This window comes from Diadema antillarum, unplaced genomic scaffold (assembly GCF_040938485.1).
Source record: "Diadema antillarum isolate AM-2024a unplaced genomic scaffold, OU_Dant_1.0 seq00000854_RagTag, whole genome shotgun sequence".
NCBI lineage: Eukaryota > Metazoa > Echinodermata > Echinoidea > Diadematoida > Diadematidae > Diadema > Diadema antillarum.
The window spans coordinates 1-72,089 of NW_027271725.1; the positions used below are offsets into that span (position 1 = coordinate 1).

Consider the following 72,089-nt stretch of genomic DNA (forward strand, 5'->3'; position numbering starts at 1 on the left):
TATCTTTGGAGAAGATGGGGAACTTGATGTTGGACACTGCAATTATCATACTTTAAAATTGTACAGGTATCCTCATAAAGTGTAATGCTCACTTGATGTATGTAATCCTCCACACTTGCTGGCATGTCAAAGTTTATGACCATCTGCACACCAGGGAGGTCAATCCCACGCCCTATGACACCAGTGCTCACCAGCACCTGGTAGGCCTTGTCCTTGAAATGCTGCAGCACCTCCATCCGCTCTCTTTGGGGTTTGTCCCCATGAATGGAAGCCACTGTAAGACCACAACTCTGATTTTGGGATTCGTAAGGATGGGATTCATAAGGATGAAGGTAAGTATCACAGAACGGGCATAACTTCAAAAGTACAGTTTCAGTATCAAAATACACGTCGAGGGTTATTCAAATTGGCTCCACATCTATGCCTACATGACCCTGACAACTGTTGTCTCAAGAAGACTCAGGAAATCATGTAATACCACATCTACAGCCCAAACAGAACTGTACCAACTTACATTATAGCTGGGCTTGACACTTATACTGTGTTTTTTGTTGTTGCTGTGGTTGTTGTTGTTGTTTGTTTGTTGTTGTTTTTTTGTGCTTTCCTGGTGGCCTGTATGGACCACTAAAATCTTGAATTTTTTAATCTAAAATTTAGGTGGTCTGAAAAAGAAATGAAGTGGCCTGCAATAAATGACAACGCCACAATCCATTTGGAGTCTTAAGGATGAAATCGGGCCACAAAAAGATAGCCATTTTTGAAATTAAGTGGCCTGACATCAAGGTTTAGTGTCTCTGGGCCACTGCTAATATTGTTGTGCACTGATTATAGTCAAAGGAGCAGAGGTACCATTTCATAATCCTAGTCATACATATCACCTCATTATTCTGGACATGTCATTAGAACAAAATTAGGTAAAACATAGACAAGAGTGATTTGGCATATCAAAAGAGTACAACAACAAAAAAAAAGGTTGGCTGAAAACTTTGTCCTTCACCTTTTCAACAGCCTGAGCAAGAAGATCAGCACCCATCTTGGAGTCCACGAAGATGATGAGAGGAGGACTGCAAAAAACAAGCAAACAAACAAAAACATACTAATGAAAGTTGTAGTAGTTTTTTTCTTTAGGTAATGAAAAATTTTCTATCAAATATCATCTTTACATTGAGCACACAACTAGCAACACCTCTGGAGCCAATACACAATTTGTCTGCATCTAGTGTGAGGAGGCTGTCAGTAAACATACATTGTACCTGCATCCTATCTTAATCTAAGGTGGTCTAGTTATGCCCCATATTAATCCAATCTAAAACTAATTAACCAAAATATGTGGTTTCAGTCCAGAGCTCTTACATTATCACTGTGCATGCATTTTGCATCAACGGCAAGTTTAAAAAAAAAAAAATACACGTCAGCCAGTACATATGTGGATTCATTGAATGGAAAATCCATTCAATGGTTTATACATTGTTACATTCACATGCTATCATCACTGGATAAAAAAGCTATAACAATTCACGAGGTCACAGTAATTGATCCATATGTATAAAAAAAATAAAGAGAATTCAACAAAATTTCATTTCTTTTTGTGTACATTTCCTATGGAAAACAGTGCTCTGTCATGAAAGTCATAAAAGCCTGATTATTTTTACAATTACTCACTTTCACTGATTGATTTTATGGTAGAAAAGTACTGTACAAGTGGTTTCTTTCGCGCACAGAAACTTTCGCGGTTTCCATCGGTGCCGACTTTTTCGCGTGTGTTTAAATTCGCTGTCGGTAATGATAGCGTTGAAATAAGCAATGAGTTTGAAACATTTTCGCATGATGTTAAATTCGTGGTTCAACCTCATAGCGCGAAAATAAAACCACCGCGAAAGAAACCACTTTTACAGTAGTCAGTGACAATTTCAAATAAAAAACAAAAAAAGGTTGAAAAACAAAGAAATACATAAGAAATTCTAAAAACAATAAAATACATAAGAATTGAAATGAGTTTTGGAAGTTTTTGTGATGTACAATTGTTGAATATGCTAAAACAGACTTTCAGACCAAAAAGTAGACTCTAAATGCTTCTAATTAGGCTAAAATATGATCTTGAGCTTAATTTGCATAATTAATTAATTAAAATTAGAATTTGATTGTTTCAAAAAATCTTATGATACAATCTCGTAGACTATGACATGGGTGTCACATATGCCAAATTTCGTCACGATCGCATCACCGATTGCCGAGATCTCGGGGGGGGGGGGGGGGGGGGGGGGGGGCGGAATCCGTCCTCCTCCGGTTTTAGCTTAGCCAAAAAAGCCCAGCCTGATTAGGGTTAATACCTGAAATGCTTAGGATCCTGGAGAACTGCAAAGAGCTTTTTCTTCTTGGATGGCTCTTCAACCCAGAGGATGATTTGTTTCACTGATGTACACGGTGTACTGGGCTGAATGAAAGAAGGAGCAGAATCTCTTTGATGCAGTGTGGTGGTCTTGCCATATCACAATAGACATGTTAAACACAGGGCTGTCACAGCATAATCCTAATAAAATGACACATGGGTCTACAACTGAGAGAGCATGAGTATTTTTCGTGTACAAGACTGAATTGTCAACACAGCATTTGTACACATTGGTATTTGAATGTTTCAAGCTTGCATTGTATCATATTTTGATGTAAATTGTTAAACTTGTATTGTGGCTGTTTCTCCATCAATGAGCAATGAATAAAGAAGTTAATGAACATAGCCTCTTCCAATGTGAATAAAACAAGGGTAAAATTAACTCTGAAAAACAATCATCTTTTTATTTTTTAAAATTATAATTATAGAATCAATGGAATGTGGTAACATAATATTCCCACAAGTCCTGTCCAAGCCCTACCACATATATCAGTTTAATTACTTTAAATTCTTTGAATGACATACAGCAAACATGTTTCTAATATGTAAATACTGGGAAATTAATGCTAAGTGAACTAAGTTCTAAGAACTAAGGGGGGGGGGGGGGGGCATCCCTGGATCTGCAATGACCAAACATAAAATCAATGTACTAACTCATAATCCTACTAAAATGACACCTGGGTCTACAGCTGAGAGAGCATTGGGTAAAGAGCACATACAAGACATTGAACTACTTATTATGTTTGGCCCTGCAAAAGGCATAAAACAATATGTGTGTAGATTCACCCCCATACAACATTTTATAGAAATCCATCAAGAAATACAGCCCTTACAGTCCATACAAAAATGTGATATGGTGGCGGATGGACCACTGTAGGAAGCATCACTAAAAACAACAGGAGTGAAGATTTAAATGTATTGCACCTCATTTGCACAAGAATATCTTAACAGTTGGGGCCTGTAGAGTGTGCATGACAACACTATAACCTATGACCCTATGAAAAGTGAAATATGAACTAGGCAGCACCATTACAAACCATAGGGGTTAAGAGTATACCATGATGGACCTGCACAAAAAAAAAGGTAGCTAGTAGAGTGTATATAATTTAGCAACCTAAATATGTCCTTTGACCTGATGAAAGATGGAATACTATGGTCAGCATAAAAAAGTAAATAAATAAATTATAGAGATTCAGGTTTGAATGTGATAAAACCTCTGAACAAAACATAAAGATAATCTATGAGAAATGTGGCTAGAAGAGCACTGACAAGCAGACCAAAATCAACTTTTTTTGTGTGTATACAGACAGAACAAGGCACCCTTTTTTCCCCCAATGATACACCTCCAGACTAAAGTTAATAAAATCCATCAAGAAATATGGCCAGAACTGCACAAACGAGATGCTACAGGAGCAGCGTGACACTGCTGAATCTAAAGTATCCTCCTGTACATGTACAAGGGATTCAAGTTACTGCCAAATCTAAAAGAGGAACTCACTGTGCCAACTGAGATGAAGACAGGATTGTTGAGCAGAGACAAAGCCATCTTCTCAATGGCAATGGGGATGGTTGCTGAGGTGAGAAATGTCTGGTGCTCATCGGGCAAGTGCATCATGATGTCATACACCTGTTGAAATGAAATTATGTGCTTGTTTTGTTCATTTGTGTTATTTGCACTTTTAATCTAAAGCAAGGAAGCAAATTTGCACACAGTAACAAACATCATTTAATGTGAACACCTTTTTTTTTTTTTTCAAATTGATGTTCTTTGCCAGCACTTAAAGGACAAGTCCACCTTCATATACATAAGGATTGAGAGAATGCAGCAATATTAGTAGAACACATCAGTGAAAGTTTGAGGAAAATTGGACAATCCGTTCAAAAGTTACGAATATTTTAAGTACCTGCACAGTCACTGCTGGAAGAGAAGACTACTACAGTGTATGATGTCACATGCGTACAACTATATGAGGAAAATAAAAAGAGAATTTCACAAAACTTTACTTTTTGAATAAAGTGCACATTTATTCGACTTGCTACTGACGTATGTTAAGGGTAATATTATTCCCCCTGCCTTCTGAAAGAGAGAAGTCGAGTGTTCTTTTGTTATGCGAGAAAAATGGAAATATGTTGAATTTTCTTTATTCTTTCTTCATATCGTTGTACTCATGTGACATCACAAGCTATAGTAGTCTTTTCATCAAGCTGTGACTGAGCAGAAACTTCAAAAATTCATAACTTTTTAACGGATTGTCCGATTTTGCTCAAACTCTCACTGATGTGTTCTATTAATATTGCTGCATTCACTCAACCCACATGTCTATGAAGGTGAACTTGTCCTTTAAGTACGGTGTACAATGTGTAGCTGGTAAAATTGAATGTGACAACAATGCAATTTTTCACTTCCAGTCCAAAAGTCAATTAAATGTGATACTTTGTACTCAATAAAGACTTTCCAGCTTACCTGTTGCTGAAAGCCAAGTTGCAGCATTGTGTCCACCTCATCAATCACGACTAGCTTGATGTTATCCAGGGACAGGGCTTGAATTTACAGAAATTGATATAAGATTTAAAATAAAAAGAAAATGAAAAAACAAAACAAAGCAACATATTACTATCATCTATCGCCTGAGAAACCACAGATATGGGTAAGAATCAAGTAACAGTCAAAATTAGTGAAGTATTCATGTCACATTTACAGCACTAAATTTCATGATATAGACCGATCAGGCCTATAAAACCTGCCATTACTGCAGTGTTCTAAGCTTGTAAGCACATTGTGCTGAATGCATGACATATATTGCCATGGGTGCAAGCCTGTTGCAATATACAATGTACATCATGCATTCACATAATGCATGTGTGCATGTGACACTGCAGTAATGGCAGATCGTGCTACCCGGTCGGATCGGTCTATGGGCTATTGATGGGAGGAATTTAACACAACTGGTCATGAAACACATTTGGCCTCTTTTTTCACAATACTACAAAATGTAACACTTTGAATAGTGTTTCAGAATTTGCTGCAACATACATGTATGGCCTTATAAATACCTTCTTGCTTCATGATCTCCAAAATCCTGCCTGGGGTGCCAACAATAAACTGAAGAAAACAAATTAAGAAAGAATAAGGAGGAGGTTAAAACAAACAAACAAAAATATCATACAAGTTAAACACCTACTGCAATTTACATTCAAGTACACCAAGACTTTCCATGCATTCAAAGACATTCAATTCAAAGTGCTAACATTAATCATACAGGTGAGTCTTTGAATTTAATGGCTATTAGAGAAAGCCATTCATGAAAGGACAAGTTCCATTTAATATACATAATATGTGTTATGGATTGACTGAATACAGCAATATCAGTAAAACACCTCAGTGAAAATTTGAGGAAAATTGGACAATTCCTCAAAAAAGTTATGAATGTTTAACTCTAAAAATGCCGGGGAGGGGTTGAATCAACCCCCTCAATATTTTTCGTGACTATTCCGCCATGCGAAATTTTTTGACCGCGGCATTCACTGACTTTTTACTTTCAAGTCTCGCGCAACTTTTGACACCATTTTTGCGAAAATCGCGCATACAGTTTTAACGCTGCACGTCCTTTTATACATGCCTGTCAGACCGAAAATGGCTCAAAAACGTGATTTTGTGTATAAAGTCTAAGCAAATGGGGTTTGGAGTTTTCTCACATTATTCATAAAAATATGATTATTTTCACTTTCATTGGCTGAAATCAATTAATTTTAGCATGATTACGCTTGAAATAGGTTCTGTCATAAATTTTGCGAAAAAAATGATAAAACAAAAGGTTGAAAAACAAGGAAATACATAAGAAATTCATAAAACAATAAAATACATCAGAAATTAATTTTGATAAGATTTTTTTTTTTCAAGTACATTGTGACTCCAGAGGAATGCTACAAAGAATGTAATCACCAAAAATTAGGATTCTAGGAGCTCTACTTTCTGATTTAGAGCAAAATGTACAATTTTATGCATATATTAGCATAATTAATCAATATAATGAAAATTACCATTTCTTTTTGTATAGTTTGGTAGATTACCCCACAGGTAATGCAAGTGCCAATTTTCAATTTTCATGGCGATTGCGCGATGGACGGCCAAGATCTCGGGGGGGGGGGCCTGGTTAGGGTTAAAGTTTCCAGTGCTGTTATCTCGGGATGAGAAGACTAAAACACTTTGTGACATCATTGCAGGACAATATATAGAAAATATATGCAGAATTCAATATATTCAACATTTCTAGCAAAATGAAAGAGCACTTGACTTACCGTACCTCTTTCAGAAAGCAGGGGGAACAGTATTACCCTTAACATGTGTCAGTCATAAGTTGAGAAAATGTGTACTTTTCATAAAAAATGACATTTTGTAGAATTATTTTCATATTTTCTTTGTATCTTATACATGCGTGGATGTCACATACTGTTGTAGTCTCCTCATCCAATGATGGTCGTACTGAAACTAAAAAAAAAAACCCATAACTCTTGAACGGATTGTCAGATTTTCCTCCAAATTCACTGACGTATTCTACCAATACTGCTGCATTCACTCAATCCACGCATATTTAGGTGAACTCGTCCTTTAACTAGACCGGGGGGGGGGGGCTCCGAGGGCCCCCCTCGACGTTTCGCACGATGTATCGCTATCGCGAAAAGCTATCGCCGCAACGTTTCATGACTTTTTTCTTTCGAGTCTCCCGCATCTTTTGACACCAAATTTGCGATGCCCGGGCGTGCGGTTCCGAAGTTGCGCATAAATATGTACGTGCATGTCAGACCAAAAATTGCTCCAAAACGTGAATTCTTGTACAAATTCCATGCAAACTGTGTTTACAGGCAAATTTCATAAAAGCATGATTATTTTAGGTTTTATTCATTAAAATCAATCAATAACATATTTTCTTGTTCAGAACAATGTCGTGGACAAATTTCATCGAAAAAACAACGAAAACATAAAGTCCGAAAACATAAAGTCCAAAACAAAGAAATGCATATAAGAAATTAAAAAAACAATAAAATACCTAAGAAATTTCTTCTGATTGCACAAATTTTTTCTCCTACATTTGCTAAGGACATTAAAAAGAATATTTACACAAAAAATGTGCCTGTTTTGAGCTTTATCTAGTGTTTTATACCAAATTGTCTTATTTCATGCATTATCATGCATAAATTAGCATATAATTTAGCATAAATGATAAATCTTTAAAAGATTAACTTCATGGTACATTAGATTACATCATAGGCAATGTGCATGCCAATTTTCGTCACGATCGCACTGTCAACGGCCGAGATCTGGGGGGGCCTGGGAGGCTTTTCTAGTTTTTTAATTTGATTGCATTATACAATGTACATCAAAGTGATTTCAAGCTATCTTTGGTCTATTAGTCTAAAGCCACATTTTTAAAATGTTTTGACTCTACACATCATTCCAAATGATCCATGCATATCATCTGCTCACTGTTGTGTCATTAGTGAGACAAATGTCTTTCTTTGTTCAAGTCTCGCGCAACTTTTGAGACCAAATTTGCAACATCCGCGCATACTTTTGCGAAGCCATGCCCATTTTTGTAACGGAATGTCGCCCCAAAATGTGCACAAGTTTGTGATTTTGTGTACATTTCCTCTGGAAAATGGTGCTCTGTCATGAAAGCCATAAAAACCTGATTATTTTTACAATTGATCACTTTCATTGATTAATTTTGTGCTAATTATGGTAGAAAAGTGGTCAGTGACAATTTCCAATGAAAAAACAAAGAAAAAACAAAAGTTGACAAACAACGAAATACATAAGAAATTCTGAAAACAATAAAATACATAAGAATTGAAATAAGTTTTGGAAGTTTTTGTGATGTACAATTGTTGAATATGCTAAAAAAGATTTACAGATTTGATTATTTTAAAAAGTCTTATGACACAATCTTGTAGATTTTGACGTGGGTCTCACGCATGCAAAATTTCATCGCGATCGCACCACCGATGGCCGAGACCTCGAGGGGGGGGGGGGCGGGCGGAATCCATCCCCCCCCCCCCCCCCCCCCCCCCCCCCCCCCCCCCCCCCCCCCCCCCCCCCGGTCTGAGCATAGCCAAAAAGCCCGGCCCCTTTAGGGTTAAGCCCGATGCCAAAAAGACATGGATTTTGTGTGGCTCTCTCTCAAGTAGGGCAGGAAGCCGTTTTTAAATTTGAAGTTGAACTTGGGTAAGCCACGGGCCAGCAGCATGACTCATTAGAAGTAGAAAGTGGACTTGTCAAAAATGGAAACCTCTCATCTGCAAAGTGGAATCCAAAAGACCAACTTTCGTGTTTGAGAAAGAAAGGCTACATTTGTATGTTCTCAATGACAAACTCAAGTCACCAAATACTTATTCCTCAACTCATAACGTAGTCTATTCATAAATATGTACAGTATACTTTGTATTAATTAATGCATTGTTATTACTTTCAACACAGCCCATTGAAGCAAATATTTGCTGAATGGGCTCCCTTGGTAAAAATCAGAATAAAATCATGAATATATAAATGCATAAATAACCCTTCCTGTTTCACTGAGAAAAGACTTTCAATCTTTGCTTCTGCATACATAAAATTGCTCTTCCATGCCTCATACATGTAGAATCAGAATAACCCATCTCCTCATAATCCTCTCCTTTCTTTACACACTGTGTAATATCACTGCTCAAAAATGAAGATGCAGATTTATTTTTCAAAAGGCACTTTAATTCTTTGTCCTTTGCACAATGCAATTATTCACTGTGCTTACCTAGTATCCTTTTCCTGATGGTGATTGGAGTCATAAGGACAGATGAAAAAAAAACAAAAACAGGCTAGGCTGTGCTATGATGCATTGAGGTTAGACAAGAGAATATTACCTGGACACCTTGGCGAAGGCGATGCAGCTGAGGGGGTAGAGAGAGTCCTCCAACTAGCAAGGCAGTCTTCATATTAGCTAATCCTGTCAGTGTATGATTAGATACAGATGAGACACATCAAATCTAACGAGGATCAGACGGTTGTCTTGTGGCTTGGAGCCACCAAAATGAAACTTTATTATGATTTAGTTGTATGACAATTATCTTCATCTGAAAAGTTGATTTTGTCAGTCAGTTCACTTCTGTCCATGTCGGGTTTGGAGCATTTGGCATGCTCCTTTATGCTGCATGTTTTGTTGTTTTGTTTTTTCCATTCTGAATAGGACATGGGATTCAAGATGTGGCTCTTGAGAAATTTCCCCAAAAAAGTAAGCAATGCAAAAGGCAGAACTACGTAGGTTGATTTACAAAAGCAAGTCTGACATCTATAGAAGTTTTCTGGTGCTATCTCAGCTTTATTTCTGAACATGTAACACAAAACTAATTTTGGGCTGGAGAAAGCTACACCTGAGAAAATCCACTTTAAGCAATAGGGCACACAGCTAGAGTAGAAAAGCCACACAGGTTTACACCTGGACCACTCTGAGTCAAGCTGTGATCTGTCTCCTTTAATTTATCTACCTAAACTTTGTTTGAGTATGTACAGCACTACCAATCACCAAATGATCACACAGCATATCTTCTAATGACAGTATTACAATTTGTGTAAATCTCATTCTTGCAGTGAATTTTTGTAAGAGTTGAACAACATAATGTTATTTTGAAATTGATTTCAAACAAGTAGGCCCTAGATGGTGAATCAGGATGTGATACATGAGGAAGTAAATATAAACCAGAATGATAGCACACCTTTCATTAGCTGCTTTGCCTGCTCCTCTATTTGCATGGCTAACTCCCTGGTAGGGGTAAGAATAAGGACATGTGGCCACTGCAACTCCTGGCTGGTAGCAAATAACACTTCGTTGTAGATGGTCATCACACTGGATACAAGAAATGAAGCAGCTATATAGGAAGGAATGCAGCATGAATCATATCTTTAGCTTTGCACATCATCATTCCAAGCATACATTACGATGTATGTACAAATCATCATATATAGAAGATGGTTTCTAAAAGCTACATGCCTGATTGAAGTGCAGTATAACTTATCAAGATTGTTCAAACAAACATGATTATGAAATATCAAAGTGTTACAATGAATAATGAAATAATGAGTATAGTTTACCTCTCCAACAAAGTCTTTGGAACACAAGAAACTACACAAAGCATCAATGTCTGTCAACTTCAGCTTCTGCACAAGTCATATTTTTATTCATTTCTCTTTTTTTTTTTATCATGCAGAAATAACCTCCAGGTCAATTTGCAGATGGCAAATTGTAATAAGCCAGTTCGTGTTCTCTCATACCTCTTTGGTTCTACTTTGCGCATGAGCAGAAAAAGGTCATTGGTACCAAAACGCACGATGGTTTTTAAATTCACGGAGATAAGGATCTGTCATAATGATTATTCATGCAATCCTTGTACATGATACTTGCCATTACATCCACCTGACTGCAAACCTGGTATTTGGCAATACGATATAAACATGTTTTAATGCATTCAATACAAAATACACACAAATTAACACAAATTCCATAAATTGTTACGCCGGGCAAACATACCAGTACGCATTATGTTGCTTTGAATATAATTGAAGTGCCTAACCAACTGAGAAAAAAGAAAGGTTATTTGTACCAACATGCACATAAGCTTAAATTACGAACTTGCTTATTCTATGGATTTATAGCTCATTCAGAAGCTCATTCTTATGAGCAGAATTCCCAGAAACTTTGTAAATGCAGCTGCCAATACTCTTTATACTGGCACACATATTTTGCAATGTTTGCCACCAAGGAAGAATGTCAACAATTTCACTCACTCTTTCCTGAACTGGTCTGGGCACAAACCATGACATCTCTGTGACTCAAAGCCACTGGGATAGCCTGCATCTGGATGGGAGTTGGAGTCAGGTAGCCAGACAGCTTCAGATTGGCTTGCACTACAAACAGAAATATCAGTTAACATCTACTGTCAAGCTGTGTGTGAATGCAGTGGCATATGCCATGCCAGCACAAGTACAATTCATATAGATTTAGTCCAAGATCTTGAGTACCACATTGTACTAGATCACATGTGTGACAAATAGATATTAGTCAAAGTGCAGTTTTATTTTACCAAGGGCAAAAGGCCTATATTATAGATTACAAAGTGCATGAGAGCTAATAATGCATTTGGAGTGTATATTGGCTAGTATGTGCACATGAAAGAGCATGTGCCATTTGCCATACTAAATAAAACTTATTTATGACATTGATTTGTCCTTGTCTTGGACCATATTAGATAATACACACACAAACACACACAAAAATATCCAAGCGCACAAACTATAACTTTGTAGTTGATTTACCATTTCACCGCAATCAAAATAAAAAATGTAAAATTATATATGAAATAAATAAAGTAGGATTTTACCATTTTACAAGATGTCTCATTCCGCTTTTTTTTTCTGTTTTGCTCAACATTTTTTTTTTTTGTGCAAATTTTCAAATTACTAAATGTCACTTTAGAGCTTTAGATTTAGGGTGTGTAATGCACTCTGAAGCAGTATCAACTGAATGATAACACATATGACTCTTACAATTTCAACTTTGTGGTACACAACTTTAAGGGACTGAAATCATAGATTTCTTCTTTTTCTTTTTTCTTAAAACATGCCCCACATGATGACTATTATTTTTCAATTTGATGGTACAATGTTACTGAACTTGACCTCCTTTAAATATGTGCCAAATTTGAGAGTGCTGGGCTGAAAAATATAGATATTAGGCAGGATGATACAAACTATTTCAGATGGACTCAAGCTATCAGGACATGTGGAAGAAAGCCATAAAGTGTGATTCAAATTCCCAGAAATCATCCTAGCTTTAGTGGATATACAGGTTCCATTTGATTTTGAGAGACTGAAAAGGAAATCATTGCAAATTGCTGCTGTCTAAATTGGCAATGAAACATTTCCATGTATTACAACTTACATTTTTCTGGCAAGCTGAGCTGGTAAAACTCCATGATTGGTCTTGCCACATCTACCCCTTCAACAAAAATCTGCACCTGCACAGAAGAAAATGATGGATTTAGCAATATTACATCGCAGAAAAGGAACAGAAGATGACATAAGATTCTAATGGTTGAAAAAAAAAAACTGACAATGGGAATAATCACCTTTAATAAAGATCATAAGACATTCAACTGATTGCAGATGTGTCAAAATATTGATTCTGATAGATTTTAAATTGCGTGTTATATATCGTCTGAGTTTGTTGTCCACTGACAGAAATCTCACAAAAGTTTGTAACATGCGGTCTACAAGATATAAATTTTTGCATGGCACAAAGAAACAAAAGTCCAGAGGGGCTTGATGCACAGCGAGCCTCCATCCCAACTTGTAACACCCCCTTAGAATGCATGTGCCAAATTTGACAACTATCACCGTCACAGACAACTTACATTCCCAGCCTCTTCAAGCATAACAATCCAATATGATTTGGTTCCACTGTATGCAAATCTGGAGAAGAGAATCATTACAATGAAGACAATATTGGTCCTTTGGTCCCTGTCCCTGGGCCCCATGGGCATCGCTCGTACCATGTAAGCAAGTATCCCCAACCCTTAAGAATGATTCTTGTAACTTAAGTTTAAGTCTAACAATAGGTTTCCAAGAAGACAATTAATCTGTACAAAAAGATAAATCAGACAATGCTTCAAGACAAAAGAATGGTGGTAATGGCTCGCTTCAGCGATTGCCTCCAATTACTTAACTACTAGATAGCCCTACACTGAAAGAAAGAGAAATGAAGCATCTATTCACAATTTGAGGGTGCTCACCTTTAAAATTACTCAAGAATGATTAATAGCACAGCATTAATTCAAGTCAGGGTTTTCAAAAAATGTGGTACTAGGTTTGACGCGATTAGGTGGTATCATAAGTTTGTATGCTGGCATGACAGTAAAGTAGCTCTCTCTACCATGACGAAATCATGTGTGCTCCTATGCTAACAAATATGATCAGACCATGTTTCATACAATGACACTGGAATTCCTTTACACATTTTGTTGAACTTTTATATGCAACCACAGAATTCATAGAAATCTGAACCCACCATCCTTTTCGATGGAAGTCTCATCACAAAAAGTTGCAAATAAGTTATGCTGGCATTTCTAGTCTACATCAAATGATGTGCAAATAGAATAAGAATTTGTGAGTGCCTGCCTCATTTCGGATATCTTGGACCTGCTCATGAGAAAGACTGGAAATGCTGCTGTGCTCACTGTAGATGTACAGACCCTGGAGGTTATCTGTTGGTTGCCTGGATGTTGTCTCCTCACTCTGAGATGTGTTACTGTCATCTTCTGCAGGTTCCAATTCAGCAGCCTAGTATGCAAGACATTTTAGTTACTAACACTCAGCAAATTGCTTGTCCTAATAGTCATCATACATATTGCCAGCTCACACATCAATGCTGAAGGCTGTGTTTTTCTGTATGTCTGTCTGACCTTCAATGAGATATGATATCAGATTCATCACTCAGATATCATAATCATATCACCTGCAAAGTAATGACGAAGGCAAGTGAGATGCACACAAAGTTTTTCTGGGGAAGAGGGTAACTTGACAGCTTGAATGTATTCATACATGGTCTGATCTCTCAAACATCCTCTTCGTAACATTCTGTACAAATGTCTGTTGATGGCCTGAAAAAACAACAACAAACAAACAAAGGTTAACTTGCTGTGGGAGCATCTTTTGGCATGTCTTAGTTCTCAATGAAATTCTACTTTCCTAAATCCGAGCTTACATTTTTGCCAACACACTGCTTGCAGATGATGTGCAAATTAACACAAATGGTACTTTATGTATCACTAAATTCATTACATTTTTATTCCGAAGTAACTACCTATGATATCAAGGGAAAGTGTTTAATCAGATACATAAATGAATTTTACTTTCACTATTTCTGTTCCACAATCAATGTCTATGACCGATGTATGATATGTAAAGATAATTACCTGAATGTTTGGAGTTGATTGTAGTCCCATCCTTGTCAGATTTCTTGCTTTGCACTCCAGGCTACACACATCAGCTTCAGTCTGATCACAGATGTACTCCCCATAGCGCCCACAAACAATACAAACAGGCTCCTCCATCTCTGGCCATCGCTGAAGCTTGCTAAATGAGATTACAGGAGGCCTGTCATCAGCCAACTCTTCATCCAGGTAACAAGTCTCTGACTGTTTATCCTCCATTTTTACATCCCCACGATCTATCAGTGATGAATCATCACTGCCTGTCCTTGCATGCTTGCTGTCCGCCTTGGTGGTCGATGACCCAGATGCATGGTGAACATCCTCAGAAATTCCATCTCTGCTACTCCCCTGCCCACTCTGATCATTCAAAATTTGATAATTTTCTCTCTCCTTCTTTTCAGATTTTGAAATATGTGTCAGTATCTGATTTTGCAGCTGCTGAAATTGCTGGAAACTTCTTGTTTGCAACTCAGCCAGACCAGTTCCTCCTGATCTACAGTCCTTGTTGATATTCACTTGTGTGTCCTGGACAGATTCACAAGGAGTGATGTTCCTCATAGCACACATAGAGCTTTGAGTACTGTATGCATCCGCAGCCTTAGATTGCTGATCAGCAGTAACTACTGCTCCAACAGGGTTATCTAAACTGCAGCTGTTGCCATCCTGAATCTGGACAGTCTGTGAAGCTTGTGGGTCGCAAGCACGTTTCATTTCATTTGTCCTCCCTACATTGTTACTTTCCATCTCAAACTGCTTGGATCTAAATGCAGGATGTCCACATGGCTGAGACCCAGCATTGCGACTCTTGGGCTGGGATTTTCCATGCAGTGACAGCAATCCACCACAATCATTTTGCTGTTGCTTTGATATGGGACCACTGTGAGCTTCTCTAGTAGGGAGACATTGATGGACTGAATCTACATTAAGTTTAAGACCTTGGGCTGACACAACCTTCTTTGAACTTGGCGTGATAGGTCTGTTTGTTGTCCTTCTATTTGCCACTGCCCTTGGAATGAAGTCCATGATGATGTTTCTTCCTGGATTATGGGGATGAAAACTAATATATTTAGTCACCATTCTGATCCTGACACTGTTCTTTGTAAAGGATAATATAATGGAAATGAAGGAAAGAAAAACATAACACCAGCCCTACAAAACATAGCACCGCTGATAAATGAAAACAAAAAAACTGTCATGTGATCTAGGGCTGCATACTAACCCCTTTCTTCTTGGACCAGAAGGTACCAGTTCTTTCCATTTTTAACTGGTAAATTCCAGAAAAGAAGTTACAGGTCCGACAGTGATTTTTACTGGTCAGGGACCATCGATATCGGACTAGTGCAAATGTGCAGTGTTGTGCAATCCAATGTGGTGACATCACACACACACACACACACACACACTGATCCCATGGTCCTGAAAAGACATTTTTCTATGAGTTTATCTCCATTCCCCCCATTCCTTCCTTCATTTTTTGAAATGGCCTGTGCATGACACATTGCGCATCAGCGATTTAAATAAGCATGAGGAATCGCAATGTTTTAAGCCTTTCGACAACGCCCTTCCGCTGTGTTGTAGCGAGGAAATGGAGTTTGAGTGAAACGCGCCCAGCAGAGAAAAGTGACCTGGTGCCAAACGATGTCGTGCAGTGAGAGTGCCTTGTCAAAAGGCTACACTGCTAACGGCTCGCACATACAGGTACCTGTGAACAGATTTCAAATCCGTTGAAAAAATAAAGTTGTTCTCAAAGATTCCTCTTGAACAAATCAACAACAAAAAAAAACACCATAAATTTGGACAGAAAATGACAATTTAACCCATAATAAGAGAATGAGTCTAGAGTATACTTGGGCAAGCATCTATGGGAAATGCCTGTTGTAGCAAAATCAAACCGTCCTTAACGGGTTAAGCTTTGGTTCAACTAAATGTTCTAAGACGCCTGTTGTCAACAATTGAACTCAGAGCTACCAAGTCTTACACATTGTGAGTGAGACTCAAGCATTTAGGGTCTGTCTCACGATCTCACGCATAACACCCATTTTTCTCACACATTGGGAGCATAGCTTAAATTTAAAGTATTAAAGTGAGAGTTGCAATTGAAGACATATTTCCCTGTCTTTCAAAATAAGTAAAAAATAGTCACTTAAGTATGCACCAGCTTGCAACATTAAGAGCTAAAAATAGAAAAGGCTCCATACCGTGGGAGGGCGGACACCCCCCTCCCGCACCCTCCCCTCGCTCAGTTGCTTCGCTCCCTCACTCGAAAACACATGCCCGCGCACCAAGATGCTGAGTCATGAAAATATCACTCATCAAAATTTTTTGAACTTGGCATCTGATCATGTGAACTAAAGTTAATTTACATGTAAATTTAAATTTACATCTGTACGTATTCAAATTGAAGCAAATTCAAGCAGTCTATTTAAGTGGGATTTTATGTGTGATACTCCTCTGTACAAGCATGAAAATCTTACAATCCACAGCCCGAACACTTTGCTTCGCGTTCGAGCTGGTTGCAGTTAGACCCAAGTGTATCAAATAAACTTAATTTAATCAGAGTTGTGCTGCAATTTGATCACTCACATAAAACATCACAAATTTTCCACACGAATAAACACTCAACAACAGCTCATTTGATTTAGATATACATTCTTTCCTGAAATTTTGTTTTGACCTACCTAACCCCGGCCCCTATGGATACATTATGGATGATACGTGTACTTAATAGTAATACTGAATGCATGCTGTCACGTCAGAAGCAGCAGCATGGGGGGTTGGGTGTCCGGACAGTGACTTAAGATTCTCGCGTACTGACTTGCTTATTTTACTTTGAATAAGCATTTACGCACAGCTCCTCACTGACAAACAAGGCACAACTGTTTACGTAGGCGCTTCAATGTCAAACCAGACGCACTTTACAGTACGCGTCCGGTCCCCACAACCTGTCCGGACACCCAATGACTGGGTATACAAATACAAGTAAATTCATTTGTAAATTTGATTTGTATTCACGACATACAGTAATTGACACTAAATGACAGTATTATTATTGACATTGCCTTTGTCTGGCCTGACAAAATGAGATCCCGAGTCAAGTTTGTGTAATTCAATGCCATTTCACCCTGCACATGATCTAGCAAACTTCAAGTTTTAACAGTTGTTTAAATGTTTGGGCGGCTTCCGAGTTCCGAGATCAACAACATGATCAGATGATGGCACTAAGATTTTGCAGTGCATGGGACTATGAGACCGGTATTGAGTATGCCAGTTACCGCTTAGTCCCATGCCTGCAAAATCTAGTAGGTGCTTACCTACCGACCAGGCCAGGATCTGCCACTGGCTGGCCACGCCGTTACCATGAGGAAACCTTCTCTCTGCTCATGATGCACGCCTAGCTAGGGTTAAGATGCTCGAGTACGATAGTATACAATCTAATACGTTTATTTTAGCATTGACGACCGGCGACAGTCAGTGCTGCTGACTCGGCTGTGAGCCTGTGTGTTCTTCCGTGCTTGCGCTTGCGCTAGACCTATAATCGTAAAGTGTTTTGGCCTTCGATCGAAAGTTAGAAAACGCCAGCTAGGGTCTAACGTTATATCGAGGCGGTGACGACGATACCCAGGATCGCAGGAGGATGGCAGGATAGATATGCAGTGGCGAATAAACTCCCAAAGAAATACTAATTCTACAGAAACCATCCCCAATCACGACCGTCTCCGAACGACGCCAAGAGGTAGATGCTTGTTAACGTCCCTCAACACCTTGCACGTGAGGCGAGCAAACTCCTCTGCCTGGTCCTACTCTCAAGCAAGATGAAACGTAATAGTCCCATGCCTTGAATATGCTGTGGTTAAGTTAACTAAGTATACATAGTAGAATGCCCTGTTTACACTATTTAGACCTATGTCGCTGTATTGTCATGTCAGGCGCGCCGGTTTTTGTTTATTCCTTATTCTTCTTTTATTTTTTTCTACAGGTACTGTACCTTGTTTAAGATTGTCTAAAATAATGAATCGACTAACAATATCACTGCCTTTGGCCTTATGGCATGGCTTTGACGCATGACATGTCATGACCATGATGACACTAGCCTACGCCTACGGGCTACGGCTACCGCTACGACGTGTCAATAAATCATAAAATGAATGTGTTTATGTAGATTCTATCTAGACCTATATCAGTCCGGGAAACCTGCTCATGAGGACCGCTCCCGCGTACGAGGACTGCCCCTCCTCATGAGGACCGCCCCCATGCCTCATGAGGCCCGGGGGGAACGCCTCATGAGGCCCCCCTATTCATTTCTATTCATCTCACATCTGACGTATAAATTGTCGCAACTTTTGCACGGTGATTTTTTGTTACACACACATGTCCACTATCCATGATGAAAAGAAGAAAAAAATCCTATCTGGTTTTTTTTTCAAAAATCGAGTTCTAATCAACCGATGCAGAGCGCCCATTAAAACACGTGCGTTTTAATGGGCGCTCGCGCTCTGCGTCGGTTGATTAAAACTCCGTCGTCATATCATCAGGAGATTCTGGGAGGTGATTTTTCTGCATTTTTGTGATATTTATTGAGAAATTCAGGTACAATTGTGGAATAATTCTATTATAAGAGCATCACAAACTTTCGTGCACTATATCTAGACCCCTCAACCATATATCTAGCCCGACCAGACGTTGACCGACAAGTATGTCTAATTCTGCGAAAAAACTTCTCATTTATAATAATGACATTTGCTGGGTCAGTTTTTTGCTTCTGTAGACAGACACCATTGATTATACGCTATTGCGATGGTTTCAATCATTCTGTTTGAACGCAACTTCGACCCAGTTCCCCCCGCATAAAAATGGTTATTATTATTTTTTCCAGCTTGGTTTTCAAACCAATTTGGAAAAAAAATATATACAGGATTAATCAGTAAATATTTTGATTCACCTCTTCCACTGTTTCCTCTTGTTTTCTGGTTGTTTCCTCCACTTCTTTGCAGCGCTCCCCAATTCATCGTTGCCTTCGTTTGAAAAATGACCACATGAACGTCTGCAGAGACTCCAACTCTCCCGTTTTCCTGCTTGAGATTTAATTTCTCCCGCCCTGGCTCTGTGTCTCCCGTTGGAAAGGATTCTTACTTATTGCTATTGTATGTTGAAAAGATAAGCCTTAGATAGCACCAGAGAGCATCTAGAACCCTAGGAACTTCGCGCTTCCCACACATCAACTTGGAGTCTCCCGTTTGCTAGGGGTTTCAGATGGGAGAATCTCCAGATCAGAAGGTGCTTTGGGTTGGAGTCTCTGCGTCTATGGCATGCCAAATGCTCATTCACAATATCACAAAGTTAAACTTAGAGCTCGAACAACTTACGCGTACTAGTCCTTTAGTCAATAAACATAAGTGTACCAATATAGTGCCTTGTTCCGTACAATCACTGTACACAGTACAGTGCACTCCCGTTATAACGAAATGCTCGCGACCGCCAGTTTTCTTTCGTTATAACAAAATTTTGTTATAATCGAACAAATACAATATATAACGAAAACAAGGAACCACGCATATATATATATATATATATATATATATATATATATATATATCATATTACGTTTGCTCAATACTCATCATACACTGGAAAGCTATGTGAAATGTGATGGGATAACATCTGTATTACAATAATATACGCAAGTTCCCCTCAGAAACTGTGCGTGACACAAGGAGCGAACACACAGTGCCACTGGTGTGAAGCGTTCACCCACGGCCATGCAGAGACGCTATAGATGCTAGTTCCGCTACGTATTTTTGAAAGCAATTCGCGTTTCGTTATAACGGAGCACATTTCTTTTGTTTTTCTTTGTCTGTGGCGCTCGGAAAAGACTTCGTTGTAACAGAATTTTCGCTATAACCGTGTTTGTTATAATCGAATTTTGTACCATAGACTTTAATGGTGATAATTTTTGGACCAGAAGATTTACTTCGTTGGAACGAAATTTCGTTATAACCGTGTTCGTTGTAACGGGAGTGCACTGTACACAGAACGATTGAAACCGTCGCAATAGCGTATGTATCAATGGTGTCTGTCTACAGAAGTGAAAAACTGACCCAGCAAATGTCATTATTATAAATGAGAAGTTTTTTGCGGAATTAGACATACTTGTCGGTCAAGACCAGACGATGATGTGCGAAGCACAGCGTCTGTATTTATACAGCGACTGGGCTGTGTATAGTTAGTATATATCATATCATAGTATTCATACACGTATAGGGGTCTACACATGATGCGCTCTAACTAGTAACTTGGGATGGTACAGTATTGGTGGAGATGAGAATTTGGCTTTTAACTTTCCTGCGAGATACCAAGAAAAACCAAGAAAATGACAAAACATACCATTCTAAGAGGAATTCAAAGTTTATTTGATGAAAATCAGTTTTGGAATGGCTGAAACATAAAAATTAAAATTGCTCTGTTTTGGATATTTCGGCCATTTCAAAACCAATTTTCTTCAAGTAAATGTTGAATTCTTCAGGGAATTACATGCCCTTTCATATTTCAGAAAAGGTTTATTATCTCACAAAAAATATTAGAAACTTGATGTTAGGCCTCAAGCAAAAAGTTATAAATAAAGTAAAGGATGTTAATATAGATTAGGGCCTATTACACATACATGACTGCTTAAATTAAACTTGATTGAACTGCTTCAGTGCTTGATCTCCTTCCAACTTGAATCCAGGGATCCAATCTTTGTTAACTCCACTTAATAAGTAAATTTTATTTGTTTTATTTAAATACAGTTTAAAAAAAAGGGGGGAGGGTGATGGGGTAGGGAACACTATCAGCCATCACACTTGGGGCTTTTGTTCAGTGATAGTACCGGCCCGGCCAGTAGGCCTACAGCATTTTATAAAACATCACGGGGCCGGCACCACTTACTTTTTAAATTATACCACTACCAGTAGGCCTACATAAGGGATAGTAATGCATAGGGTCTAAATTAACCACTTCGTGCTCCCTCCCCCGCCCCCCCCCCCCCCCCACTTTTTTTTTTTTCTTTTAACCCGGAAGTGGCATGAGAAAAATGTGGTCAAGTTTTTTTTTTTTTTTCTTCTTCGTTTTTCTCTGCTTGTAAGGCAATGACCCTGGAACTGGCCATTTGTTTTGTTTTAGTGTTTTCTTTTGTTTTGTTTTTGCTTGCCAAACCCGGAAATGGCAGCAGAAAATTGCGCTGAAGGCTTTTTTTTTTTTTTTGCTTGTCACTTTTAAAGAAGAAATCTGCCGCAAAAATAAATAAACTTCAAAAGTAAGAGAAAAATACATGTATTCTTTACAGAACAATACAAAAATGATTGAAATCGGTTATAAGAAATAGGAGGATATGACATTTTGAAATTGACGAAAAAAAATGTGAAATTTCTACACACTAGGGGGCTTTTACGTTTTCAGGCTTGAAATTCGACAATCTGGTTCACACTTTGGTGGAATACAGTTGGAAAATTTCAATATTCAAATATTCAGGGGAAATTGTCAATGGCTATATATAACATGGGCCTGTGAACTGTGGTTACGTATGTCCCTTTTTTGTTCCGTGTGTGCGCCTTCAATGTGTACAAAGTCTATGGAGATAAATGGGGTGGGAAGGGGTATCCCCCGGCCCTTCCTCCATGAGTAAGCTTTTGCATATTTAGAAATGAAATTGAAAGATCTAGAGCACACATTTTGTGTTAAAATGTCAACAACAAAAAAATTTAGTCAAAAAGTAAGAAAATTAGATAGTCTAAAGTGAACGACGAAGTTGTGAATCTGCCACCTCTTGTTTCATGTGTGTGCCTTCACTGTGTGAAAGTGTATGGAGGTTGGCAGTGGAGGGTGTGGAAAGGGGTATCCCCTCCTTTTTTTTGGGGGGGGTATGGTAAGGGACATGTTTTCAATGTGTACAAAGTCTATGGAGATAAATGGGGTGGGAAGGGGTATCCCCCGGCCCTTCCTCCATGAGTAAGCTTTTGCATATTTAGAAATGAAATTGAAAGATCTAGAGCACACATTTTGTGTTAAAATGTCAACAACAAAAAAATTTAGTCAAAAAGTAAGAAAATTAGATAGTCTAAAGTGAACGACGAAGTTGTGAATCTGCCACCTCTTGTTTCATGTGTGTGCCTTCACTGTGTGAAAGTGTATGGAGGTTGGCAGTGGAGGGTGTGGAAAGGGGTATCCCCTCCTTTTTTTTTTTTTTTTGGGGGGGGGGGGGTATGGTAAGGGACATGTTTGCCCCCCCCCCCTCCCCCATCTTGTCTCCTCCAGTCAGTGTCAGTATGACACCCACAATACCCACAATTTTATGTTGGTGATGAATCCATACTAAATCAAATGATAACCAATACAAACTGTACATTGGCCCCTTTTGTGTGGGCACTCATAACCCTTGAAAGAATGTACATATGTACCAAATGGTACTCTGATTTTGCTTATTAGACAAGGCCACTTGAATTCAATTCCTGTTAAGACAAGAATGAGTCCTGACCTTGGGTGTTGATGAAGTACATTTATACTTGCTTGAACATAAGATATTTATCTCATGCTGGAAAATGCAGAATCTCTCTCTCTATCTCTACACTCCCATATGTTTACCCTAGATAACTCATTCAAATTCATTCTCATTAATCACATTCAGGGTAGATCTAAGTTACAAGATAAGCTGCCTTCATGGAAGAGGTCAAAGCCAAGGTCACAACAAGGTCAGCCTCCATGATGGATGAGGACCAAGAATCCAGCAGTGTGGGAGATCTCCTAATTGAGGCCCTTCATAATAAGGTTTATATCAACTGTCAAATGGCCATGATATTTAGGGCCTACCTATTTCTTCTTGACACATTGAGAAAACTCAGTGATATTGGCTAAAAACAAACCAACAAATAAACATTTGAAATCCACCTTAAACCATCTACTATTGAAAATCAACTTTGCAAGAAGTGACTTTCTATACAAAGACTTGCATTCCCTTTCCTCTTCAAACTATAATTAGAAGAGATATTGACTTGTTATTTATGATTACTATTAGATGTTCTTTTATCATAATATGAAGTATAATACTTTCTTGATATCATTTCTACATCTTTAATGTTTATTGAACTGTTTGTTTCTTTGTTCTTTTTTTTTCTCTCTCTCTCTCACAAGCAGTTTGCAGATTTCTGTACAAACAGGTTTCAATAGACAACACTCATGATAAGCCACTTTTTTTGAAACCACTTCTAGTAGGTAATTTGAAGTCTTTAGTTGACCACACATGATACATTCTTTCTCTCTCCTTAGCACTGTTCACTTTGTTAACCTTCTGCTTATTGTTCAATTGTTCCATCTACATCACAAGGCCCACCAGATTTTGAACCTAAACTACAAGGGCTTGTTGGAATTTCCACACAGACTGACAAGAGATGATGATTACACACACATCTTGGTCATTAATGCCAAGAGAAATCTCATAACCAGTCTTGTGAGTATCATGCAAATGCCCTCTTGGTGATTTCTGTCTAATGATATGTTTTTTAATCAAGTGAATTTAGATTGTAAGTGTAGGAAGTCAGTTTGATATTAATCATGATAAGAAATAATTTCAGCAATGGATGCCAAAGAGAAATAAGGGATACTCTTAAAAGAAGGTGTTTTGTGAAAAATTTGATATTTCTGGTTGTTATCAGTTCATCATTGTCTATTGCTCATCGCCTCACCAGATGTATTGTCAACTAGTGTAATATCATTTCTCAGTACAATGTACTTGCCATTCACATTCACTGAAATTTGTTGATATTGCTGCCGCCTTTATGAACCTCCTTCTAGTTTGTCATTCCACATATTTTTTGTCTATTTGTGAATCTGTAATTAAACCATTATTCATTACTTCCCAATTTTGTGTCAGCCACCGAATATCCACAGGCTCTCTGGACTTCACACATTGTAAGTTTTGGGCTTTCTGCCTTGTGAGTTTATTTAAGATTTTAAAATTGTGCAGTAACTGCCATAACAAAAGCATACTTAACCCGTTGAGGACGAGTCCCAAGTATACTCGGGCAGGGGTCTATGCGAAATGCGTGTTGTAGCAAAATCAGTCCGTCCTCAACGGGTTACTCAATTACATTTTTTTGGTAATTGTGGAGTCTTTGAAATCACTTAGATAAGTGTGTAAAGAATGTGTGGGAATTATTAAGGGACAATATGTAAAATGTGATGGTTGGAAATCATGGCAAGTATAATTGATGACATGGGAAATGAGATCGCTCATGAAATGTTGGAATGTAGCCATGAAAGAAATGGTGTGAAGCATGAGAATGAAGAATTTATGAAATTACAATTTGTTGGATTCAAAACATTCCAATTTCTCCACTCTGCAGGTACTTGCCGTCAAACAAGCTGTCAACTCTCCCAGATGGTGAGATATAGTTTAATCTAAATGTGAGTTGGTGCATGTCCATTTAGCTTTTCAGATGTGCTAAACTGGCGTTCACTCTCTGTGTTCATTGAATAAATGTTGTGGAAAGATGAGTGATGCCCAGTGTCAATGGGGAAAGTTCAGTGTACTTTTTTTTTTCAGTCACTTGATGACACAGCTCTCATTTTGTTCTGAAGTTTTAGGTCGTGTAATTGTTTAGCTGATGTATTAAGTTCAAACCATCTTTTCTCTCAAATAAAAAAGGTTAATGTCAAAGTATTTTGATGTGAATAAGAACAAAAGAAATTGGTTGTGTGTGATCGTAATTTGTTGGCATTTAGTTAAGTATTACCATGCAGTACCATATTTGGCTCCCACAAATCATCAAAGCATTTTCATAAATTTAAAGAAAATAAGATTTTGTTAGCTAACAATATTGAGTTCATTCTGCGTTAGTCAGTGAATGTTGTGTTGATATCTTGTCAAGATATTTTGTATTGCTGGAGAAACTATGAAACTCAAGAAATTTAATTTAGCTGTAGCATGTGAGACATATGAGGGATTCTTTCATGCTTTAATCAGGGCTCCACACTAACTTTTATTTTGGTGGCCCAAAGACAAACATTTCACCTTTTTTGGTGGCCCGATCAGGCCACCACGTTCTTCATTTCTGAAATTTTGGTGGCCCGACGCGCATTTTTGGTGGCCCTGGGCCACCGGGCCACCATTAGTGTCGAGCCCTGCTTTAATACCTGTATATGTTCCAACCCTTGGCTACATCTTGTGCTTTCTGTCATGAATTATATTGATTTGCTTAATGGTCTTGTCAATTTATAGCCATCATGTAGCATGCATTTTGTAAATATTTTGCCTGTATGTATCTGCCTATTTATTCCTTTAAATGGCTGTCTGTCTATTCCTATATCTATCTACCTTTCTGTCTGTCAGTCTTTTTGATCTGCATAGAATGTACATGTATCTATCTGACATCACAGAGCTGTGTGAGTTAAAGTACCTTGGCTCGCTGGATATCAGTCAGAATGCCTTCAGTCAGATTCCTCCTGTTGTATGTCGCTGTATAAGCCTCAAGAGACTTTTCCTGTCTTCCAATGGACTCTCATCAGTCCCTCCAGGTAACCCTTGGCAACAATCTCACATTTCTACTTTACTACTAGTCTTTGTTTATTATTGTTGCCAAGCAACAAAGAGTTTCTGTGGGTTAATATTTCTTCAAGTGCTTATATCTACAACTACTGTCTGTAGCAACTGTAAGCATGGTCATGTATGTATTTTTGGTTTGATTTAGGGCTGTTACTTGAAATTCAAAACATTTTTAGGTACACAGTCACATCATCAGTCTTGAATATGATCTGAGGACAGGTACACACATATCAGTCACTACCCTGTAGCCGTGAGAGAACATTTTTCTGTTTGACAAAAGAAAAGTAGTGTTGATTATTAGAGTATCAACCAGCAGTTTTTACCTATACACTGCAGGACCATATCACGGCAGGTGTGGATATGGGTGACGTGAAGAGGCCCTTTGTGCACAGTTTGAATAGTACTCATAAGTATTTGTAGTAAGAAATTTTAAGCATTGACAGTATTCTTCACCAGACTTAGATTATTGTAGCATGCTGTGAGCCAGTTTTTAGAGATTGATGCTCAATGTCAACACAACTGCTCAAACCCCATTCTTTAGAAACTGTTCAACCTACGCCAATGATAGTCTAATTCTGATGATATACACTGTAAATATAAATGTTAAAAAGTATGTATTGAAGAAGAGTGTTAAATGTGCCATCTCTCTCCTCTGCTGATAGAAATTGGTCAACTGAAGGAGCTGGTGCTACTGAATCTGATGAACAACAGCCTGGTGACATTGCCTTCAGAGATTGGCCAGTGCCAGAGTTTGGAGACCCTGCAGCTAGACCGTAATCGGCTTCAGAGTCTACCACAACAGATCCTAGCCCTGGAGCAGCTTGAAGAGCTGTCTGCTGTGGGAAATAATTTTAGCTGGCTTCCAGCAGGTGAGAAAGATCATATTTCCCTTAAAGTAGCTCAATCAATCCCCAAACCACATTAGATGTTACTTGATATATTCACTTTTATTTTTATTCTTCAGTGTTACTATGTTATAAGACAGAGTAAGTAATTGTCTGTCCTCTGGATGAGCTCATCATTGTTCATTTGTAATTTTTTGTTTTTGTTGCAGTACTGTCAAGAACATTTTAATTCTATAATCATATAGCCAATCCCTATATGGACGAGATATTTCTTCACAGTTAAAAGTTTCTCTTTCTCTCTCAAATTGGCAAATTTTGTACATTTCTGTATTATTTGGGGAGATTTTTTGAATTCAAGTACACTGTAGTTCTTTTATCCTCCTTTATGGGAGGATAAGCAGCAACATTCGGCCAAGTTCCACAAATGCCTTGATACTTACTAATGTTCTTTTTTTACAATCCATGCACCACCAATGCCAGTATCACAAGAGATATATTTCCCCGCTTCAGTGTCCATAACAAAGAAGTTTTTACTAAAGGTAGTAAGGTACAACGTTCTACTAGAGTACTGGTACTGTTACAGTACGTCGACAACAGCTGTTTCCAAGATGGCAGACACAGCAACTGAGTTTCGCAGAAATAAAAGTCAACCAATTGAAAAAATATCTAACTAACTGCAGTATTCCAGGCATTGGGAAAAAGAAGGATGGACTACCACAAACGATTTGTGTAGCTCCTAGCTAGTTAGCGCACAAATGGTTGTTGTACAACAATCTCCCAGGAAGCAACACTCTACAATCAACTGCCGTGTTTGAATAATAATAATAATAATAATAATAATAATAATAATAATAATAATAATAGTGGCCTCTTATAAAGCGCTGAAGATCATCAATAATGATGCTCATGGTGCTCTTACATATGAAATAGCAAATGAAATACAAACAAAAACAAGATGCTTACTATACATAACGAAATCAACCTCAGAACATAAGAAAAACCCTTCATATACAAATTATACAGTGTACAAAACAACTCAAATTATAACAATCACGTTCATTCACGATTGGGATGAGGGTACATGGATTGCGAAATGCAAGAATTAAGGTTTCTAGATTGGCTACAGAAAAAAAAAGTGAGGCATAATTTTAGTCAGTGTCATGTATTACAACAATTTCAATTAAGTGATAGTCTCATTTTTCCAGGTTTTGTGTTTGTGTGTGTATATGTATGTGCATGTAAAAATTGGTTTTCCCTCTGTTAGATACTGCATGACTGCCAGCATTAATCAGGAAGATGCCTGTGTGTTACATGCACCTAAATGAGCAAAAAATAATTTTTGAATATGGTATGTACAGTGTGTATAATTACTTTATTCTCTTATCCATATATGAAGAAATACTGTATAGGCCTAAACTGTTATTTTTGCAAATTTCTTGACTCACTGTTGGACTGCAAATTTAACAACACGCGAATTTGTCACTCATGCGCTGGTGTAATAGTGCACTAATGACAGCTTTGTGTCAATTTGTGAAAAACAACATCTTGTGAAAATGTCCATGACCCTCCTCATTCATGAAAATATCTATATGCAAAAATAATAGCTTATGAAGTTGAAGTTTTCGGCAGAATTAGGGAGACATTTGCAGCTCTGGTACTGTCATTTCTGTAGTAATTGATTCTAGTAGAATTCCTCAGGCCTCTTGTGATATTCTATGCTGTTGTGCAAGCATTTAGATCCTGTCATAGGAGATTTCCTTCAGATTTCCTAAACCTTCTCATTTTGAAGCTGTTGGAAACTGTTTGAAATTACTTTCTTTGTCATTTCTTCTCAGGGATTGGCTGGTTGCCACGCTTGTCAAAGCTTTATGTTGACCACAATCCCCATCTTTGTGCAGTGCCCTTCAATCTGTACAGCAAACGAGTTGGTGTCAGCAAGTAAGAATGATAATGATTACGTTGTAGTCTAGTTTATGATACAAACTGCATCGTAATTAACACATTACTCCTATTACATTTTTTTTTCACTTGTAGTGACCAAATACTTTATGTATTTCTGTCTGGTTTGTTTATGTGCATTACAGGCTTTGAAACTAACATCAAACATTGTGTAATGGACAATTAGATGAACTGTTATGCAATGTTTTCAGACTGTCATTTGATAAATGTACATTTTCATTCATTTCCTCTGCTTGAAAGCTTTGTATTTGACATACAGACATATAGACTGGCATGCCATAATGTCTGTTTTGTGTTTGTTTGTTTTTTTAATGTCACAGCAGCTTTCATTTTGATTGCCTTTTGTGTCTGTGTAGTTAGTTATTTATTTGTTTCTCTTTTCTGTGTAGCTGTGGATCATCCAAACCCTTGCTGGACCGACAAATTGTGCAGGGAGAGTTATGTGGAGTTCTCCCTCCTGAAATTCAGACCTATTTTGATGCAGTGCATAAGACAGAACATCCCTCAAAGCTCCTGGAAATTTCACTCCGCATTGTTTACGAATATAAAGGTGAATTTTCCTGTCTCAATGTCAAACATAATATTACTGATGTGAATGCATGTGAACTCATGTGAATTTTGTATGTCCCCGTAAGGTAGTGTTTGATATCTTTTTATCAGGGAACTGTTGTGTTGTTATTACTGTATTTTCTTAAGTTATCATTAATGGCTGTATTGTCAAATCTCTGTGTTTGGATGACAGATAGCTCAAATTATTTCTGCTCTATAAGCTTATTGTGATTGTTGAATTTTAAAGGAGCATGTTCCTGAATGGTATTACTCTCTAAAAGAGTTGTAGACAGTAGACATTGTTATTACCATTCGGAGTGTAGAAACTGCTGATGTATCATGTTTATATGTATGTTTAGTGCTTGAGTCTTAAAAATTAATCATGAGAAAAATCCAGCTTTCGATTATACTCATCTGTGATAACAGAATTGTTGGTAGATTAATGCAAGAAATTAGCTTAGAACCGTTTTCTTCTCCCCCCCCCCCCCCCAATGCTATAATACAGATATCCTAGACATAAACTCCCTGCCAAGAAGACTTGCCAGCCTTATAGAGTTTCCTACCTCGCACTGCAATGGACCAGTATGTTGTGATCAACCTATCTTCACCCAGGCCTACGTGCACCTGTTTCAAATACCATGGGTGCAAGACTATGCTTTGGGAGGTAACAGCAATGTGTCGCTGATGGCGCTGTGCTGCTCAAGAAAGTGCCTTCAGACTTTGAAGAGGCATCCAATCCCAACGTGATCTTTCTCACCCTGGGTCAAGACCCTGTGTTTGGAGGTTGAAAGTGCATCAGCAGGTTGGTTTTGCTTCTTGCTGGCAGAGGGCACTGTTTAATGGATCAACGTGGATCTTCAATATTTCCAATATGATCAGTGCTAGAAAAACAGTGCCTGCAGTGTGATAATCAGCCCCTTGACCAGACTACTTTGGATGCATATCTACCATTAACTTTACAGATATATATATATATTTTTTTTTTATCTTATAGGAGTTCTGAGAATACGAACTTTCAGTCAGATGAAAAGAGACTTCCATCCTCATTATAATAGTACAGTTACAGAAAATGAAAGCACCTCCAGACTCTGCAAGATCCATCACATTGTCAGTCACAATGAATAAATGAAATATCCATACTACAAATCAACGAGGTAGGAAAATCAAAAACAAAATGGGAGGCATAATTATGTTGCTATCTAAATAATTTCCAAAATGGAGTATGAAATGATAAGATGCAAATGTAAAGTTTATCGGTATACAGATGTAAAAAGCTGCGTCATCTATATGATTGTATTCCCCAGTTTGTGTACCAGAGGACAACTTCAACAGTTTTACACTGCTGCCACCACTCCTATGTCATATACCGGCCCCATTTCTCAACTGATCTTATTCAAATTCAGTATGGATGCATATCATATAAAAATTTAGCTGCCTATAACTTTAGGTGATAGCAACCTTGCTTGTTCTGTCTTTATATACAAGAAAGTTGATTTTTGAGGGTCTGCTTGTGTGCACTCTAGTAGTCACATTTCACCAATGCACTTGCAGTGCAGTACCCGCAGGTTGCCATTTTCTTTTCATCCAATGAACCCTGTAATAGGATGCATGGCATGTAGATTAGGAGAACTGTAGGTCATTGGTCAGTTTATGTGTTTACTACTTGAAACAAATTGTACGTGAAGATGCACGGTTTTACATACACCCTGTAAGTCATATACATGTAAGTCCAAACTAACCTAAAAATTAATGGATTTTTGCATAATTCATATACAGCGCTGCAATTTATTCTTTTAGGGGGAAAAAATGGAAAAGATCATGAAATACATTTACAAGGCTGTTGACTTTCTTAACAGAGGCTAATGTTTCAATATTAAGTCTATCAGTCTAGACCCATACCGCCATATCACAAAGCACTTGAATATTGAATGCACACAAACATTCTGTGACCATGAGTGTACAGTAAGCCAAACCACCACATAAACACACTCATATTGTCACTTCATCACCTCCAAATATTGGGGGGAAAAAGAATATCTTCATAAATCCTTCATTTTATTCAATGGAGGACTTAGAGCTTATGATTATGAGCCGGTGTTTGCCGAGGATGAACTCCGGGATAGGACTGCTTGAGCCTCACATGACAATATCAATGACCTGGATAGCGATGATGGTGTTATGCTCGCTGCAGTAGGTTGTGCCAGGGAGGTGGGAAGAGTGCCCTGCCTGTCAAATACTGTATGCATATGACCAACAACAATGCTGGTGTCTGTGCAGCATCTTCCAGCTATTGGACTCGAGAGTACAATGCCGCTGCTGCAGGGAAGTTGCAAACTGAGGGCACGTAACAAATACATGCAAGTAATTCTGCACTACCATGTCAGGGAGACTTTCCTAGAGTTTGACCTGTCAAGGCCGTATACTGAGGACATCACTGAATGCCCACTACAGCAGAAGGGGCATTCAAAGAAATCTCCTGGAAGAGCTGGACAGTGTGTGAGTCACAATTTCTAAATTCATTATAGTGTTGGTGAATAAATAACTGATGTATCTCACCTAAATGATGGATAAATCTGTATCAAACTGTGAAAGGATCCAGTACTCGAAAAAATGATATGTGCTGAGATGTTTTGATCCTGTCAGACAATACAAGCAGCAATTAGACACCCTAATGTAAAGCATATTCTTTGGTCCACTACTAGTAGAAAGTAAAGTATCTGAAAAAGCTAGAATAAAACAGTATGAAATGGTTCTGTGTAAACTGACATGGATTCTACATCATGTAATTCAGAAAGTAATGATATTCAAAATACATGTATAACATGTCACTATTAAGTATTCTAGCTAATATCATACAATAGATCTACAAAATTAGATTGTATAGTAAGGTTTTACAACATGTATTGATTGTATGAAGTAAGATTTAATGAAACAGTACCCTGATTTTCACATAACTTCCCCTATCCCAAAAACAAACAAACAAACAAACAAACAAACAAACAAACAAACAAACAAACAGCAACAACCTCAGCCACATGAGTACTAATTCAGAACACATTCATTTGGCTTGTGGTGTTCACAGGGGCAGGACAGTTAATTGTGTACCATGCTGCATTGGTCAGCAGATTGCAGGGGCAAGATGTCCTCCCTGTTCGAAATGCAGGCTATGTGAATCATGTGGGATTGCTAGTTTTTGTTATGTTTCTGTATGTTTTTATTTGTTTCATTTTGTTAGCTTATAGATTCCTGATTCACTTTGCCACTCAATCTCCTCAGACAAAGAGAGTTCCTCTGTTAGTGATGCCCTGCCCAGTGTACATGTACATGTAAGTTTGCACTACCCCCAGATGGGGGATGTTATTTTGTCAGAGTTTATCAAGTGTATGGTCACTGTAATTGAGCTTTGGATATTCTGTGTTTTACATTTTTACTTGTTTTACTTTTGTGTATTGTGTTTCCAAACTTGCCTGCAAGATTTTATTTCTTTTTGACATGACCTACAGTGTATTATCCAAATGACTTTGGCCTTACAGGAGGAAATTACATCAAGCCTTGCCTGAAGCAGGTTTTCTCTTACCCAGATAGTTTCTATAGATCATGGTTGAAAATATTTTGCTTACTATCTGCACTTAGTAAACATCTACACGCATTATGAAGAATTGATCTAGTGCAGTGATTTCATATAAAAACAAAAACAAAGACAGGAATCATCTCCTTTCCATAGTACTATGGTATTAAAAAAAAAATCATGATCATATACATATATATATTTTTTTATGTTGACTATTAAAAGTAACATGAATATTTACTGTACACTGTAATATGGCTTTTTTACCCTCATTGTTTGCCATTCAGATTTATTTAGCAAATCGCTTACTTAACATTGTCATTTCTTCAGATGTCATAGTCACAGTGTACTCTAAAACCAGAAATTTTTGTGTGCTTGAGACTTTTGCAATTTTTTTTTTTTTTTTTTTTTTTTTTGTGAGAGGCCAAGGTTCACAAAAGTACAATGCAAAATAGGATTGCATGCAAAAGTTTTTGTCTACACAATGCCAATGGCAATTTTTGAAAATTTTAATTGTGCCACAAAAAAGGCCATCTTCTCAAATTCACAATAGTTTCATGCCGTCGATATTTGTGGTTTTACAGTATACTGCTGGATGCAAGTCAGACCACCATTTGAAATTATAGGCCACCTTTCCATTTTCATTTCATATGTAGACAAGGGATCTTTCATTTCTCATGTGGAGTATCTTGTTCCATCTAAGCAACTGAACAGGATGACAGCTCACATATGCCCTTTCTCCCAATGTGTCCTCAGGCATCTACAGACAACCTGTGCTTCACTTGACTCCCATGAAGGATGTAGGAGATGGCTCCTTCTTCACAACTTCTGTGTCCTCTGCAAAACCTGATGACCGCTGCAATCCAAGCAATCTCAGTGAGCATGACACATTGTACCAGCTTCTCTGTGACCAATACAGAAATCTATAACCCTGTCCATGAGGATATGTTGCTTACCAATCCTTAACAATTCTGATGTTAATTATTCCTCCATCTGGCATATTCTGGTAATGATTTGTGATTACTTTTGAGAGTTTATTGGATTGTTCTGGACACATTGAGTGGTTTTCTAATACTACTTTTTTTTGAGAGAGAGAGAGAGGAAAATTAATAAAACTTGTATGTTATACCTGTTGATGCTAGGGCCCTCAATTTTAGAATGCATGAAAATTTAACTCATGTAAACATAGGTGAACTTCATGTTTCAAAATGCTATCATGTTTGAGTAGATATTTATAAAAGCTCTTGGGGAAAAAAAATACCTTCAATTGAATTCTTGACCAAAATCTTTGTTCATCTAATTCATGATTTTGGAGATTTGTCAGGATTTCAGATTCTCCTCCATACGTTATTACAATTGTTAGATTGTTCAGTTGATTGTACTTTTACAAAAATGTATGAAAAACAAACTCTGAGCTTACCATAAAAGCAGGTCAATTCAGTCATTTTTTGTTCAATTGAATCCATTTCTTGTGAGCAAGACAAACTTTGTCTATTTTGTACTTCTCAAGTGATTGCTGACATTTCAAATTATGAATTCTACACTGTAGCTTATCATTACATAGGTTAGAAGTTTTTGATGAATTTGACATCTATTGTTGTGAAAAAGGAAAGTGTTTGCATACATCAGAATATTTACTGCATTGTTGCTTTGCGAAGAAGTTGATTATGTTCCTGAATGTAGATGTGCGTGTTATCACTTTATTTAATTGTGAGATAATTTTGGCACATATGCATTATTTGCATATGAATGTCCTTGTTGGGTGTTATTATGGTAGAGTAGTCTCTGTATACCTGGGAGCATGTTTCATTTATGTCATAGCTACCACATAGTGGGCGGATCGATGGGGGGGGGGCTTTATTTTTTGTTACAACAAGGGAAATAAAAAGAAAATAATACAGGGAAACCCAAAAGAAATATTTTTTTTTTCACCCCCTCCCCTTTACAGAATTCCTAGATCCGCCCCTGCCACACTAATTATGCACCTATCTGTACCGTATGTAGCTACAGGGTTATAGTTGCAGCTCATATAAATTTGCACAACCAGCCTTTGCAGAAATCCTTATACTCTTGTGATGCTTTCAAGGAAAACGACATAGAGTGCAAACCTAACAAAATTACAGCGTTTCAGTATTATTCCCTATTAACCAACTGCAAAGGATAACCAGTAGTCCATGACAAGGACCTGCTCGTATGAGTACAGGCTTGTCATTCATGCATGTACAATGTATTACAAACAAGTCACATTAACATGACATTGTAAGTCACAAAAAATGCAATTGTTACTGTATGGAACATGTGTAGTTCCTGTATGTAGCTCCCGTTGGAATAAACAACAGGAAAAAAAAAAGCAAATTGATGAACTGATTTTTTTTCTTCTCCCATTTTACTGGTGTTTGATCATAAGTTTTATGAAATAGCACATGATAGTCATTTGGCTTGTCACCAAGAATTTTCCCTTTGTATTCTCCCACACTCATATTGTTCTCTTTAATCCATGTGCGAATATGTTAGTGTGTACAGCATGATCTTATAGCCTACACAATTGGCATGAAGACCCCACACCATGTAAACCAAGCCCATGGCAAGCATCACGTGCACACCCTACTAAACATGTGTCACGTGCAGCTAGACTTCTGTGCTTGGCATGCAGCTGCATGTTGTAAATTCTGCTGTCCCTCTATATTTTTTTTTTTACAACAACTACATGTATGGTATAACTTCATTTTTCCACAAACAGCCTGAAGAAAGATTAGAGTCTGAGTGGAAGTAGCTTACCCTTTGTTTTTCTCAAGAGCTGGCTAGACACACACAGTGCTTTGTGTGTCACTTTGTGTGTAGTTTGGGTAGTGTGTGTGAATGTGCTGAGGGGGAATATGGTTTAAAAAAGAATATTTCACATCCTGTGGATCAATATAAAATCAACTAGATATATCGCTACGGCTACTGATATGCCTCCGCCATAATGCATGGTTCTCCTAATAGGTCTATAGTACAATGTCTTGACAATGTGTGATGACAGTTTCACACAATTGGCAAAATATTAAAATGACAGGTTTGACACAAATAAGCTGAATGTTCACTTTCCTAGAACTAGGTTCAATTGGATGAATGATTAAAATGTCAGAGTGCAGGTATTTGGGGAACTGATGATTTTTACTTGACTTTTGACCCTTTTATAAGTTTATGCATTGAGTAATTTTCAAGGTATTGAGAAAAAGTATAATTTCAGTATTGAATGCGAAAATAGCATTATCTAAACCTGGCCTTTAACCTTTGACCTCACAGTTCCAAAGAGAATCACTGTTAGGTTGAACATGCATAAATATGTAAGTTTCATGATGATACCTTGAGTTACTTTCGAGATATGGAGGAAAAAGTGCAATTTAGCACTTTCACTTGACCTTTACCTTTTGACCTTTGACCTTTTGGCAAGAAACTTCCCCAAAAATATATATTGGGTAATACATGCCATACATCAAGTTAAAAAAAAAAAAAAAACTTCAGGCATATTGCATTTTAAGGAAAGTAGTGATATTTTGAGGAGCTGATCTTGACCTTTGACCCCCCTGACCTTTGACCCATGACCCCCAACTTCCCTAGATAATCACTGCCCATCGGTACAAGCATATATACTAAGTTCCATGAAGATACCTTGAACCATTTGCGAGATATGGAGAAAAACATGAAATTTCATTTTTTTTCCACAAAATAACCTGTGACCTTTGACCTTTGACCCTGTGACCCTAAAATCCACACGAAGTATTATCCCTCAAGGATATACCCTCATACCAAGTTTGATGTAAAACCACCACACGGTTCTTGAGATATCGACAAAAACAAAACGGGACGGACGGACGTACGGACGGACGTACGGACGGACGTACGGACGGACGTACGGACGTACGGACGTACGGACGGACGGACGGACGGACGGACGGACGACCCGAAAACATAATGCCTCCGGCCACTTCGTTGCGGAGGCATAAAAATAAGATCTTGAAACGATTTACTAACTGGGTGTGGAGGATCAAACAAATCACTGATATATATCATTCCTTCCTCCAATCATTCTTCATACAACAACAAAAAACCCTTTTTGATTCGGATCTTATATATCTATTTATATACAAACAAATACTTTGAATAGAACCTAAAACACCAAAATTGATTCTGAGTTCCTTTTTGGCAGCATTTGCTCCAAAATTATACCAGGTTCTGATAGAGTCTGCAATCAGAGAGGAAGGTAATTCATTCAATACACTTTTAGAGTCATGTGCCTTTGAAATGAAATCTCTTTTCTGACAGTACTTTTCCAGTAATAAAATTTCTGTACATTTCCACAAACAATCAAAATTATCTAAAGCAATATTGTGTGTGTATATCATGATAAGGAACACACAAGGTTATACCATGCGTAAGCTGCCCTTGAAATGATCCTTACACAAATATTTTCTTTTGACCCTCTCATTGTTATTATTCCATATAAATCTGTAAAACAGAGAATTAGGTATTTAGAAAATATTTATGTCATCTTTACACACAAGACTGAAAAAAAGATAAAGAAGCTGAGGCAGTGGGAGAAGTTGGGGTATAATGGAACACTTAATTTCAAACTTGCAATATGATATCATCAACCAGAGGCAGACCCAGAGGGTGACACACCGGGCGCGCACTCCCTTTATTTTTTGTTAAAACAAGAGAAATAAAAAGAAATTAAGGAAATGAAACCCGGAAGTAGCACTAGAAATATTTTTTGCCCCCCCCCCCTTTACAGAATTCCTTGATCCACCCCTGTCAATGAGGAAAATACAGTAAAATATAACAGTTTGAAATAGATGTCATGTATTATGTCAACGACAAAACAACAAAACCACTGTAAAATTCCAAAGAAACTCAAAATGAACTTTACAAAAGAAAAATCCAACTTGCCCCATCCCTGGGGCATAATGGCACTCCCCCTTGGGGTAAAATGGATCTGTAGGTCCGTATTGCCTCATAGCTCTAATGTTCTATATTTAGTAATATACCTGAGCATGCAGTGGGCAGAGCTGTGTAATGAAAGTGGCATAGTAGCTTCAAACATTTCAAACATTTATAGGACTAAACTGGAAAGTAATTGTAACAAAGACTTTAAAATAATGTGCACTACTCTCTAGATTTCTAAGTCTTGAATTTGGGACTTTTTTTCTGATACAACCACTATTACATGGAAACCAACTACTAGGCCCATACTTTGAATTCTGCTAGCTTATAAGTACAATGGGATGTACAAAACTTAGTACATGTACTGAGATTTGCTGTATTGACCAATGTACTTAGATTGAAACTTGCAACACTGGTAAATGAGCCCCTTCACAAGGGATGAATACAAGTATTTTTTATTAACATGACATATTCTATAAGACAAAACAAAATGTTGGTTTTCATTCCCTTTATGCATTGTTATCTCTGTGCTAATATATCGCCAAAAGATGTTATACACATATAAAAGACAACTGGAGAACTTTCAACTGAACTTTTGAACATTAATCACTCTTTGAGTCTAAACTGTGCTTTTAAGGATGCCAAGCACAACGGGTCGATATTTGGGTTTTTTTTCTCTCTTTTTCTGAAAATATAAAGACTATTGAGCAAAATACAGTTTTTCAAAATGAAGAACGTAGATGTTTACTTTCACAATTTTTCTTAACAAATAAAACACTGGAAATGCAACTCATCTCTACCACTGAAAACCACTGAAATAAAACTTTTTGAAAATGTCATCACGTAAGTGATGATAAAAAGTCATGTTAAGCTGCCAATGTATATCAACTTTAACATTGACTAACTATAATCCTGACACTGATGTCTTGTGTCATATCTAGACCTGATCTCAGTGAATAGCCTTTTAAGAACAGAGATCACATACAAATACTTTATCAGAATCATCCTCTTTTTCCTGTGCAAGCTTCATGAGCCTATTCAGAACAGATTGAGTACTTGATCATGCCATCATTGCCTGCACTCTACAGTTCACTGCAGTAGATACACTCGGCTTCATTATCTTTACTTGATGAAGTGTCATTCTCTAGTACTGGTTTATCTGTCTTGCACTTCTTTTTTGCACTGGTTTGAGGCTGGACATCAGGAAATCGCTTATTGCATGTGGGCACTTTTGCTGAATACTTTCCCTTCTTTGCCCAAGTTGTCTTTGAGAGGATAAGTTCAGACTTGTAAGGGCTTTCTGCACCAAGAATGAACTTAAAAGTGGGTTTATTTTCACTTTAGTCCACAGCCCATGATTTGAGTTGATGTCATCTAAAACCTGTACATTACAGTGCTCTTTAGATATCATAAAGATACCGTGAACTCTGCCTTGGCAAAATTTGTTGTCCAAATTTTCTTTACAATATACTTTGAAACCTTGTGGAATAAGTTTATCGTCCTCATCATCCATTTTGTTTCACATATGCAGGCTAAATCAACATCTTTAATTATTTCTGATGAATTACCTAGTTCGAGCTTAGAATGCAATCCACACATTAAGACCAAGAAGTTTTGAATTAGCTTGGGATGAATTATTAGAGTTAGTTATCAATAGGGATTTTGGCTCCACTTCTTTTCTAATGCATTCCTGTTCCTGGCAACTGGTACTGTTCTGCACCTTCTCCACTGTCATGCAGACTTTGCCTCGTTCTTGCGTGAAGTCGATCAGATTCTCTGACTTCATCTGCTCCTCATCCCATCGAAGGCAAAATAAATCATCTTGGGTGTCTATGATGAGTCCCTGCCCTTCTTCATTGTTATGACGTGTATCTTCCCATTGATGGACCACGTCTTGACGGTGTTTGGGTCTTTCTTAATGCTCGTCATCATTCGGGTGCGCAGGAGTGTGAGATCCTCCTCAATGCAGATATTTGTGTTGTCTTGTTGGTTATCTGGATCCCGTAGCTTCCTCTTATTCACCATGAGAGCCACCTCCTTTTCCCGCCTGACAAATGTGGCGATGATCGGTATCAGCGCGGTACCCCTCTTCTTGGATCCTTGGACGCAATGTGAGATGCTTTAATATCGTCCCTCTTGATGTCGATGAAGATTTTATTGGAAAGAGTAACCACCAACTTTGATGACTGATTCATCATGCAAGCATCCATGAGAGTATTTTGAATGGCCCAAATACTGCCTTATCCAGGGGCTGGGATCTGTGGGAGCAATGTGGCAGAATTGTTAGAAGAACAATGCCAAGTTCTCATGCCTTTTTGATGGCTTTCAGGGAAATGTGTGACTTGTGGTTGTCAAGAGTCATCAGCATCTTCTCTGGCGAGTATCTGACATGGTTGGCAAAGTGAGTGAGGTATTCTGGGAATATGTCTTCATTCATCCATCTGGATTGTGTTGCTTTGTCTGTTTAACCAGCAGATGCTCCCTTTATGAAATAGTCCTTGTAGTGAACTTGGTTGGGAAATCACCATTGCAGGCACAGTAACTCTAGCAGCACTGATATCATAAACAGCAGTGACAAACTCACCCCTTTCCACTGACTTGACAAATCCAAGTTGCTTTTGTCCTCCTTCCAGCTACCCATCCTGGCTCTTAAACAGTGGAGCAACCCATCTCATCAATACTGATGTTCCTTTCCACAAACAGTTATCGTAGGAGGATGTCCTCAAGGTTTTGGAAGAATTTGTTTACCATAGGCCTATCAAAAGCTGGTGGCCTTGCTAATAAGGTAGGGTCAGGGTTTTGAATGGACAGTCACTATTGTTGTTTGAACCCTGCCCACCACTTTCTTCCAGCTTTGTGGTCCCTTTTCCAGTTCTCTGGCATTGGTAATTTGTTCGCTGCTGCAAACTCATAAGCAAGCACAGACACCTTTACACTTTACCAGGGGCCGACTATGGAACTGATCTGATATATTGGTAATATGCATGGCCAGGTCTCATTCCATTTCCTCACTGAAGACGGCGTGGCCGTTAAATATCACTCTGTACCCAGTGACACAGATAGGTTCTTTGTCATGCTTATTCATGAAATGCTCAAGTGTTAAACATTCAAAGTCAACATTTTTGGCAGATCTAACACTGGCTCCATCCTTGACTGCAGCTACAGACATTTATAGTAGTAGTTCCCCCATTTGCTTTTTCTCTGTAGTTTCTTGGCATACTTGTTGTGCATGGATGTTTTTTTCACAGTCCAGAGATCTCAACAGATTATTCTTAGAGAAATCTTCATTGAGTACTGAAGGTATTTTTTTCTGGTGTCTTCATGTTGTTTGCTCTTTTCTACTGCTTCATAGAGAGTGGTACTTGAGTTTTGTTTCCAGATATTTTGCAAAAAATTGTGCAAGAGCATCAGCGTTGTCTTTGTGAGGTATTACTTTGTTTTGACATACATTTTACTGCTGTGTTATTTGTTTTGTTTGCTGCTGGATAGTCAGCTTTCTTCTTTTGAGGAAGTGAGTTTGAGAAGATCATTATTAAGTTTTCAATGAAGTTCGTGTAAAATGTTTCAGTATCCTCATGTTGGATGTTGGTGACCAACAAAGTTTTAGATAGTTCTGGAAAAAATATCCCAATTTCCACTTTTGAGATGTAAGGAACTTGATTGGTTTTCTTGATTGATTTTGCAACAGTAAGATAAGTTTTCAGTGATCAGTGAGCAACAGTTGGAATTTTCTCTCTTGGTGCAATCTTGGAAGGCATGTGACCCTCCACAGCATACACACGTTTCTTTTGAGCAACAGTTTGTTGCTACAGTTTACATGTCTCAGTGATTTACACTTGTTGCAACGAAAATTGGGAGGGATAACTGAAAAGTGTTCATAACCAAAAAGTGTGGCGGCTTGGAGCTTTCATGACTTAAATGAGTATTTTGTGGGGATCATATCTGTTTTTTCTCTCTTCAGTATTTGCTCCACTTTGGAGACTTTCTGTTTATTCAATGTGTCTGGTATGTCTGTTTCTGAAAGATCGGCTGGTATGCCATAGATATCGCCTTTGCTTGTGATATCCTTTTCAAGCACTTTAGCCATCCATCTGGTTATATTTCAGTTGTCATCCATTTTTAGATAAAAATGGAAAGCTTTTGAGTTTTTCAAGTTCGTAGCTATGAATACTAGGAGCAATCCTTCATCCAGAGATCAGTGGGATCCAGTGCCATGTGAACATCCCCATATGCATCCCTGTGTCAAATACCATTATCTGGTATCCCTGAATAGTGGCGCCATCCCTCTATGATCCAGGCAATGAACTTCTGCTGGCTTCTGGCCATGGCTGCTACTAGGACCTTGTCCCTGGAGACGACTGCTATCGGACTCTACATACTCCATTGCTATGGCTTCATCACAGGCCATTTTCCAAGTTAGAGTATAACCTTAGCTCAAAAGCTTTGACTCTACATGGGTATTTCTAAGGCCTGCCACAAATGTGTCTCTCAAATTTACCTCTCAGGCTTGGCCATATCCACAATGATGAGCCAATTTCTTTAGCTCTAATATGTACTCAGTTATGCTCTCATTTCGGGCTTGTCGTCATTGACGAAAAGTCAATCTGAGGGCAATTTCATTCTTGCTTGACCCATAGTATGCCTCCAATGTTTGAACTAGCTCTGAATACTTTTTCATTCTTGGGTCATCCTGACAGAAATGATTGTAGACAGGTTCAAAAGTTTCTGGTCCAATCATTGCTAGGAAGACATTCACAGCTTTGTCCCCATCTGCAATCCTGTTTGCTTTAGACCAAAATCATCCCTCTTCTCATGATCATCAAAGATGCGCTGCTAGAAGATGCCCTCATGTACCATTAATTTGTCCTAAGCTCCCGTCTTTCAGGATAGCTGCTGATGGACAACGGCCTTCTGCCACTAGCCTTGCAACATGAGCAATGCAGTTGTCTTGGGCTTGAGCTGTAGCTATTTTCGTGGACAATGATGCATGCATGTCCATGCACTTCCCTTCAGCGCTTTTGTTTCATTATCATCCTGCATTGGGCATTCTGGCTGTCAAGACACATCACCAGTTTTGCCACCCACCTCTGTTCTGTAGCCCCCTGGTCAGCCCTCTGAAGATATACTAGAGGGTTGTGGTCTGTGAAGACCTTGACTTCTGAGCCGAGCTGGTAGTCCTGAAACTTTTTAGTGGCAGCCCATTTCAGGGCTAACAACTCCAGTTTGAAAGCACTTTAGTTTTCGTCATTCCTTTCATCCTTTTGGAGACCCCGGCTTGCATAGGCCACTACCCTCTCTTGGCCCCACCTGTTCCTGGGAAAGTACAGCACCCATCCCCAGATTGCCTGCATCGGTGTATAGTCGGAAGGGTTTCTTGAAGTGGGGATAGGACAGGATGGGGGCTGACATCAAGCACTGTCATAGCGTGTCAAAGGCTGTCTGATATTCATCAGTCCAGACAAATGATGGTAGTGTGAGATGTGACTCTTGGCGCTTCCTCTTTGGCTTGCATACTAGTGCAAACAGTGGCTTTGCAATCTTGGTGAAATCATGGACAAACCACCAGTAATATCCTGTGAAGCCCCAAAACTGTCTAGTCTGCTTCACCGAGGTGGATCTTGGCCAGCTTTCGAGTGCCTTGCACATGTCAGTGTCAGTAGGGATGCCCTTGGCCCAGATGCGTAGGATTTCTAATTCTGTTTACTGATTGCTCGGCTTTTGCCTTGGCAAAGCAAATGATATCGTCACTGTTGTTCCTAGCACCAGACACATCTTGGATAATACTGTGAGCTACCCCCTGGAAGATCTCACTCGAAGAGGAAATTCCAAAATTGAGCCTCTTGTAGTGATAAAAGCCCTTGTGCGTCATGATGTAACACAATTCTGCTTCAAGTTTGAGCTTGTGGTATCCAGGCAGGAGGTCGATTTTGCTGAATACGCAAGCACCATTTAAGTCATTTATGATTTCTTCAACTATACAAGTAGGTATGTTGTGTCTTTTGCATCTAATGGCCTTGTTAGGGGCCCTCATGTTGACACACAGCCAGATGGAGCCATCCTTTTTTTTGGGTGTCACAATTGGTGAGACCCATGGCGTGGATTCACCAATGACCTTCTCAATAATGTCTTATGTGAGGAGTCTCTCAAGTTCATCCTCGACTTTGGCACAGAGGTGGAACGGCATGTGGCAATTTTTATCACAATGGGGGTATGTTCTCATCAATATGCAGCTTAACCTGTCTGCACTGAGCTTTCTGATTCCATGTGACAACGCCGGGTACTCAATTCTGGCTGATATTCCATAATGTGCAATCCAGTGGTTCCTCAACACCTGCGCCACAGTTAAGGCTGGTCATGACATGGCACAGCTTGCACATGTTGAACACACCTGTAAGCACGAGCACATCTTCGAATCCTTCTGAGTTCACACTGAACCCATTTTTCTTTAGCTGCTCTGACAAATTTTTGTTTCAGCGAACCATCTCGCAAGCGCTCCAATGCTTTCCTGTCATCTTCTTCAGCTGCTGCCTTCACCATCCTGTCATAAATCCGCATGAGTACACAGCTGTAATCTGCTAGCATCTTACCATCCATCTGATCTCTGTTGTGGAAGGTTTGATTGAGAGAAGGGACAGACTCCACCAGCGCGAAGAGAGACTTCAATACTTCGATTATCTTCTCACTGTCTTTCTGCATGTCATCTTTCCTGCACAGGATCTCTTCTTTAGCCACTCCAGCTTTATTACCTCACAGTGTCCGGGCCTTGGCCTCCCCAATGAGATGATAGTGTCTATCATAAGTGGAAAACTCATCCAACCCAAGGAGGTGGGTCTCTCATACCTCCTTGTCCAACCACTCTTGAAGCGATAACTCCCCTCGTGAAGGGCCTCGAAACTTGCTGATCTTCACTGGGGGTGGAGTGCGTTGCACATTCAACCCTAGCATGTAAAGCATCGGTGAGTGCTGGAATCATTTGGGTTATGGATTCTGCCATCGCTGTAACAGAAGGCTAACATGTGGGAGGAAAACAAGTATACACACAAAATCTCATTACACAATGACAATTACTTCACAACGTAAGTAAATCTACACCACTCTGACATCCAGCCTTGATATCTATATACATGGTAGAACCACATCCGGTCCTGATCGGTCTCCGTTTAAGATGCTACGCAGTCAGCATTCCATCAGCACCGCCAACCAGCCTGGTTCCGGCTGGTGCCCGATGATCACGTCCTCGTTCTGATCAGTCGAACACCTCATCCAGACCCGATGCTGTCTCGCCGTCAGTCGTGCACCCAGATCCAATCAGTTTGAGGTCCACGTCTTTGCTATGACAATGGGGCTTCAATAACTGCTCCTGTCAACCATTCTGTCTGTGACGCCACTTGTTGGGGGATGGGAGCTGGGATGAGCTCGTAGGTATGGGTTGGTTTTGATACCTGGGGAGTACTCATAAATGAATGAGCTGAACAGTTCATATGCAGTGATATGTGGGTTTATTACCAAAGTAACAAAACAGAAACAAAAACAGACCAGCAAATTTCCTCCAGTGACCTGTGATTGCCTCTTTCCATCTCTGCAGAGCAAGATGCAATGCCCCAGACCACCAGAAGTGGTTGGCTCAGCACTTTCTGTAATTGATCACTCACAAAAGTATTGCTCCCCTCATTTCCATATGAATTGTATTCCTAGTTATTATTTTCCTCGTACTCTGGGAACCTAAACAGGAAACTGCAAAGCGAGGAAGATGTAAGGCCACTTTAATCAGTGTCCTGAGGAAGGACGCAGGCATTGATAGCATTAATGACCTAAGGACAGACATGTTAGATGGAGAGGTTTGGAGGCGCAACTTTGTTTATGGAACCCGAGTTGGCATCGGCTGAAGCTAATACATGCCCTCGAAATAGTAGTAGTAGTATTTTCATATTCTGTGTAACCTCAACTGTAATATGCAAGGCACATACTTATTTCTTCCTCTCTCATAGTATCTCAACTATAACATTAATCAACCAACAGAACTATTATAACATGGGCAAGTACACATGCCCCAAAGTGAAGTGAAACTAGCTGGGGGTTTAATTAGTAGCATGGGATGGCAGCCCCAGAACTCTGTGCTACCACTAGCCAGTTCATATCTCTCTCCCCCAAACAATGAATTGCTTGTTTCCCTGTACTATGGGACTGTGTATTAACCCTATAGGCACACAAAGCCTGTGCAATGTCATACAATTGCTCAACACAAAATTCTGTCCCCTGACATGTACGTAGTAATTTTTCTTACAATCAATACACCGTTGGCCTCTCCAATGTAATAATTATAGTATGATTGTAACATTTCCAGACTTGAGGCGCTGTTCAGCATTTTTAATGGGTTGATATAGAGCTCAAGATACTCCAGTGTGATGGTCCTGCAGTAATCAGTATTGAGCATTCCTGCAATTAATAGCAAACATCAGGACAGACTCCATCAAAACCTATTGGACCTTGGGAACCAGCACATACAGTACCAGTATAACAAAGTCTCCATCAAAACTTATTGTTACCTTGGAATCAACAGGGCTAACAGAAACTGGAAATTAATGCACAGTCCTTTGAAAGTAATTTGCATATTTGTGCAGAATTTTATTATGTATCTAGTACATGTATCAAGTTCTTCCAAAGACGGTGAATGCACATGTTGTGTTAATTTCCATATAAGTTGCAGCAACACATGGGTTACAACTCATCGGATGTCAAAATTCTTACTTTAAAAGCCATTACCCAAAAATCATCTGAGACTCATCTTTTATCAAAATCAGTTGACATATGTTTTCCCTGTTCAGACACAAATTGCTTCTTCCTGACTGGCCCCAAGCATTTTCTGCACTGGGAAGCTCCTATACCACTTGCTTCTAATGTGTCAAATTCTGTAATGTCTTTTATTTTCTGAGTTCATACTGTCTTTTAAGTTACTGTCGCCATCCCCCCCCCCCCCCCACTATCCATTTCTGAGGGGACTGCAATATACAGGCTAGGTTTTTTGGGCAGTCCCCTCCATTTCCCACAGCCTACTTAATTACCATTATTTAATACAACATTAATCGACCCTATATGACTTTGTTTAAAGGGACTGTACAGTACTGGTTGAGGTGAGGATTCAGCTTGTAACATTTTGCGAGATATTTAGAAACCACTCTATGAAATGTTAAAGAGCATACAATTTTAAGGGGATTCAAGAGTTTATTTGATGAAAATCGGTTTTGAAATGACTGAGATATCTAGAAACAAGGTAAAACAAAGAGATCCTAATAAAAGCCATGGCCTGTCAATTTTATTAGGATTGCTTTTTTGGATATCTCAGCAATTTCAAGGCTAATTTTCATCAAATAAACGTTGAATCCTTCTTGAAATTACATGCTCTTTCATACAGTGCACTCCCGTTATAACAAACACTATTAGAACAAAATTCCGGTTATAATGAAGTAAAAATTCGGACCGTAACGTTATCCACTTTATGTATTTTTATTGTTGATTTGTTCAGTTATAACGCAATTTTGGTATAATGAAAGAAAACTGCCGGTCTCAAGGACTTCTTTATAATGGCAGTCCACTGTATTTGATGATAGGTTTCTCATTATCTCACCAAAAAATGCTATAAACCTGAATCCTCACCTCAACCAGTACTGTACAGTCCCTTTAAAAGATGTTCCCTTGTCATAAACTAGTAACAATTCACATGCTCATGTAAATATTTGAAATACTTTGCTTACAGGTGTTTATGATTGTATATTTTTGTTTGAAATGGAAAATACATGTGTAAATGAAATGAAAGAAATAAAGATTGACATTTCTAATATGACAGGTTTGTAATCGATTTCAATGTGTCCGATGTATGTGATGTTGTGTGTTGTGAAATCTCAATATGTTGTTGGACCATCAAAACCAACAGACCTATTGGTTTAAATAGGAAAAGTAGTAGGCCCTGCATCGGCTTCTGACTAGATTTAACTTTTAACGCAGGGGCAGATCCAGGAATTCCGTAAAGGGGGGGCACAACTAATATTTCTGGTGCCACTTCTGGGTTTCATTTCATTTTTTTTCTTTTTATTTCTTTTGTTTTTAATGATAAATAAAGGGGGGGGCGTGTGCCTCTTGTGCCCCCCTCTGGATCCGCCACTGTAATACATGACTGAATGTGAAAATACATGTACTTCTTAGAATAAGTTGAAACTACTGTGTAAAATGTGAGAATAATGTGCAGTGCAATTTGGAACCCAATTCAAAGTAAAATCCCGGCATAGATTCTTAAAATGTAATTTTTTTTTCTATTCTTCCACTATTTTTCAAATGATACCCGACACTCATGAATATCAATCATTAGTATAAAAATCAGTAGAAACCAATAGAAATGACTTGAACTCAACTGTCTGTGGAGGCTGTTGGTTCCGTGGGTTCCATCCAATAGGAAATAGGATAGCTGCATGGCACCCTTGAGCTACTAAATGGGCTTTGCTGGATTTTACATGGGTTTTGTACCTTAATTGTGGTGCTCATTCAAACAGCTGTGCAGACCCCATAAGGAATGTGTGTATGCAATTGGACACCAGCAAAATCACCAGAAACTTTAATCACGATGGAATTTGTATTAGTCCTGTTGGATGTATTTGTTGTGCTGTGTCTGATTTATTGGTATTAATTGGGTCTGATATCTGTTAGTTACTGTTAGACTTTCTGTGATCTGATAGCTGCAATTTGTTCTAATAGAATTCTCTTGGTGTTTGTTGGATTTTTTGTTTGTTAGTCCCAACCTCAACAGAAACATAAACGATTAGACACAAGCAGAAATGCTCCATTGGTTTTCTGTTTGGTGTCAATGGGATTTTCAACCTTGTAAAGACTGAACAAGGGATTTGTAGATGCTCTACTGTCATCCAAAGTTAGATTGTATTATATAACTCATGCTTCTATATCGAATTTGAATCGAATCGTGAAGAGATGCAGCCCATCTAGGACACAAGGCACCGACAAAATATGACCCATGACCTAAAAAAAAAAGGTGGGAACACTGGGGGTGTGGTCAAAATCAATACGGGCTCGAAGTTTTACCATGATTTTACCCATATTGCACGTCCATGGGAGTTTTGGAGAAAGAGACTTACAAATATGCATGCTTGAGCACACACAAGGACTACATTGGATTGATAGCGGCTACAATGTACTTTTGAATCTGTAAAAGGTGGAACATTAGGAGTAACATCACCAAAAGTTACAGGGGTCCAGATTTGACTATGATAAATCTCTGTACAAAACTTGGAACAAATCCCTAAAGATCTGTGACTTGAAGAGCGCACACAAGTATGCAGACCCTAGATCCCAAATCCACCTTTTTGTGTGTACAAAGAAGGACTAAGCGAGGGCGCCACCATCAAAGTTTTGAGGCGGCTAGATTTATTTATTTTTTTATCATTATTTTTATTTTTTTTATATTGATACACCTCAATAACGAATCTGAATACAATCCGTCCGTCAAGAAGCATGGCCAGCAATCTTCCGGCTTCTACAAACAAACTCCATTTCTGAGATATATATATTATGTTGCAGGTGCAAGGTGTCTAAACAGTTAGTACTCCCTTTCCGAATGAAAGTTGAAATGTCTGTGTCACCTAGTCCTGCCTTAAAGAGGAAATCCACCCCAAAAATATGTTAACTTCAAAAGAAAGAGAAAAATATTCCCAAAAGAACGATTAAAAAAAAGATGGCAAAAATCAGATATTTGTTGGAAATAAGGAAGATATGACATCTTGAAATTTCTTCTTTTTTTTTCGGAAAGCATTTCTTGACCAAGCCTTATGAATATTCAAATCAGCAAGTGGACGATGTCATGGTCTCACAATTTCTTTTTCATTTCGTATACAGCAATGACAAAAATGTTATGTTTAAGCAGTATAAATGCAAAACTTGCTTTAAAACCACCCAAAATAAAAAACAACAACAACAATGTTAACTTTGATAGTCGATTATGTCTTGGTATGAGAAAATGCTTTTACTTGTTTTAGCTAACATAATGAATTTTCCGAATTTCATATATAGCGTACATGACAAATTGTGAGGGTGTGACATGAACTCACTCATGTGAATATTCATAAGGACTGGTCAAAAATGTTTTCCGCAAAAAATGTACGATTTTAAAAATGCCATATCTTCCTTATTTCTCATCCGATTTTTTTTTTCCTTTTTGTATCGTTCTGTAGGGAATAATTTTCCAATTTCCTCTGAAGTTCATTCACTTTGGGGGATTTCCTCTTTAACTGTGTCAAAAGCTGAAGGCGCGCTTTCATTTTTTTTTTTTTTTTTGGGGGGGGGGGATAATACATTCCATTTTTCCATCGTACTTGGGAGTTAACAATTTTACAGTCCTTCGTGGTCACAGGCTAATGGAAGGAAATCGAAGATGATTTCTGGTTAGAGTCTATGCAGCGGCACGTGGAACAGATTTAAGTTTGGAAATGGCTAAACGGTCTTTTCATCCCAGTTCCATCAACATGGAGGAGGTACTGCTGGTTCGTCTTGAATCCTCGCAGACATTATCTTGCTGCTCTACGTTGCACTTCTTCAAGTATATGTTTGTGATCTACAATTATTGTTAGACTCCGACTCTGAATTCCAGCTTTGGACGTACTGTTTAGCAAACTTTTGTAAGCTCCTTTGTACAGTAGGTCTCCTTCAACTTGCATGGACAGTGCCGTTCATAGGTCCTATGTTTCTTCGCAAGATGCCTAGTACTTCGTAGATGGAGTGGTGTAAACATGGTCAGTCAATGACAACTTGCTGGTTATTTCAACTGTGACTTGGAACAGAGTTTAGGGGTTTCCCATTCTTGCTATTTCACAAGTTTGGATGGCCTTCTGTTTGTAAGTGATGTGCATGACACAATGTTATTTGTATTAAATTTCATTTGCGTACGAGATGCTCAGTTTCACGGCGAGTTGACGTCGTTTTGCAGTGTCTTTCATCAGACTCCATGTTACGATAATAGTGTACAGTTGTTAGCCAATATCCAGTCGAACTTGGAGCTGATATGCCAAGTGGCAGTGTCGTTAATGTAGAGAGTGAACTGTGGGGGTCTACCGAACACAGTGCCTGCCTTGCGGGACGCCGGACTCGACAGATACACAGGCGCAGATGAGGTGCACCTTAATTCTTGCACAGAGCAACGCGCTCTCCTGGTGAGGTGGTGAGGACGTAATTTATGTAAGCCTGTTGTGAAGGGCGCCCGTACAAACCCAACTGTTTTAACTTCAGTTAAAAAAGGAGTACAGTATCGAAGACCTTACTGAAGTCCATGATGATGACGTCTGCTGATGAACCTTGCCTGGGTCTAGGATTTCTACAAGGTCGTTGACAGTCAGGCTGAGTTGTGTTATCGTACTTCATGATCGTCGATTCTGGAAACCAGCTGTTTCTTATTGAACAAATGTATACTTTTCAAGATGAGCCTTGATGTTTGAGTGAATTATTGTGCTCTTAGAAGCTTATACGGGACAGTTGTTTGTGAAACTTGTCTGTAGTTTCCTGGATGTGGTCAATTGTTAATGGTACCCTTCGTGAATATTAGGGAGACATTGGCTTAACTAGCTGTCAAACAGCCCTCTTGTGTCTATGGACTTCTGGAATATTTGTTGAAACAGTGAACCAACTCGACACATTGCTTCAAGACCAGGGGTAGAATCCCATTAGGGTCCGCGGTGCTTTATGTGACTTCAGTTCTTTTAGAAGATATATTATCTGTTTTGTGATTGGTCCATGGTTTGGAGCGTGGTACAGCTCCGAATAGGTAGGTTGTGAATTTAAGATCTTCATGAGTAGAGTAAAATAACTTAATATTGACAAGAACTAACATTTTCTTTATCAGCTGCAGATATATACTGCAATGCAGTCAGGTGTGTTGAGCGACGAAATGTCGGGGGGGGGGGGGGTCCTGGGGAGGGGCTCTGACGCACTCAAGCTCTGATGAATCTCCGAAAGGGCATGGTAATGTTTTGTTTATTTGCAATTGTAAGATTCTCGCCTACCTCGCACAGATATTCACAACGGGATTTCCTGAGGCTCCGGCCCAGTGCTCGGAGCAGCGTTTTAGATATCTTCCACAGTCATACCTGTGTCCTCAGATCTAGTGCGTTTTGCTTTATCATAAACCCTCACTTTGTATACACATAATCTTTTCGACTGTGTTTAAACCATACGGTATTTTCATATGTTCAGTGAGGTCTGAGGGTATGTGGTAATTTCATTGAGAAATGTCATTGAGAAAGAACGTTATTAGAACCTTCCCACAAATCGTTTCCTGTAGACTCCTCTGATACTCCGTTACTGACTGAATCCGCATACTGATTTAAATCTGCACTTTTGTTTTCAAATTTACCCATAATCAGAATGAACATTTTTCTTCGTTGTTGCTTTATTTTGATGAATACGATAATCGAGATAAACGATGTCATGGTCTGAGCATGGAATACATTGAATAATAGCCATGTCTCTATACCAATTGAAACATCGGGTTTTTCTATCTCCAGCAGTGCGTGAATTGTGCTACTTAAGATATTTCATTACATATACTGTACTTTGAGGCTAGTGCTCAGAATTTTAAAAAAATCAGATCAGTAAGGTTGCGTGTAGGTACCACTTGTTCGAACATTTTTATTTCTTCTACTCGATGAGTGCAGTGGACTTCTCATTGTTCTGGAAGATCATCAATACTAATAGTCTTAGCATCTTCCAAAAGAAGACAGAAGATGACAGGAGTTCTGTGTTTCAAAGTCTGTCAAAGTTTTGCGCACACAATGTGAAGCGCGGCGACGTGTGACACTGCTGTAAGCCACATATATCCTCCGGTGCACTTGTGGGGCCGAGGATTCAATAACAAGGATAACGGTGTATATGGTGCAATAAAATTTCTCAGACCTGTGACTGTGATATGTACAACCTCTTTGTTCTCTCGCCAGGGTCAATAACTATCGTTCGGGGATCATTTCGGTTTACCGCCAGGTTTTAGGCACGTACTCTTCAACTCTGTTGTAACCATAGCCTCACATCGTCATCCTCTTCATGTGTTACAGAAATTTACTGAAAAGAAGATGTTCGTTATTCCAAAGGTTTATTAATCAGAAACGAAATAACGTTTCCTATTCTAGAACACACAAAATCTCTTTACCTAGATGTTCTTTAATCCGAAAATGTAATAGGGTTCATCGATCGAATCATTTCTTGCGCTTAATATTCCGGAGGTTCATTCTTGCGAAGGTTCATTAATCCGAAAATTAAAACAAATTAGTTACGTATAGTAACGAACCTTCGGAATAGGGAACCTTATTTAATTTTCGGATAAACGAACCGTTATAACGAACCATTTTTATGCTGCGATTAACGAACCTTTGGAATAATGAACCCTCCTTATATTTTTGGGAGTAACGAATGATTGCAATAAGGAGCCGTATATCTTTTGTGGATTAACGAATCTTCGGAATAACGAACTGTACCCGTTATTTTTCATGCAACTCTTCCATGTCCATGGTGCATAAGCGCTACTTTCTACCTTTCTTAAGCAGACCAGCAGTATTGCACACAGTAGCAGGTTTTTATCGTTTTTTGTTAGTTTCTGTCTGAGGTTCACACTACAAAGCACAAAGCAACATACTTGTATTTTAAGAGTACTGGCAGCGGGAAAGCCCCTCCATGAATAGCCAATAAAGATGTCTCTGTTGTTTCGATTATATAGGCAAAGTATGACTAATCAACGACAGTAATGAGCAAAAATTGTGTGTACAACAACAATCTTGCGTTGTATGTGTTGTTTGAAAGTTTGCAATGATGTACTTTAAGAAGAGTGAATTGCGATAACACCATGTGTATGTATAAACTGTCATTTGATGACGAAAGAAGACTCTACATAGAAATAGGAGAGAGACGAAGGAAGCGACATAAGGAGAGTGTGTACACTACACACTTTCCCAATGAAGGCAAATACAATCGAGTGACAGTCGAAGGGGCAGTAGTGAGCTAGACGTTGAGGTGCAGTGACAGAGACGGGAGAATGGAATACTGAGGCAGTTATAAGAGATTATATAGAGTGAGAATCAGGTAAAGGGTTCCAAAGTCGGTGGGAGGAGAAATATAAACCAGAATCAGAAATGTATAGGAAATATGCATGTGAGTGACTTCATGCGTATTTGTGTGTGTTCAAAATGGGATGTCATAACTCATTAAAAAAAATGAAAATCTCATGACATCAATTGAAAAGCCTGCATAGGCCAAAGTTCGATAGACTGAATTGAGATGTGTGTCTTTAATCTATATTATGATTTCTGTCATAGTAGTCCAAACCGTGTGCAATGAATGGCGAAGGGTAGAGTCTTGGAAACGCGGAGATTATAGAGATTATTGGGACTTATTTTAGATTTATCTAAAACCGAGATCTATAGTACACATTAATGCCGTACAAATCTTTGGTCTTGCAAGAGAGTGACAAAATCAATATTGCCCTACATCGACGTAAGTAGCACTGAATTGATCAGTGTTTTAGTAGTAGCCATGACAAAGGAAATGATGGGCATACATACTCGAGCAGGATTCGACCCTACGACCTCCTGACAACAGGCATCGCATCCACTAGACCACCGAATTTCATCTATCTTTTTCGGAGAATCAAAGTTTTTCCGCCGTCTGAAAGCGTCTGCCAAAGTGATGACTGTATGTGTTGCCGCACTTCCGAAATACGCGAACGACCTTATAATGTGATATAATATTGTATTTTCGATAATTTTACCATTTAATGTGAGTTATCCTGTAACATAGGAAGAAATTACAAAGAATGAAAACTGATGGAACTTTGGTGATGCTGCTCCCAGTGTTCCATTTTTTTTTTTTTTTTTTTTTGGGGGGGGGGGTCAAAGGTCATATTTCGGTCAGTGTTCGGAATCCAGCCGCCTGTAATATTCATAACCCTCATTTTATTTTGCCTTTATCGTCCTTATACACAAAGTTGTCTTTTTTTTCTGTGTGTGTGTGTGGTCTGTTGTCGTCTGCATTCTACTTATTCAAATTGCTTACTTCTATTCTCTGTAGTGGCCACACTTTTTGACTTGCTTTTTTTTTGTGGTATGCAGTTCCATCATGGTATTTATATAAGACTTATATATATATATATATATATATATATATATATATATATATATATAATATTTGAGCGATTCGCTCTTTCTCAAGTGTTCTTGATACTCAAAATATGAGAAAGAGGAATAGCTCCAAAATCTGTGTGCCGAAATAAACTGTTGGTGAATACAGCATGAACTTGGTTTCAGTTTTATTTTTGATGATATATTATCACACCAACACGTGGACAACTTACTCATTGTGTGTATGTATATAAATTATGTATATGTGTATATATATATATATATATATATATAATATTATATATATATATATATATATATATATATATATATATATACATATTTTAGTCGGGTCGCTCAATGAAATTACTGTATCACGGCGGATAAAAGCACCAAATTTGGAGAGATGACCCCTCAGGACCTACTCGTTGATATTAAGAGTAGGAGCCCTCTGGAAAATTTTTATTTCCATGGTGTAAATGCTGGATTTCATTTTGCAGAAAATTTCGCGGGCATAAAACTTTCACAAATTTCGCGAGGAGCCCAGATTCGCGAAAGCAAAATGCGCGCGATTCTAAACAATTGAATGCCAGTGGCAATTCGCGGAAGTTTCACTTGAACCTTGAACACTCCCTCCCTCAACGGTCTGCAGCCCCCCCCCCCCCCCCCCCCCCCACACACACACATTACAAAACCTTCCGCAGCCTCTTTAATATATCGGTTCTGTTCAACACTGAACAGGCAATAGTTCATCACACTATGTATACCTCAATATGCACCATTTCCCACGTGGGGGCTCCAAGGGCCACAATGCGCCGGGAGGGGCCGGGGAGGGGGGAGGGGCCGGGGAGGGGCCGGGGAGGGGCCGGGGAGGGGAAACAAAGCATCTAAATTTAAGAAATCTTGACTACTCTTCTATCTAGAACCAGAAGAGATACACTGTAGTTTGTGCTACATGTTCATGGCAGATCCGGGGGGGGGGGGGGGGGGGGGGGGGGGATGGGGGTGGGAGACCAGCATATTATCTTCTTCTTTAAATCACTTGGTTAAGTTTGTCTCCAAACAAAGTGCATTATCACAAGCGTGACAATTATTTACATGCCTATAGCATATATGCGTGAGCCCTATACACAGTATCGTTTGAAACTGGAAATACTCAAGAGTAAATACATGCGTGAGTTCACTTTCAAGGTTATTGAAGTAGATCCAGTGGTTTGGCGGGGATCGAATGGGGAGGGGAGGGGACCTTTCTTTTTTCTATTTTTTTTTTTTTTTGCATTTATATGTCTCTTTTTTTAACTGCATAATTATAGTCACATGTTGTGTAAACACATTCAGTATACTGGGCAGGTATTTTTACCACTATGATGGAATATGCAAATGGCCGGTCACCATGCTCCCATACAAGCCCTCAAGGATGCCCCCTGCCCACCAGTTCGCAATGTTCTCGGGTACTCAGTAATAGTCTGCAAGAACTCGTGGGAGGTACTCAGGGGAGCGCGAGACCCCTTTGTCTCTTTTTACACGATTGAATAGATTTCTTGAATTGGGGAAAAAAAAGTGGTTTGCGGTACACGCACTTGGTGTACAGTTTCAGTGGCTTGAGTTCAGGAAGTGACCTGTGGTAGATATTTAATTCCATTACCACCATAAATAAAAGTTCCTGCCAAAAGCAGATAGCCACCGCAAAGTCTACTTGACCATACACTAGATAACTGTCAAATCGTGTCATATGAACAAGGCATTATGTAGTCAAAGCATGGACCCAAGTAGGGTCCATGGTCAGAGTGTTGTACAAGTATTAGTATAGCTCACGTGAGCCAAAGGTTCAATTGCGATAGTTAATCGTCCGGCATCCGGTATGTCCGGTGTCCGTCGTTTGTCGTGCTTCAGCGTAAACTTTTCACATTTTCAGCGTGTTCTTGGAAAAGAAAAGTGATTACAGTGCACTCCCATTCCAACGAACACGGTTATAACGAAGTAAAACTTCTGGTCCCAAAATTATCGCCATTAAAGTTTATGGTACAAAATTCGCTTATAGCGAACACGGTTATAGGGAAATTTTCGTTATAACGAAGTCTTTTTCCGAGCGCCACTGACAAAGAAAAGCAAAAGAAATGTGCTCCGTTATAACGAACTGAGGATCGCTTTCGAAAATACGTAGCGGAACAAGCATTTATAGCGTCTCTGCATGGGCGAACGTGTCACATCACTGTGTGTTCGCTTGGTGTGTCACGCACAGTTTTCGAGGGGAACTTGCGTTATTATAATACAGTAATCTGAAATTGAATAAATATCTGTTTTATTGTTCACATAGCTTTCAAGTGTATGGCGAGTATTCAACAAACAGAATATCATACTGCTTGGCTTCTTTGTTTTCGATATATATTGTATTTGTTCGCTTATAACGAAATTTCGTTATAACGAAAGAAAACTGCCGGTCCCGAGCATTTCGTTATAACGGGAGTGCACTGTACGGATTTTCACCAAACGTGACAGGTAGCATTCGAAGGGTGATGGGGTCTTGAATTGCTCAAATAGGTTAATGGACCAAATGGACCCCCCCCCCCCCCCGTGGTGCCCCCAGGGGCTCAAAATCCTCTAAATTAAGAATCTGTGAAATCTTTTTCCATATACTCTTGAGTGAATACAATGTACATTAGTGAGTGTACTGTCAAGTTTGTTTATGGCAGATCCAGGGGTGGGTCCCTTTAGGCCGAGACCAGCGGGGACCAGTTTTCACATTTTGATCTTCTTTTTGAAATCGCATAATCACATTTTCTACCAAACTTTCCAGGTATTATTGACAATGTGACAGAATACACGATTGGAGACCATGTACTCCGGGAGACAGTGTAGAGGTCCGCCCAAAACTGTCCATGTTTGCTATGTTTTTCTCGGGTATAATATTTTGCAAGAATATGTGAACTTGCGATGCTCAGGTGAGCGGGAGACGCCTGGGTCTCTTCTTTTATATACTGAATGCCTCATCAATCAAATCAGTCAGTCAAAATTTTGTAGGAATGGTGAAAACCATTGTGAAGTTCTTCTGCTGATGGCCTGATCAGATATCCGCGTTCACAGCCATATGATTTTGGAAAGCTAACATGGTTCATTGCACGATGTGACATGGTGTGATTACCTATATAATTGCAATCAGAAAATACTGACATAAATACCATAAATGTCTGATATTTTTAGATAGGGTTTCAAGCATTGGGGTGGGTATGCATTGTTATATGCATTATTTTTAAGCCCGAGTCGTCTGTTTTCCATTCCGCATTCCTCACCCCTTGTCCTGCACTTCGATTATATTACACATCGTTAGTGTTATGTAAGTCCGTGTTCACGTCATTGTCGATGTCAATACAGTATCTCTGTCCTTGTCCCTTATATTATCTCTCATTCTGTGCCTTCATCTCTCATGACCCCGTATGGATATTACTCTACATTATAGGCCTATTGATTTACGTTAAAGGTCCTCCCTCCACAAGTTATTTACTTTTGGAGATGTTCCCCCAACATGTTAAAACCATCGCGATGTTATCTGCATGTATGCATTTTGTTCGCTGGATATACACTAAATGTCTTTAAACAACAATAATAACAACAGCAACGATGTCCGGCGATGGAAATGGAAGGCTGTGTTCAGTAAATAAACACATTAAAAAAATTATACTCTATGTTTGATGTTGTTGATGTAAATGATACAACTGAATTTCTGTGTGATTTCTTGTCTTCTCAAAAATGGTAAATGATATATAAAGTACAGATCAGGGGAAGACTTGGGATGATGGCGTCATCGCCAACATAAGCGGATCCAGAGGGGAGCGCCGCGGGTGCGCCCCCTCGCATTTTAAAACTTAAAACAAAAGAAATAGAAAGAAAAATTGAAAGGGGCGCGGGCACCCCCCCCCCCTCCCCCTTTAATTTTTTTAAGAAATCATCTTTGTTAGCCGATTGTAGTTGCAGCAGAAAATTGCATTTTTGCTTGTCAGCCAATGAAACCCGCAAGTGGCACCAGAAATATTTTTGGCGCCCATCCCCCCCCCCTCCCACCTTCGGAATTCCTGGATCAGCCCCTGACCAACTCCCCCAAGTTATAGATGTCAGTGCGACGAATATAACTGATTCGTGAAAACATTGCCCGAACGAAATCCTTCACTTGTCTTTTTTTTTAAAATTCTAAATGAGATATTGAGGGGACTTGTACCATTCTGTTAATCTTATCGTACTTTAATTAACATCAGTCAATGTGAACATGGCATGGAATCTTACTTTGGGGCTTGTAAATGCAATTTTTAGCCTACCATTAGGTATGCAGACAAAATCATCCACAGCTAAACAGGAACCTCTAGATGCTTTCCTATGACGCAAAAAAAAAGTCTTCATCCGGGTTTCAAATTTTCGAAGTCTGTGGTCACTCTTACACAAGGTCTTTACTTGTATTTTGGATACATAATGACGTCACTAAAAACGGAACATTTTCCAGGATCTGAACGGCATTACCTAGTGTGTCTGCTTGCAATATTTAGTTAACTTATTCCCATATCGCATGGGCAGCATGTAAAAACATATTGTCGATAGGATCTTACGGTGCTCATGAGAAGGTTAACAGTGTTCAAACCGTTGAATTGTAAGATTTAATACACCAGAATCCCATGCATGGCTTGCATTCATACATTCAGAGGAATTTTATGTTTCATGTGATGGTATAGAAATGTCAAATACAATTGGCTATTTGTGCCTAAAAATGTGTTTCATTCATATTTGTGTGTGTGTGAGTGTGTATGTGACTGTTGTGCATACGGGTTTCATTTATTGCTCCGCTCAAACTGTTGAATCTGATGCTTCATAACCTCTCCTCCATCATGTCCATGGAGTCAGTTTATGAAGTCTCAAGACAAGCCTCAACAATTTCCAAATCTGTTAATTTTATCACTAGTTTCATTTCTTTCCGGGTCTTCATCAGCTTTCTTCCAGTTCCATTCTCCTTCGATTCTCTGCGTTTCACACTCATACACCTAACAGCCTTCTCCATTGTTCCTTCACTATATATATATATATATATATATATATATATATATATATATATATATAAACCACCGTTTGATCATGGTGCTATGCTTGTGTCCATCTTTTTAACACCGTGTATGCGATAGAAGATACAGGGGAACATATTATTATAGTTGTGACTGTTTCATGGGATGTTGATAACAAAATGTAATATACAGGGACATGAATAATAAGTATATATAAACTGTTATTATATTTTTTTTCTATAATTACTGCACGAGATTAATAAAATGATACCTATCTGTCTTTCTATCTGTCTCTCCCCGTGTGTGTGCTTGCAAAGTCTGTGCGCTTTTGTATGAGTGTAAATAATGTTCTTTCATAAATTTGTTTGAAAAGTGGGGGGGGGGGTGAGGGGGTTGAGTGATAAGTAGGCCCTAAATATGGTATAGCAGAACACTTGCATCTGCATGCCTATATTTTTGTGTTTGTGTGCGTGTGTGTGTGTGCATAATATGGATTTTATGACACCACATGCTGATATTTACAGTATATATAAACTCTAAATTCAGCTTTAGGGAGTCACATTTTATAGAAAGAGTGTGCAAAGCATTTTTGTCGGCAGTAAAACATGGATTGAATAGAGCATGCGTATATTAAAAACGTTAAGGAATCACACACAAAAAAAACACATAAATTTTCGGGCTCCCATGCCCGTTGTCAAGTGATATTGAATCACTTGACAAAGGTAGGAGGCCCGAGAATTTGTGTGTTATTCGAATAAACTGTTGGTATTGAATGCATGGTATATTTCTTGAGTTCTGTTCTACTTTTGATGTTATTGTACCAACACGTGGACTACGAATTACTCAACATATACAAAATATAATATATATATACATATATATATATATATATATATATATATATATATATATATATCACCATCTTATGTGAGCATTTATGCATGGCTCGACACTAACTTTTTTGTTTGGTGGCCCGATGGGGCCACCAAAATCCTAAATTTCAAATTTTTGGTGGCCCGAGAGAAAAATTTGATGTCCCGAAAAAAAACAATAAAAAACATTAAAAGTCCTTTTTTTTTAATGAGTCAAATATTTAAGATTTATGATAGTAAGATTTAGAAGTTGGACATATCTACTCATAAATAAACTTCAACAAACTTGCAACACTCACTCTCAGGCATTCATTCAGTCCTTTTCATCCATCCTTTGAACAAATTTAACTGCTAATTTCCGGCGCAAAAAGTTACGAATTTATTGACATACTTTTCAAAATATTTTGGTGGCCCGAGGCGGGCCACCAAATTTGCCCTTTTTTGAAATTTGGTGGCCCGACTTTCATTTTTGGTGGCCCCGGGCAACCGGGCCACCGTTAGTGTCGAGCCCTGATTTATGTATACAAGTACATGTTGATTAGAGAAGCATTAAGTCAGAAGTATAGCAGTGTATAATGTCCTATCGACAGTTTTCATATTGTCAATTGAAATGAAATGCATTCCACTGAAATCACAAATGTAAAGTGCACGACATAGAAGAAAAGGCAGTAACCTTTCTTTTAAATCCGCACAGATTGATATCACGTAGTTAACAAGACCTCATAAAACTATGTACTACACATTAAATCAAACTTCAAATTAACATTTCTAAAACACAGTATTTCACATCACTCCTATTTCTTTAACTCCAGACTGTGACTATGGGACGCCTAAGTGCTGAGTGGCGATATAAGTCGTGTGGTAATGAAAATTATCATCTATTTTCAGCAGAAATTGATATCGATTTTACCTTATTTTTTCTTTATGTCTATTCACTGACACCGAGAGGTAGTATGTATGAAACTGATTTTTAATGCGATGTGGAAATGAGAGAACATAGACAATTCGTACATCGCCAACGAAAACGTAGTATGATAAGGATATGACACGTTTCTCGAGTTGCCATTTCACTTATCACACTTAAGAGCCATATTGAATTTCTTTTATTAGTGTTCGCACAAAAAGCCCACAGGATGTGTTCTTGAAAACTTTCTGTGAATACACTGATATTGAAACTTTCAATGTAGTTAAATTGAGAAACCGAAAACCGTATGCTCTCAGTCATGTGTCGCTTTCCTTGGCGGATCCAGGATTTTTTGCTTTTATTTAAGATATTGTTTCCACTGTTTTTACCCCGGTGGAGAAAAAGACTAAAAAGTGCTTTTTGTGCTCATGAAAACGTAGACCAATTTACTGGCGAATATTTCCTGCCGTGCCTTCTTGTCTCCACAAGATTAAAGGGACTGACAGTACCGGTTTAAGAGGGATTCATGTTTATAACATTAATAAGTGAGAGAAGGAGAAACCTCATGAAATATGAAAGAGCATGTAAATTTAAGGATTCAACGTTTATTTGATAAAAATTGGTTTTTAAATGGCTGACTGAGATATCCAAAAAAGTGATAATAATAAAAGGCGACAGGCCACAGCTTTTACCAGGATCTCTTTGTTTCACCTTGTTTTTGGATATCTCGGCCATTTCAAAACCAATTTTCATCAAATAAATTTTTGATACTCCTTAGAATTGCATGCTCTTTGACATCTCATAAAGTGGTTTCTGAATATCTCGCAAATTGTTAAAAGCTAAATCCTCACCTTAACCAGAACTGTACACACCCTTTAACCACAAAGCCCAGGGCTTGCTTTTGTCCAGCATGAACAAGCATTTCAGCTGTCAAGTAACGAAATAAAAAAGTACAGAAAAGACTTTACAGGAAAGAGAATGGCTCAACCGGCCCCTTGACTCGTAAACTGCTACATGCGTAATATGCTTTGGTGGCAACTGGTTTGGCAGCGGCACCCCGGCAGTCAGACGTCAACAACCGTCATTGGGAATGCTAAGGGAAAATCCCGTTTCGAAGAGGAGGCCAAAACAATATAGCATTAGTCTCAGCTGACAGTCGTTCTACCATCACAATATATGGGACATACCACAGTACAAGCCAACGATCAGTCAATAGATTTTAACAACAAAACTACACAATACACACGAGCAATCTAAATCTTGTTGGAAGCTCCTCTTTCTATATGGAGCGTTTCAATCTTACTTAAGATAGATATTTTTAAAAGAAATTCAAATCTTTAACAAAGATAATTACTATGCCATGACATTTGAATACACATGCAGCAAAGCTATTATGTCAAAACTATATACGAAACAACGGACATAATAATCATATGTGGTGCTCGGCGCCACTAGCACTTATCTCGGTGTTGTTATCAGAGAAGTTAGTCCTTTCCCTCATTTTGACAGTCGTTTAAAGGACAAGTCTACCTTCATGCACATGTGGATTGGGTGAATACAATAATATTAGTAGGACACATCAGTGAAAGTTTGATGAAAATCAGACAATCCGTTCAAAAGTTATGAATTTTAAGAATATTTGTGCAGTCACTGCTTAATTAAAAGACTACTACAGTGTATGACCCACGTGCGTACAACGATATAAAGAAAATAAAAAGAGAATTTCACAAAAGTTTGCTTGTTTAATAAAGTGCACATTCTTCGACTTGTTACTGACGTATGTTAAGGGTAATATTCCCTTGTTAAGGGTAATATTATTACCCTTGCCTTCTGAGAGAGAAGACGAGTATTCTTTTGGAATGCGAGAAAAGTGAAAATATGTTGAATTTTCTTTATTCTTTCTTTGTATCGTTGTACACATGTGACATCACAAGGTATAGTAGTCTGAGCAGAAACTTAAATTTCATAATTTTTGAACGGATTGTCCGATTTTCCTCAAACTCTTACTGATGTGTTCTACTTGATTGTTGCTGCATTCACTCAACCCACATGTCTCTAAAGGTCAACTTGTCCTTTAAGCCTATAGTAGCCTGGGGTGGGGAAAGGGGGCTACAAAAGCCCCCCTCGGTATTTTCGAGATACATTTTTTAGCGAAGATTTTTTTTCCATTGAAATTTCACGACTTTTTTCTTTATTATTATTATGATGATGATGATGCTGATTAATATTATTATTATTATTATTATTATTATTATTATTATTATTATTATTATCATTATTATTATCATTCATTTGGCATTTGCAAAACAATGCGAGTGATAATAGAGAAACAAATAAAACAAGCAAAACACAAGAAAACAAAGTGTCAGGCTTTCCCTGTTGAGATTCCCTGAGGAGCCGGGTTGGAAGAAAAAAACAATCAAAATCATTATGACCCTTTGGCCTCTCCAACCATCAGGGAGTAGTTGAACATAAAAGAAAAGAAAAGAAATAATACAATTTCAAATTTTCAAGCGTGTACACCAGGTGGATTATTGTACATACAAACTAGAAATATCATTATGGCGAATGGGTATTCGTTCCTCTCCCCCCCCCCCTAAAAAAATTAATCCAGTGTACATTTCACATTTCACATTTTCTGCACCATTTGATACTTTATTTGCGAATGTCAGGGGTACCCTTGCCTAGATATACTTCTAGTAGCACATTTTCGTGACCAATGATTAATATCACTGACAGCAGCAATTTCCATTGACTTTTGTGTGAATAATGGGTTTTGCAAGAAGTGTAAGTTCAATGTTTTTCTTTGGTTTTTCTCAGATAACATCCATTTTCTTTATCATCACCCATTTTAGGTAAAGGAAAAAAATGAAAAACAAAAATAAAAAACAAAGGAATACTTAACAAGTAAAAACAAATAAATGCATAAGAAATATAAAACAACAGCACACATAAGCCATTGATTTTGATACCGCAATATTTTTCATGTTGATTCGTCAATTATACTACAAAATATTTGCAGAAAAAAATGAGCCAATCTGAAACTTAGACTGGACTTAGAGCTTAAAATCCTATGCAAAATATGCACCAAAAAATGCACAAATTAGCATGATTTAAACGGATCGTATAGTTTTGGTGGAGACCTAATTTCAGGTTTCTAACATTTTTTGGTGAGATAATGAGAAAACCTCTTATGAAATATGAAAGAACATGTAATTCCATGAGGAAATCAACGTTTATTTGATGAAAATTTGTCTTGAAGTCGCTGAGATATCCAAAAAAAGAGCAATTCTAATAAAGTGTGGGACCCACCTTTTATTACGATCGCTTTGTTTTACTTTGTTTTTGGATGCTTCAGTCATTCCAAACCTGATTTTCATCAAATAAACTTTAAATTCCTCTTAAAATGGTATGCTCTGTACTATTTCATGTGTATCTCACAAAAAGGTTAAAAGCCCAATTCTCATCTCCACCAATACTGTACCATCCCTTTAAAGAAAACGACCAAGTTTTTAGAAAAATTAATGGAGAGTAATTTTTGGAGATTGTAGAGTTAAGTTGGATACATCAGATACAAATAACGCAACGACATAATAAAAACACACAAAAAAGTCTGGATCTCCGATGGGTAAAACGATGAGACAAGAGTCGGTGACAATAAAGGCTAATTCACGTGATTGCCTTGTGCACAATAATAAAAAAAAATCAAAAAACATATTGTTTACTAATGTACAGTGGAGAGTGTGCCGGGATCATGCATTATCCAAGAGAAAGACTCCAGTGCGATGCGTTCATCATCCTGAGGACAAGATCTATCTACAATCACGATGTAAATCTAGACCTATAATGGGTTTAAAACATGCACATAATCTATACTGTATATAGTCATCTTCGATAGTAGTCAGGTAGTGATATGGTGCCGGCGCAATCAGGAACAGCAACACACGCACACGCACGCACACACACACACACACACACACACACACACACACACGTGTGTGTGTGTATATATATAGTTTATATTCTATATCAGGACTCGACATTATGATGTCAAGTAACATTTATTGGGTGTGCGTGTCTAGAGTGTATAATCTTGCATATTCTGTTATTAGAAAGAATTATAGCAAAATAGAAGGGAGCTTTTTATAAGACAAATTCAGTTGTTGAGATTGCGTTGTCTGATCTGCTGTTTGCTATTTCAAAGCCTTATTCACTATTACACCGCAAAACACTATAATATTTTTAAATGTATGCAAAAGCGATGTGTGCGCTGCATCACAATTTGATTTAAAACAGAAAAATGACTACCGAAGCAGTATTGTTGTTTTAACATTAAACTGCACTTGAAGAAGTAGGCTTATACAGGGTGTGTATAATAGCATGTGGGAAAGCATCTAAACCGGGAATCGCCCCAAATGTTTAAGTGGTGGTTTGTCCTATCGCTTCCTAAAGTAACGCATCAGGGCCCCGTTTCATAAAAAGATGATATGATAGCAACTCTTGCTGATAATTGTCATAGTAACGACAAGAATCCAGCTTCCTGATTGGCTGTTGCTATTGGAAGTTGCCATTCCAGCAAGAGTTGCCATCCGAACATCTTTTGTGAAATGGGGCCCAGGTCTCCACATGTGTGTGTGTGTGTGTGTGTGTGTGTGTGTGTGTGTGTGTGTGTCTGTCTGTCTGTCTGTCTGTCTGTGTCTGTGAAACTATCATCAATTTAAGAAACATACCCATGTGCGCGATTCCAAATTAGACTGAAAATTTCTTTGATACAGACAAGATCAGAATAAAATAATGACTGATTAGACCGTCACATGTTAGAGTATACAGTACTTGTTTCATGTTGGCACTATATATATTATCATATTACCATGTAGCATCAATACTGAATAGCCGGTGTATAAGTGTGTATATTGATGACACTACATGTCTCCGGGCGTACATGAGTAGCACGCATGCGGTGAGTATGATAAGCCATGATACTATGTACAATGTCATTGTCAAAAATGACTTTAAACGGGCACAAAACAACAACAATCCAAGTAAAAGAGATCCAGAGATCCATGGATTACGGTACTTTTATTTCCTTATGTTGAATTGAAAAAAATATAATCTTGATATTGCAGGTCATTTCCAAAAGAGAGTGAAAACTATTATTAGCACTTTTCCGAAGTAAACTTTAAATGTCCTGGTACTGTAAAGCCATGCGTCATAGGATCATTTCCTTGAGAACTTCCGAGATATCTGTTGTAGTAGAATTGTGTTTCTAATTTCTGTCATATGTTTTTTTTTCTTATATGAATTTCATTGGTGTGTCGGAATAATAATATGAAATCTCGTCGATAAGCAGGTCAAACTCGAGAACACAAACGAAAAAATTGAAAGAATCTGGAGGAACATTATGCATACATTATGTACTAAATCATTATTTCTTTAGATTGTATTTTGTGGTATACTTTTCTTTGAAGGAATGTAATTCAATACCTAAAGATGTTCCATGTTTGGTTTTGCAGAATGATAATATTGCGGCCTTTGTTATTCATCATCAACATGAATTATTTTTGTAGATCAACGATAAATATCAATTTTAAAGAAAAAAGAACAACATCATGCTGTGCATGTTATTGGGTTCTTGTTAAAGTAATGAATTGAAATCGCAAAAATGGAAAAAAAAAGTTTGTACTAACGAACCTTCAGAATTAAGAACCTTATTTCTTTTTTATGCCTCCGCCACGAAGTGGTGCCGGAGGCATTATGTTTTCTGGTTGTCCGTCCTTCCGTCCGTCCGTCCGTCCGTAATGAATTTTGTGGACAGCGTAACTAAAAAACCTTTTGAGGTATCCTAATGGAACTTGGCATGTATATGTGTATTATGGGGGGAAGTTGTGCCTATCAACTTTTGGGTGCACATGCTCAAGGTCAAAGGTCAAATGGTCAAGGTCAAATGCTCAAAATTTCACTATTTCCCCTGTATCTACGCAATGCCTGAAGATATTTTCTTGAAACTTAGTGTATACATGTACTAGTATTACCCAATTAAGATTCTCTGGTGAAAGTTAGGGGTCATGAGGTCATGAGGTCAAAAGGTCAAGTAAGTAAAAATGCTAAAAATTCACTTTTTTCTCCATATCTTGGAAATGTTTCAAGGTATCTCCATGGAACATAGTATATATGCATGTATACTGAGTGGCAGTGATTATCTAGGGAATTTTGGGTTCATGGGGTCAAAGGTCAGGGGCCAACGGTCAAGGGCAAACTTCAAAATTTTATTATTTCCCTCATATATATGCAGTGTCTGCAGGGTTTTTTTTTTTTACTTGTTGCATGCATGCATAACCCAATAGAGATTCTCTGGGGAGTTTTTTTTTCCCCAAAAAGGTCAAAGGTCAAAAGGTCAAAGACCAAGTGAAAGTGCTGAACTTTACTTCTTCCTCCACATCTCGGAAGTGGCTCAAGTTATCTTGAAACTTGAGAATCACTGTCAGGCAGAACATGCATAAACATGTACTGCCTGACAGTGATTCTCTTATGAATTTTAGGGTCAAAGGGCAAGGGTCAAAGGCCAGATGAAAATGGTAACAATTTACTATTCAATATAGAAATTGCACTTTTTCTCCACACCTTGAAAATTAATCAATGCATAAACTTAGGAAAGGGTCAAAGTCAAGTAAAAGTCCTAAAATCCCCCAAATACACGCCCTCCCATTTACTCAATTAAACATAGTTCAAGGAAGGTGAACATTCAACACATTTGTGACAAACATGTCATTTCAATATTTTGCCTATTTTGTGATGTGAAAATGTAATCACACATTGTCCACATGTACTATAGACCTATTAGGATAACCATGCATTATGGCGGAGGCATACCAGTCGCCATAGTGACATTTCTAGTTGAATTAACGAACCTTTTTTTTTTTCCTCGAATGAACAAACCTTCCGAATAACAAACCTTATTTCATTTTCGGATTAACGAACCTTCCTTCGGAATAACGATCCTGATTTCAATTTCGGATTTATGAACCTCGGACGGAATAACGAACCTTATTTTCATTTTCGGGTTAGACCTAACGAACCTTCGGAATAACGAACTGAATCCGTATGAAACGTGAATGAACTCGTCTACAATACGTAACATTCACCAACACCATTCCACTATGACCAACAATATAACATCATATCAAGCGTGTAATGTCATGTAATTGCGCAGTGCAATGCTAATTAGCAATCTCTTGGCATTGGCTTTTGTTATCGTTTCATTAATTATGTCCTGGTATCATTAAATGTGAAAGTATCTAATCCATATCACAAGTTCCTGGAATGAATACCAGACAGTGTTAGTTGATAATCTTGTAAACCGAGTAGGCCTACATCGTATTACAGTTTTCTAAATGCAGCAAATGTACCAGCAATGAAATCTTGTGGGTGGGATGGCAGTCATTAGTACAGACATAGATATATACCAGCAAATCTCTCATTGTTATTTTCGCAAGCCTGCAAAACCGAAACAAACTTGACGTTGATGTGGTTAGTGCACGGAAAATTAAGATAAATAAAGCTCGTGATATGAGTGTGGTCAGGAATCAAGGAACTGCGGCGGTTGTATGGTTCTCTTAACATCTTTCAATCCTACTTGAGTGATCAATGTGGTCCTCGAGAAATCTTAAGCAACAATTTTCATAGACCAAAGTCTGATCAATGGCAAGGCGTGACAATCGGCCTACATATTAACTGAATGCTTTATTTTGTCTCCTTATTTGACAGCGACTCGGCCTGTAGTGGTGTCGATGTCAATATGACAAACAGGGACGTCGAAGACACAATAAATAAAAAATAAATAATACCCTTTGCACACTATAGAAATCGTACTACTGAACATTGGGTTTGTGTGTGAGTGTGTGTGTTTGTGTGTGAGTGTGTGTGTGTGGGGGGGGGGTCCCTTTTCTGCACCCACTACAACGAACTTTGTTTCTGTTGTCTTTCGTGTTGTTTGGAAAGTGATCAGGCGGAACTTTGTGAGAGATTTTACTAAAACAGAGGTCATGAAAGAGAGGCATTAAAGTAGAATTACACTTCATATTGATCAAGTTGACTAATTTAGAGTTAATTATTCGAATCGGATAGGAGTTTCATATAACTCAGATATAGATTTAGAGAGATCATTGATTTCATTATCTATTTCATATATAGTTCATTCCAAAACAGTGATGTCAGTGTCAAACATGAATATTGTCCTTTACTTGAGTTAGTTATTGCAATCTTACAATATCGATGTGACTATGAATGTGTATACATGTATTACTGTTCATTTATTTTCAGTATAGAATTCAAGATTCATTGCATTTATAATGAACAAGGACAATTTTGAGGCAATGACATCAACGTCCGATGTTATTTAACTTGATCTCATCTCATTTGATTTGATTTAATTTGATTTGATTTGATTTGATTTGAGTTGATTTGATTTGATTGGTTTTACGTGACCGGTATAAGGAAGCATTGGATCCTTTTTAAGGGGAAATCCAGTCCAAATATAAGTTAGTCTGATAAAAAAAGAGTAAACTTTTACGAGTTCAACGGTAAAAATTTGACTGAAATCGGATGAAAAATAAGGGAGTTGTGACATTTTAGATTTTGCTAATTTCTACAGAACATTTCTTGTACAATGGATGTGAATATACAAATGAGTGAGCTAACCATGTCATAACTTCACAATTTTCCATTGATCCTGTAAAAAAAAATGACGAAAACTCAATATTTCTGACATTGAAGTCTGAGACATGATGTTATTCCTGATTGAATAACTTCAGAATGGTGATCAGTTGGATATACCAGGATTTGAGCCTCGGGCATAATCGCGTTTGAATGAAAAACTAGAAGTTTCAAAATCGTATGTACAAACTATGACAGGCTCACTTTGCCATTTGCATATTCATTGACCATTCAAGAACTGTTTCCTGAAAAATTAGCGAAACTTCAAAAAGTCATAACTTCCTTATTTTTCACCCGATTTTGATCAAAATGTTACCGTTGAACTCGTAATATTTTACTCTCTCTTATCAGACTAATTCATATTTGGACTGGATTTCCCCTTCCAGCAAGCAACCACGTGACCGACGACTGTAAATTCCTTCCAGAGGACTAGGCAAGAGGATAACTTGCTTTGCCTCGCAACCGTTGCCCAACCGTTGTAGCCACGTGACTTGAACCAGGGACATCGTGGCCGTTAAAGGCCTCGGTCTTATCCACTGAGCCACGATCAGCTCCTCAAATGTGTGGTTGCGACAAGTACACTGTCTCATAATTGTGAGCACACAGCATAAACAAAGCCCAATAAACTCTCTCCAATTGTAATGAAAATTCTTCCACAGTTCCGTTACCTCGATCTTATATACACTGTTTTATCAAATCATCTGTAACACCATGGAGTTACTTGTAGCTCCATGGTAACACATTGTGACCTACACTCGCACTGTAAAGCGGATACACCAGCAGTGACACGTCATCGCGATCCTTCTGTTTGGTCATATATTTTACACCACCGGAATCAAGTACAGAAGTTATTAAACAAAAATTCGAATATGCAAGTATATCGGAATATACCATGATTGGGGAATTCACGATACCCAAACTTTCTTGGATGAAGTTTCTTATCTTTAATAGAACACCTTCGCCTAAGGATTTCTATTAGCATCTCTGGGAGAACCTTTAAGTTGAAAAGTTGACTCTTCCCCAAACAAGATTATGAATCCAGGGGCGTCGATGAGGAGATGATCCCCCTCCCCCAAAGGAAAAAAAAAACTTTGCGTCGTGAGGGGAAGGGAAACATATCGTTCTGTCTCACCAATAATTCCGGGATGCGATAAAACAAATAATACACGTAACCAGCTACAACGTGAAAATAATACATGACAAATATTGTGAGCAAACTTTGCAAAATAACGTAAAATGCTTCATAATTCCGTTTCAAGCGCGACCAGTTTCCCAAGAATGTGCTGACGTATTTAGACCTATCATAATATGGGCACTTCTGGGCCCCATTTCATAAAAGATGTTAGGATGGCAACTCTTGCTGGAATGGCAACTTCCAAAAGCAATTACAGTCAGTCAGGGAGCTGGATTCTTGCCGTTGTTATGACAATTGCCATTCCAGCAAGAGTTGCTATCATATCAACTGTTTTATGAAGCGGGGCCCTGATGGTAAAAAAAAACAAACAAACAAGAAACAAAGACGGGAGCCTTGTAATTCTTTAACCATCCTTACATCAGGATACATTTTCTAGTTTTCTCCCGAT

General features: G+C 38.3%; 2 protein-coding genes across 2 annotated transcripts; one reads left to right on the forward strand and one right to left on the reverse strand.

Moving 5' to 3' along the window:
• Nucleotides 1-64: 64 nt before the first annotated feature.
• On the reverse strand, nt 65-17,794 carry LOC139740422 (probable ATP-dependent RNA helicase DDX59; the record flags this gene model as incomplete). Its single annotated transcript, XM_071651014.1, has 13 exons — nt 17,716-17,794; nt 14,387-15,441; nt 13,551-13,751; nt 12,355-12,430; nt 11,202-11,321; nt 10,133-10,285; nt 9,284-9,366; nt 5,444-5,492; nt 4,854-4,930; nt 3,888-4,016; nt 2,331-2,434; nt 998-1,064; nt 65-290 (listed from the first exon to the last, which is right to left on the reverse strand). Coding segments are annotated over exons 2-13 (2,326 nt in total), but the record flags the coding sequence as incomplete, so codon positions are not given.
• A 278-nt stretch (nt 17,795-18,072) lies between these two features.
• On the forward strand, nt 18,073-30,162 carry LOC139740423 (leucine-rich repeat-containing protein 28-like). The gene is made up of 10 exons (XM_071651015.1): nt 18,073-18,137; nt 23,064-23,203; nt 23,760-23,882; nt 24,306-24,343; nt 24,778-24,815; nt 25,811-25,948; nt 26,639-26,845; nt 28,657-28,759; nt 29,170-29,330; nt 29,835-30,162. The coding sequence occupies exons 2-10, from the start codon at nt 23,096-23,098 to the stop codon at nt 30,074-30,076; spliced, it is 1,158 nt and encodes a 385-aa protein (XP_071507116.1). The 5' UTR covers nt 18,073-18,137; nt 23,064-23,095; the 3' UTR covers nt 30,077-30,162.
• The last annotated feature ends 41,927 nt before the right edge of the window (nt 30,163-72,089 follow it).

Bases quoted from the DNA above. Each gene is read 5' to 3' on its own strand.
- LOC139740423 (XM_071651015.1), top strand. From the start codon at position 23,096: ATGGAAGAGGTCAAAGCCAAGGTCACAACAAGGTCAGCCTCCATGATG. The intron at 23,204-23,759 runs GTTTATATCAAC...CTACATCACAAG, and splicing joins TTGAGGCCCTTCATAATAAG to GCCCACCAGATTTTGAACCT. The intron at 25,949-26,638 runs GTAACCCTTGGC...CTCTGCTGATAG, and splicing joins ACTCTCATCAGTCCCTCCAG to AAATTGGTCAACTGAAGGAG.